Source organism: Dendronephthya gigantea, unplaced genomic scaffold, assembly GCF_004324835.1.
Source record: "Dendronephthya gigantea isolate DGI-Jeju-01 unplaced genomic scaffold, DenGig_1.0 000168F, whole genome shotgun sequence".
Lineage (NCBI taxonomy): Eukaryota > Metazoa > Cnidaria > Anthozoa > Malacalcyonacea > Nephtheidae > Dendronephthya > Dendronephthya gigantea.
Window position 1 is genome coordinate 154271 of NW_021163178.1, and position 60948 is coordinate 215218.

Here is a 60948-nt window from a genome sequence, read left to right on the forward strand (position 1 = left end):
TTACACAGGAAACACTACCATTAGGCATTGAAATGGTAGGGCAGGGGATGGGGCAAGGGTGTCAGTGTTTTTTTAAGTTTATAAGAGTTAGAACGGAATGCTAGCTTTTCCAAACTACTTTCAATGTTAATAGTAATATTAGGTTTTGTTGATAAAACTTACTTTTTAACAGCTTTAATCACAGAAGAGATGATGCACCTGATTACACAAAAGATAGTAAGTTCGCTTTCTAACGTTTTTCACGGATGAGGACATGTATTCATTTCATAATTCCATCGCATTGAATGACTTCTGCGACTTAATTGTCTTGTATTCCAATGCGGGTGTAAAACCAACACAGCAATATGATATGTGACTGTTTTTTATCCATAAAAGTTAAATATCACTCTTTTTGTTTACTTGTTTCGCATTCCGGGTTTTATAGACTCCGGAGATTCTCATTCCGGGATTTAAAGATTCCGGAGATTCTCATTCCGGGTTTTAAAGATTCCGGGGATTCTCATTCCGGGTTTCTCATTTCGTAATACCCATAAGATTACATACTTCGTGCTCTCAAAATTTCTGCCTTGGTCTGAGTGCAAGACTGCTTGGGGCCAAACCGGAAGTGGCGCAACTGTGCTGGATTTTTTATCGAGTGCTGCATGCAAACGCTTCACACCTCTTGGTGAAATGATCGACAACAACTAAAATGTGTTTGTTCCTTCGACTGGTCTGTGGCAATGGTCCCATGTAATCCATATTCCTCCGCACAAATTAACTTAAAATAGCTTTAGTTATAGTGGTGCGGTCTTGTGGAACAGCCTACCTAGTAATATCAGACAAGTAGAATCCTTAATGAATTTTAAAGATTGTTGAAACGTCATATTCGATAAAAACGGCATTCATGGAAAACAGGTTCATTTGTATTTGTATTATATATTTTAGTGTGAAAAATTTATAGTTTAATGTATGTAGCTACAATGTAACCCTGATGAATGCAACGTGGATAAAAAAAGTTCAAGGCATTATTAATTTTATCCGCGCGAGTTTCAATTATCATAAATTATTTATTTTTCGGTTACTTTTGAATTAAATCGATATTTCAAAACATCTAACAATCAACTGGTCTCCCATGCACTTTCTTAGTAAATATATCTTAAATGAAAATAAAAAAATTTCCCTACCTCTTATCTGGTTCAGATATATTTCTTTTCAAAGAATAAAATTAATGCTTCTTTATACATCAAGCAATATTATGTGAGGTGGATACACACTTCATGCAGGTGTATTTCTGTGTTCACTTTATGCCGCGTGCGTTAACTTGTCATCAGGCCTATGCTGTAATTAAACATGTTTCTAAGTTCACTTGTGCACCTGGCATGATGTCGTTGTAGAGAATATATACGTAGTAAGCTATTGACTTACTCACGAAGTTACACTGCACGAAACTGTACTTTCTTAATTTCAATATAGTAAATAATTTATCTCCTGTTTGCCTTTGAAATAAATCAATATTTCAAATTTTCGTGTTCACTTTACGCGTTAGGCCTACCATATGTACTTATAGACCTGCTCATAGCTTACTTAGGGAATATACGTAGTAAGTTATTGACGGTTGTCACATGCACCAAATAATGCTACTGCGCATGGAGTGTGGTAAATAAATCTTTCATTATAAACACGAACGATTTATCGTGTTTAGAAATGATGGAATCATCGGAATGACACTGAGAACCAATTTGGCATTTTGTCACATTAGTAATTTCATACAGTTCGTACAGCAAATGTATTCACACATGTCTTATAAACAGCACATGTCAGAGCATAGCGATTGGTAACGCTATAATGGCGCTAACTTAGTCGACGAGTTGTCCACCTTACATTATTAGTATACATACTACCCTAAAATATTGTAGAGTGCAATTTTTGAACTTATATTTCAAAATTTACATAATCGCTTTCTTCTATTATTGGCCTAAAACGCACTTTTTTGCTTGAGAGGATAAATATAAAGTCTTGGCGATAATTTCATTCAAAATTGCATGAATCATGGCCCAGTGATTGTAAGCGAAACTCGCCAATTTTTAAAACGAATAAATTTAAATGTTATACATTATTTTCATAATTGTTCACAACTATTTCTTCCCAACAATCTAAAAATCATATATTATTGAGGAAGAGAAATTTTCTTAACCTTTTAGTTTTAGCTGGCTCGGATATCTCTTGAAAGTGTAAATTATCGTGCACTCATATTTTTTGGCTTTACCGAATTTTGAATAAACTTGTTCAAATTTTCCACTATTTTTTAACCTAATAAACTAATAACCTTGGATTAAACATGCAGAAATTCTCCTACCTTTTCTCCTATATCCTTTGAAAGTATAATATTATGTACGGTAGGTATCTACACATGATCTAGCAATTTATGTGTTAAGTTCGTGCAATTTATGCGTGCAATTGTCGACTCTCGAGTTATCAAATTCAACTATTATTAAAATTGTGCTGCGAATAGTTTTAAATACTACAATTTTTAGCAAAAGTAAATCCACATGTCAATACGAGCATGCTTTAAAATACACAATCTACCCATGTACCTGTTCAAAAACACACAAAAAAGCTTCAAAATTGTAAATTTTTACCATTTATTTGAATAAAAGTTTTTCTATCCGAAGGCATCTTTAACATCTTAATCTATTTGACAAGTCAACTTTTCCTATTTTTTCAGAATCATCTAAGTGAAAAATATTATTTCAAAAAAGTTTTAAAACTCAAAATATTAGTTATGTACAAAATACGTATTATCAGAATTGTAACTTGAAATTATTTCCGTGTCCTCAAATTTTTCCAAAATGTAAACGGCGAAAATAAATATATATATTTTCCCTACCTCTTATCTGGCTCAGATATGTCTCTTTTAAAAGTATAAAATTAATACAGCATTATGTGAGGTGGATATACACATCAGGTGCTTTTGTGTTCACTTTATGCGGGCAGTTTCTTGTCATTAAGCCAATACTGTACTTATATGCATGCTCTTAGCTTACTTGTGCACTTGGCATTATGTCGTTGTAAAAAATTCGTTTACGTATATGGCAGTTGTTACCTTGCACGAAATATTGCTACTGGTGTGTGTTATAGAAAACATTATCATTACAAACACGAACGATTTATTGTTTTAAAAATGATTGAACCATATAAATGACACAGAGAACCTATTTTGCCGTTTTTCCACATCAGTAATTTCATATGTTTCAAATAGCAAATGTATTAAAACATGTCTAGTACACAGTATCTACATCCAAGAGCATAGCAATTCGGAACTTAATTTTTACATTCAAGAATAAAATAGAGGCGCTAATTTAGTTGAAAAATTGCCAACTTTGTATGCAGCGTAATGCAGCGTGCAACATTGTATAGTGCAGTATTATAATTTAAAAAACAAAAACTACATAATTGCTTTCTTCTATTATATGCAGAGAACGCAATTTTTGCTTGAGAGGAAATAAATAATATTCAGTCTTCTGGCGATATATTCATTAAAAATTGCATGAGTCATGGCTCAGCCATGCTCAGTGATTGTTATAAGGGGAATTCGCCAATTTTTAAAACGAAGAATGTTATTTAAATTATTTCTTTTCCTCTTGCCCACTTTTGTTTCGAAGATCCTTAAAATCTTACATTAAAAAAACCAAATTTCCTTTACCTTTCTGGCTCGGATATCTCTGGGAAGTGTAATATTATTGCTTTTTTACGCAAGCAATATTATGTGTGGCAGATATATACACAAGATTTATTTATTTATTGCCCTCTACGCGTCAGGAACTTGTCGTTATATGCCTGTACTTTCCCTAAACATGCTCGTAGCTTACTTATGCACTTGGCATGATGTTTCGTAGTAGGAAATATCGTCGGGCGATGCGCCATGTGTGCTACAAAAATCATTCATTACAAACAGGTAAAAAATCTGTCCATGCGAATTGTTTTAGAAAATAAAATATGATTTTTCGTGATGACATTGGCATGATGTCGTAGCGATAAATATGCGCGGGCGTTACCATGCACCAAATATTGCTACAGGTGCATGTGTGCTACAGAAGTCATTCATCACAAACACGACCGTTCTGTCCATTCTAATTTTTAAAAAATATATAAAATGTGATTTTTGGTGAGGAATATTTTTTGGCTTTAATGAATTTTATTAAACTTGTTAAAATTTTCCAGGGTTTTTTAACCCAAAAACCTAATAACCTTGGATCAAAAATGCAGAAATTCTCCTATACCTTTTCTCCTATATTCTTTGAAAGTAGAATATTATGTACGGAAGATATATACACATGATCTAGCTATTTATGTGTTAAGTTAATGCAATTTATGCGTGCAATTACTTGTGACTAAGCCAGTATATGCTACTTTACTTTAACCTGCTCTTAAAGCATAATGCATACTGCAGCACTTTGCACGATGTCGTATTTGGCACTGTGTAGAAAGTGGTAGTAATGATGCCACCACATAAAATATTCGCACTAATTCTGCTAATTGGGAGTAAATACTTCTACTAGTAATATGCCCTAAATACATGCGTGCAAAATCCCCTAGCTTGAAGGAATTAACACATATTTCGAAATGTAAAATTTTTGTGATTTTTTTTGGGAAATACTCATTTCTGCTTAATGATCGAAGTCGTATAAGTAAAATCCTATATCAAGTACAATTATAACGTCGACTCTCGAGCTATCAAATTCAACTATAATTAAAATTGTGCTGCGATTACAATACTACAATTTTTAGCGAAAATAAATCCACATGTCAATACGTGCATGCTTTAAAATACAAAGTCTACCCATGTACCTGTTCAAAAACACACTAAAAAGCTTCAAAATTGTACATTTTTACCATTTATTTGAACAAAAGTGTTTCTATCCGAAGGCATCTTTAACATCTTAATCTATTTTACAGGTCAACTTTTCCTATATTTTCAAAATCATGCAAATGAAAAATATTATTTCAAAAAAGTTTTAAAATTCAAAATATTAGTTATGTACAAAATACGTATTATCAGAATTGTAACTTGAGATTATTCCCGTGTCCTCAAATTTTTCAAAAATGTATACGGCAAAAATAATTATAGATATATATATTTTCCCTACCTCTTATCTGGCTTGGATATATATCTTTTGAAAGTATAAAATTATTACAGCATTACGTGAGGTTGATATACACATCAGGTGCTTCTGTGTTCACTTTATGCGTGCAGTTTTTTGTCTTTAAGCCAATACTGTACAGTCTGTACTTATAAGCATGCTCTTAGCTTACTTGTGCACTTGGCATGATGTCGTTGTAAGAAATACGTTTTTCGTAATTGACAGTTGTCACCTTGCACGAAATATTGCTTCTGGTGTGTGGTACAGAAATCATTAATTACAAACACGAACGATTTATCGTGTTTAGGAATGATTGAACAATATAAATGACGAAGAGAACCTATTTCGCCATTTTTCCGCATTAGTAATTTCATATGTTTCAAATAGCAAATGTATTCAAACATGTCTAGTAAACAGTACATCCAAGAGCATAGCAATGCGGAACGTAAATTTTTAAATTCAAGAATAAAATAGAGGCGCTAATTTAGTCGAGGAATTGTGAAGTTTGTATACAGTGTGCAATATTCTGGAGTACAGTATTATAATTTAAATAACAAAAACTACATAATTGCTTTCTTCTATTATATGCAGAGAACGCAATTTTTTGCCTGAAAGGAATTAAATAATATTCAGTCTTCTGGCGATATATTCATTAAAAATTGCGTTTAAAATGTTATAAGGGGAATTCGCCAGTTTTTAAAACGTAGAATATTATAAATTATTTTGTTTCTTGTTGCCCACGTTTTGTTCCAAAGATCCTTAAAATCTTACATTAAAAAATTAATAATCTTACATCATAAAATTTCCCTTACCTTTCAGCTGACTCGGATATCTCTTGAAAGTGTAAAATTATTGCTTTTTTATGTTAAGCAATATTATATGTGGCAGATATATACACAAGACTTATTTATTTGATGCCCTCTACGCCTGTACTTTACTTAAACATGCTCTTAGCTTACTTGCGCACTTGGCATGATGTCGCGTAGTAGGAAATATGGTCGGGCGATGAGCCATGTGTGCCACAGAAATCATTCATTACAAACACGTAAAAAATCTGTCCATGCGAATTGTTTTAGAAAATAAAATGTGATTTTTCGTGATGAATGGTTTTTGGCTTGACAGATTTTATTAAACTTGTTTAAATTTTCCACTGTTTTGTGACCTAGTAAGCTAATAAACTTGCAGAAATTTTCCTGCCTTTTCTCGGATATCCATTGAAGGTCTAACATTATTTGCGGTAGATATATACACAAGATCTAGCTATTTATGTGTTCGTGCATATTATGGGTGCAATTAGTTGTGATTAAGTCAAAAGACTACTTTACTTAACCCAGCTCTTAATTCTTAATGCATTCTGGAGCACTTAGCGTCATGCCGTATTTATCACTACGTAGGAAGTCTTGCAGTGATGATCCACCTGATTAAATATTCGCAATTAATTCTGCTATTAGGCTGTCAATAGGTCGGCATTGAATTGCCTGAAGTAGCCTTGCATCATTGACGACATGATCTTATATTTGATTCAGTAATGAACTGCTCAGCCCAGCCCGCCATTTGTGTTACGTTTTTGCAATAATTCAAGGATTCTGTATTTTAATCTTAAGGTGGATTTCCTTTCGGTCGAGAACGCTAGCTGGTGGATATTTTGTGATCTCTTTCTTATATAGTGAAAAAGGAAAGATCTCTTTATATCTACCTGTAAAATGAAGTGAACCTGGAAAACAGATCACGAAGTTTCATTGGCTCCTTAATTTTCTGAGCTACTGAAAATTTCGTTTCAAATTAGATTATCCGCTTTGTGATGTGTTATGTGAAAATGGTATTGAAATATTGACTGTTACCCCACTGACTGTTTGACATTGTCTTTCAAAATTAATTTTCATTTTCTATTATTTGATATTATTTATAAAAAATATATAGCAAGGAATGAGATATAAATCACACAGGAACTTAACGGTTTCAACTTTTCTGAGCCACTGAACTATTCACATACGAAAGAGCTTTATTGGAAAGCAGCCTTTAACGACTGAAACATGAACTGCGTTTTTGCATCAAAGAACAAGATATGCCAACTTTCATGTCGAATTGAATTTAATTTCAAATCTTAATTTCAAATAACAATAACCATCAGTTATCGTTCTAATGTTTACATATAGTTCACTGAACCAATGAAATCGTAAGAATAATACAGAAGCTGTACATTGATGCTCGAATAAAGCTACGAACATTAGACAAACCGCATAAGTCATGAGTTAAACAAGATGAATTAGCAGTATGAGTATAACCCTTTAACAATTGGCCATATGGGCAGCTTGGGGCGAATATTTCTCTCGTATTGTTGATCAATTTAACCACTTTAATAATCATCTGCCATGGAAATTACTAAAGAATCGTTATGTGATAATGAAATTACTAATAAAAATACAAACGTTTGACAAAACCAATATGATTAAGGGAAGACTGGAAGTTGCTTTAGAATAATTTCAAGCATAATTTTCAATTCCGCGTATAACATTTACCACTTGCTCCAACTTTGATCGTTCATGATTCATACGACTTTGGTCGAGGAGACGAGCGTTGAGGGTGAGGCGAGGTTGAGAGTCAATTTTTATCGCATTTTTTCGGCGAAGTGAAAGTTTAGGATGAAGTCGCGAGGGTTGATTTTTATCGCTGTTTTATATTAGGTGAAGTCTACCTTACTAACTGTCCACATCATTCCACCAAATAGTTTTTAAAAGGTTCTTTTTAACACCGTGAAGGGAAAAGTCCTAATATTCATCTGGCATTTAATAAAATTTAAATCGAAAGTATTTTCAGTCCTATATCACGCTATATAAATACGGTCATTTGGAATATAGTCATGAAAACAACACATGACGGATTTTATTTTACAACTTTTAAAGCGTGAGAATTCAATAGCAAATGACAGTTATGACAACGCTACTGAACAAATAATTCATTGACATTGTCTTATAATAACACGTTTAAAGATCGAATTAATGTAGTTTATATGTTGAGATTCTTTATAAGGATTTTGAACGTCTGGCAACTCAGCAAAGCAACAACACAATGAGACATTTTTGTGGCATATAATTTGGGCAGGAAGCGCTCGAAAAAAGGTCTAGAGGCTCTAACTAAAGTTTTTCCTAGAGGAACAGGAGGACCTCTAAGTTGCGGAGGGTGTGAGCCAGCTCTGTGCATGTTGTTCAGTGAGTTGAGACCTGATGATCTAGGGACCACCATTAGTTATGCTGACACAGTAAGGGCACTCAAAACCCGATAGAGCATGCAAAAAACTATAGGTTTTTCTAGAGGAACAGGTGGACCTCTAGATAACAGGGGAACAGGCGGACCCCTGTTCAGGTCAGTCAGCTCGACTCAAATATTGTCTGACTGACCCATCGAGTCTCTATATCAGGTCATCAGGTCGCGTTTTCGACCAAAATGACCTGTACAAATGCACTTCACGTGGTGAGGTGTTTTCCAGAAGGACAGCACTTCCTGCCATTGTTTAATCATTCCAATTCATTACTGCCTTCCGAAAAAAGACCTTTAAATATTTGACCGGCGTTGTGGACGCATTGGCTTTTTTTCTATCGAATGACCAGGCAAAACCCTTGCAGAAAAAGGGGGCCATTGTTCTAGTCCACGTGAGGGAAAGACCGTCAGGGAAGATTCGATTGGCCGTAACACAAGTTTGCATACGTTGTTCACATGCTAAGATGCCAGACTTCGGTCAGATTTTGGACTTTATAACTATTAACATGGCTGGTAAAGACTGCCTTGTTCTCTTGAGGCCTTGACCTTGCCCGGGCTAAAATTAGTGCATGCGATAACTATGACAGCTAGACCAGAGATGGTCCATATGTAGGATGAAATAGGACCTTCTAAAACATATTACTCCATTAACCGCAAATTCATAACTTGCGTATAATTTTTTTATATAAAAGCTAATGACATGCACGTGCCCAAATTGTTTGCCATGGTTACTTTGTACACAAATTAGTTCCCATAAACATTAACCCAATGTTACTTTCAGTTATTCAATAATGTAAAATAAGATCAGTCTATTAATTAATGAACATGCAGATGATAAACTTTTATTGAACCCACAAACTGCAAACTAGAAACGAATTACGTCATGGAACAACCAAATGCTTTTCATACCGCGCGAGAAATCGTCAAAGAAAACGTTAGACTAGTGATAATTAAAGCATTAAAGTTGGGTTACAGTCTGTAATGTAAACAAAGCTTTTTTACAATTTGAATCGATATTATTATCTCCTAAAATATCAAGAAATTTCTTTTAGTTTCCTATACTTTAAATGAATATGGGAGAGAGTATATATTCAGAGATAAACGAAACATGCAAAATTTGAGCAATTTTGAAACAAGTAGACAACCATTGTTATAAGCAGAACCGATGCGCAGAAGAGACTGTAAAGCCCTTTATAGGGTACAGAGAATCTGACGAGTGAAAACAACGCAAGGATTATCCCAAAATATCCACGTTAGCTTTTAGTTCCATAGAATGTTTTAGGAGCCCTATGCATATCACTTCTTTGCCCCAAAAGAAGCCCCCCTTTTAAAATATAGCGTTTTTAAAATATGTGAGTGCTTATATAGTATATTAAAAATGAATGTATCATTTAGGATTTCAATACTACCAATCGTGCTTTAGAAAGTTCGTTGATCCGAGTTTTTGCGTCACTTTTTTACTCTACCATAATTATTATAAATCGACTAATATATCAATGAATATACAATTGACAATTTGACCATAACAAAAAAGATGGCGGATGTACATTTTACCAGAATGCATTGCGGTCGGAAATCGTTTAAAAAAGCGAACTGACGTCTTTTAAAGGACACGCATAAAACAGGAAGTTATTTTCTTCGCTGTGTTAAAATTTCACGTCATTAGGAGTTTTTCTTGCCATCTTTTTTCAGTCAATCATTCTTAATGCCCGCAATGCATTCTGGTAAAATGTACATGCCGCCATCTTTTTCGTTACGGTCAATTACGTTCTTAACTAACAAGATTTGCAACAGAAAGGCGTCTTTATAACCTATTAACTTAGCATGGTCTATGTAGAGAATGCTAATTAAACTACATAATTTTGTTTTTCTAAAATACTTCTGCAAATAGCATACACCACTGAAATACGACATTGTGATTTACTTAGTCTGATCTACCTTGTAATTTTCACCATTTCGACCTTATAACCTTTAGCAGCATCCGGGCTGTTTACACTTATAGTTCGCTATAAGATATTGTCGATAATAGAGCTCATTTTCGCGGGCGGTCACATCTGAGACCACATTTTGAAACGGGCTGAATTAGATTAATCTCAGATCGATCTGAACCACTAATGTGAACAGTCCTTGAGAAAAGACATGGAAAAAATTACAGACCGCCCCACAAAATATCTTATAAACATGCTTCCCTAAGAAATCATGATAAACAATCCCTGCATGGAGACGAGTACAGTACGTATACTGTATGTTTTGAAAAAAATGTGTCTGTTGATGAAAGACTTGCTCTTGTCAGCTCTCTGCCCAATGAAAAATGCCATATGCATGAAATTAAACCGAAATAAAACCGAAAACTGTCGCAGCTCTCATTGTCGCTGGAATGTATTTCAGGGCGGGTACATTCACAACCATGCAGAGTAGAATTTTTCTTACTAAATTTGTAAATACTTGTATTTAATTCAAGATATTTCGCTTCAACAGAAGGCCTGCAATTGCTCCAGGAATAAACTAAGACGAGGGAGACGGGAACAAAATATGTACTGTAATGTCCTGCGTTTAGATATAAACCAGCGATGAAGTAGAACAAGAGCATTAAACATTTCATAAAAGAACCGAGTATGAGCAGGAGGGTCAAAACTGAACCGAAAGATTGTGCGTAAAATTGTACGATATTAAATTTTGATTCGTTTCTGTCTTTCTTTTTGTCGCGACGCCTCCAAAAAGATGGATTGCCAGAAATTTGATGTCGATAATTGTTGTGCAACCTTAGCGCTTGGGATGAGGTTGTGGCCTTATGTTGTGAAGATGGTAAATTATTCTCCTTAAACCAAATTTTAAGCAGGAAAAAACCTCCAGCAACCTACAATTGAAGCGGTAAAACAAAAATCAGATATAGGATTAGTAAAATCACACTTGATAATTGAACACATCGATACGGCTGATATCCTGTTTTCCACCGCTTCTTGCTTCGTCTTGGGATTCCACTTCCCGCGATAGTAATCTAGTGCGCTCAGTAACTTGAGCATTAGTCGCCGATTGTTCATCCGTTGAAGTACAGTTAAGGCTTAGCTTGAAGTGTCGACGGAGAAATGGATTCCTCCTCGCTTCATTCCGCCAAAATTTTACATTGAAAAACTTTCGCTTACAAGGAAACTCGTCTTGGGATGACGGTGATCAAATGGAATACTGGCGTCTTCTTTATTGAAGTTGTATATATCAAAAAACAGAAGAAGTAACACCAAAGACGAATAGATTAGCAGCACCAAGAAAAGCCAGATTGCATTTAATGGGTAATTTAGATCCCATTTAGGGAACAATGTTAGAAGAATTAACACCGAAAATAATAGTTTTCTTCCAAGAGACTTAACTGGGCCATGGCCATCAATAAATATTATGTGAAAAATCGATGAAAGTGACATTGGGCTGTCAGAAATTTTGTATGTCGTGCGTTCCTTGGGGGTGGAGCCTAAATACATGATCATTGCAGGAAAAGCAACGCAAAAGAAAGCAGGGACAGCCAGACCAAACATACCGGTAGAATAATCCAACACAGTTATTGATGAAAAGTCGGAACAGATGATTACGCGATCCAGTAACCTGCAACAACTATAGTACGCCGTTTTCTTGTTCCAGAGGCACAATTTGGAATCAAAATGATCGTCATTGACGCGGTCATGGGGGTACAGTTGGTGGAGTAGAAAACTGAAAACAAAGTCAGAGGAATTCTTTCCTGAAAGCAATAGGCATCCTTTGGTCATTTCGGCGACAACAATATCCAGGGTTACGACACCAGCATTTAATGTACTTGTATAGGAGGATAAAAGCATCGATGGAAGATTTTCGGCTGCCGTGATTAATGAAATTAACGTACGACCGATTTCGTTTGCCCAAGTTAACCGTGGTAGCACATAAGTTAACTTCACCTTATTATTAAACGATTGGATCCAAACATTCAATCTGATCGTATTCTTATCGTGATGAGCCAATTGCAGGACTTCCTTTAGGGATGCCGCGACGTAGTTTCGATAATCGATATGCAGACGGCAGTTTGTCGATGAATTGTTTGCTGGATTTCCAATTACTATGGATTCAACTTTACCGATTCGGGAAAATACTGGATCCGGAAAACTTCAGTTGTCTGGAATGGCTTTGGACAAGTCACTGCACGCAATCACCATCAGCACGAATATTTTAGCAGTCATTTTTACCTCCCCAATATCATTCTAAAACAGCATTGTTAATTAGTGACGTTATAAATTGGGAACGTGTATAAATATTTAGTGAAAAGACTTTCTGATAACTATATCCTACTTCTCACTTTCTTGTATATCTAGACTCCAATAGGTGGGAGGAGGGATAAAATTATCCAAACGTTATTTAATTTTTTTAAACATACTTTTACTTTGAAAATTGCAGAAAAAACAAATGAAAGTGCCGAACATCATTGCATTATGCATTGTATCAAATGACGTTCATTCAGTGAATGAACAACGACTGTTCTCGGTTGGCTTACTCTCTCCCCCCCCCCGTTTTTTTTGGACCATTTCCCGCCAATATGAGCTAAATATGGCTGACGCACCTCGGCGCCAGGCCTCCACCTAACGCTCACACTTTTATAAAGAACAAAGTAGACTGAGAAAATAAACCAGACCCTCGAATAACCAAAACTAACCTGAAGGTATTGTCAGTGGTTCAATCTCGGGGTTTGCAAATATCAAAAGATTAAAAAAATGGTAACATTGTAATGAAATGGTAAAAGATTTGTACAAATTAGTACCGGCGCATACAACCCAGACGTACCAAACTGGACACTAACCACTTGGCTGCTCGACTGCGTGTACGCAGCTGGAAAACTCGCTAATTTAACGTGGAATATATACAGTGGCCATTTATAGAAAAAGCGTACGAGTGGAAGCAGTGATAACGAGGCAGTGGCGTAGCCAGCCTGACGATTTTGTCCCGCTATGTAAATTTCCGGAGTCATTATAATTATTCATGTCTTTAGAAATCTATTGTTTTCACAGTCAGTTAGCGGGACAAATCGACAGGCTGGCTACGCTACTGTAACGAGGTGCTCTTACATATCTGAAAAAGCCTTGACCTTCTATATACACGAGTTAAAAAATAAGCTAATGGAATTGTTATCTTGATATTAACGTTTTCAAACCCTTGCTGATAACTGTGTGGCTGCAATTCCGGAATCATCTTTGTCATCTCCGTGAAAATACGTAGCCACCGAGCTGAATCCAGTAGACAAAGCATCTCGAGGAGGGAGTGCAAAGCGTTGCGCGACTGCTACGGTTTCAGAACACTTATTGTTTTAATGTGAATAGTTTGTTTAGTACTTTATGTTATTTAGTTAAATGGATGAACATGCCGAAAGGCTTCATGGGAAACACATGCATTTTGATTTAAAGCATGCAACTGAGTTTTCGAAGGTTTATGTCAAAATTTAATATTTATTGATGTTTATGATCGCGAAACTGTGCTCAGAACAGATGTAAGTCAGCTTTTATACTATTATTTAAACAATTTAGTCCGCATAATTTATAATTAGGTATCATTTGATCGTATAATTTGCATCTTAGTTTCAGATTGTGTGTCACATTGTTTGTGTAAAAAATACTGAAATTCCATACGTTTCCTGTTTGCAGTATTTTGGGCTTCACTCCACATCGGTCCACTTATCATCAAAATCTGCCTGACACCCACAACCAATGAGCGTTTCCAAATTAAATACTGATTTTTTACTATTTGTTTGAGGCATACCACATTTGGAATCCATTGCTTGTAATAATTTCTATATGGTTTCATCCTTTTGTATGTGCATACTTAGCATGTGTTGTTTTGATTTTCAATCAATGGTAACAATTTAATATACTATAGCTACTTTTGTTTACTCTGTCACTTTGTCTAACATCAGAAAGGTAGAGCCGGAGCCAGTGGTATAAAGAACAGTGATGTATAAGTATAGTAAGGAAAGAAATTAGCTAAAAAGAATTGTGAATTTTGGAGTTTACTACAATTTCGAAGTTAAGAGTTTTACACAATTGACCACAGGATTGGTCCAATGGAGACAACCAAAGTTTGGACATAATCAAAAATAAACAAGCATTTCAATTTAGTTTCAAGCAGGATACAACTTGAAGCTTGATGACAAACAGTTATCTGCCAAAGGTTAAATTGTTGTTGACGCAACCTCTAAACAAATCCCACTTGAAACTAAATTGAATATATGTATATGTATATGCTGCTATTATATATGTATATGTCTATGCTGCTATATGTATATGCTGCAATTCTGGCGATCAGTAGAGTACATGTTAAAATATTTAAGTTTTTAAACTGATCTAGTTATAAACATTCCTAAAAATTCTTTAAATACAACTTAAATTTCGGCTGCAAACTGTAAGCCTTCATCAGACCAATCATGTTGAAGTGTTTTTATAATGCTTCCTGGTCTAGTGATTTGATCAAGTGTTTTTGCACGATCAAGTATTCTTTAGCCGTGTTTACACTTCAGGCCAAGACCTTGCCTGGACCAGGTCTAGGACAAGTCTAGGTAATATGTGCTACGTTCACACTGTCTTCCTTGTTCCTGATAGCGGATAGCCAAAGTAATTGGCAAAATACTTGGAAAAAGATCCAAAACACGCCGAACAGTGCTATGCCTAATACTATATGTATCCTATACAAATCCCACTATTAAGTTCAAAATTTCTCAGGACTAGTGTATAGGTACCAAAATTTTGCACCAGGTCAGGTCCAGGCCACCTTCTGCTGTTGGCCTGGATTTTGTGGCCTAGAACAGATAAACAATGTTCACATCTAGCCCTAGGCCTGGTCCAGGCCAGGTCAAAGCACGTAGTGTAAACGCGGCTTTTGACAAATTTCTGATCTTGAAGCATGTGATTGAGCGTATTCAAGTACAAAATATTATGGTTGCTCATTGAAGCGAATTATAGAATACATTCATATACATAAAAACAGGAGAAAAAAATTCTGAAAGGGAATTTTGTCGTGTAAAAACAACCAAAAGGCAAATAACAGGATGAAATTCAGCATCTTCATTAACCGTGTCGTTGTTAATCACCGATCCTTGTTTGTACAAATTTATTTTTGCGTATGGCAGCACTCCCCTTGCGATAGTAACGTCTAGTATAGGGTTACACTCTTCCGGCCATAGCACAAAAGTATACAAAATTTGACAACTTCGCTTGGCTATAATTTTATCTTCGCTACATTACAATAATTCGCAGCCCAACTTGGCAATTTTACTACGTTTTTGTATGCAATATTCGGAAATTCTCGTTTTGTCGCCCAAATCAAAAGCTGGTCGAATTTTGTTCGCGCATCACAAATTGTATCCGATAAAAGACGATAATGTTAGAGATTCAAATGCTGTTACTTCACAAATAACGCTTTCCAAGAAATATTTCTAGTTATGGCTGAATCAATATATCAGAGTAATTTAAAATTAAAGTAATTGACCTTAGAATTTTGATACATACCGATTCTACAGCACAAAGAAATAAATCAAGTATTCACACTCTATACCAACTTGGGGACGATACAACAACGTCTGAACAAATCGTGATTGTCGCGTGATGTCTCGGATTAGTGAACATGCACAATTCAACGAGAACGAACGACTATGCAGTTATGTTAATAAGTGTTATGTCAATATAATTATTGTAGCTGCATTAACATAATGAAATGGCAAAACACATTTGTACCAAACTGCTTGTACACATTTATAAATACATAATTACAAAGATCACAATAGATACATAATTATTGAGAAATGAAATGTCGAAATGACGTTCAACCACTACACATTTGATGTTACTGTTAGGGTTTCGTTTATGGGTAGCGATATTTTACCCAAGTCTCAATGAATTTCTCTGTAATTATTCACATGTTTAATCATGCAATTTTTGTTTGCCTCGAAAGGCTATGTTCGACTGTGTCATTCGAATTTCAGAGTAAAGATTATAATATATCATTCAAACATATTGATGGAAATCCATTGAACAAAATAACGCTATTCGTAACCATATAACGGAACAAGGGCATCTCAACATTTCTGTTATCAATAGCCATGCTATAATTATTCTGTGACTGTGTGTTTTCTTTGGGGATTCATCCCTAAATACATTCATACGGTTTAAGTGCTTTCAAAACAACACAATTGTTTTCCGAGATGGGCGACTTAGAAGCAACCGCGACTGCTTTGCACTTGTTGACAGTTTTATTCAATTATTATTATTATTATTATTATTATTTACAATTATTTATACACGGTAGCATCTCAACCAATTAAATAAAGACCTAATTATCTAAACTATTGTAAAATTTAAGAATACATGTACATGCAAAAATAAAAAGGCTGATTTTCAGATGGCCGTGTGTTAACAAAGTTAAAAATATTAAAAGAAGAACTATTAAAATATTAAAATATTAAAATATGGAGGAACTATGTTAAAATATCATTATTGATATCGAATATTGTTCCAAGTTGCAGCGCCTTTATAACTAAAACTACGTTTTAATGCATTCAATGTTTTATTTTCTCTGTATATACTTCCCTGGAATTAGAAGAAGTATTGAAATATCGGTAGAAAAACTACATAATATTGAACGATGAGATAAACCTTTGTTGCAATTTTAATGTTTAAATCGCTTTATTAAACCAATATAACTAATATAGGTAAACTGTACCCCCAACAATCATCCGCTGTACCCCCAACAATCATCCGCCTTGTTAATTGAGAGTTTCTACAAATTGGTAGCCTGCATGGCAGGCGGTCCCTGAAATCGGGCGAGGCGAGGACGGCGAAAGACCGCCTGCCGGGTTTGGCTATGTTTTTTAAAAACCCCGTCCACTGGTGGACGGGAATTGATGAATGGTCGCGAGTCTAATCCGCTGTCAATCAAGAGTAAATATTGTTAATATGTAACATAAAACTAGATCAAATTACTTTACATATTCCACGCGTCTGGTCATGGCGGAATTTATTGACGATTGTGTTCGCTCTGCTGTTTTAAAACTTAACAATTCTCGAAAATCGAAACGAGAACTGGTTCTTAAACGCGAGCAGGAGATAGCGGTTAAAGATTTACTTCTTGGGAAGCATGTTTTAGCCGTTCTCCCCACTGGTTATGGGAAAAGCTTGATTTTTACGTTGTTCTTGTTGGCGCAAGAAAATATGGCAAAAATAAATAAAACTGAACGTAGTAGCGTTCTTGTTATTTCTCCTCTACGCAGTATTATAGAAGATCAAATAGCTGAGATGCTTTCGATGGACTTCTCAGCGGTGGAACTTTCGGATAAGAACATTTCAGAAGTCGTCAAGTCTCCACCGCAGTATATTTATGCAAGCGCGGAAAGCGCAATCAATAAAGCTTTTCTTGATTCGCTCAAGAACAGCAATTCTGCGATTCATCGATCCATTGCTCTTATTGTCGTGGACGAGTCTCATACTGTGGAAACGTGGACGGGGAAAAGGTAATTAAGATAAATTATATTTTATCTCTAATATTTTTTTTTGTATTTTTGGAAAAAAACACTTGGTTTTATTTACCTTGATAGAAGTAAAAGAGGATCAAGCATCCAGAGTGAAGCATTCAGAAATGCTTATGGCAAACTGGCAATTCTGAGATCAATGTGTAAAGAACGTGAGTAGTTAAATTTAAATACAAATTTTATAACAAGAAAAGCATGGAATCAAGTTAGTCATTTTGTCACAAAAATTTTGAATACACCTGTCATTCTTTCATACTGTCATAATTTAATTGCAATAGCTAATAGGTATTTGTGCACAGATTTGTGTAACGTTAAGTAAATCAACCCTAACCCTATTCTAAATTTGTAACATTTTTCTCTAATATAGGAACACCTATTTAGCACTAACTGGCACTGCTGATGAGGTGACACAGAAGGTCATTTGTTCCAATTTGGCAATAACTGATGCAACAAAGTTGTTTGTCAGTCCAAATCGAACAAATTTGAGATTTGATATAAACAAGGTGCCAAAAACACTTATGCTTTCCAAACTGGATTGGATTGCCAACATGATAAAACAATATAATATTGTCATGCCAAAAACAATTATATTTTGTGACACAATCTATGCTCTTGCCCAAGTAGTGAACTATTTACTAATGAAACTTGGCACATATGCATTCTACCCAAACAGCTCAAAGAAGAGAGAGGACTGTTTGATTGGCATATTTCATTCAATGATTAAGGAGAAATATAAACAACGCATTTTTTAATCTTTAAAAGGAAGTGGTACAAAACGAGTTGTGGTTGCTACATCAGCTTTGAGTATGGGCGTAAATTTTCCTGACGTAAAATACGTGGTAATGTATGGTCCACCAAGGAATCTTTTAGATTTTCACCAGCAAGCAGGGCGAGCCGGGCGAGAAGGAGCATTAGCTCATACTGTACTGTTCTATTATGGCCAGCAAGTTGCACATGTTGAGAATGAGATGAGAGAATTTCTACAATCATCTGATTGTTTTCGCGTAGCAAGCTACAGTAAATTTGATAAGACCATAACTCCTTTATCACCACATCACATTTGCTGCAATACTTGTTCTAAGAATTGTGAATGTGGGTCATTGGAGTGTAAAGTGGTTCAAATTCCCCATGAACAACAAACAATAACTGGTGATGCAATGTTACATGTATCTCCACTTCGCCGGTCTGTAAATGAAGAAGATAGATCTCTACTGAAAGATGCACTTGAAGCTCACCAGACACAGTTTTCTATAGGTGGAAATATAACTGCTTTTGGCCTGTTATCATGCTATGGCTTCTCCAAAGAAGCTATTTCAGATGTGCTGGACAATTGCCACAAGTTGTTCACTATTAAGGACATTTTATATTGTGTCCTTAAGGACATTTAAGGACATTTAAGGATATTATTAAGGACATTTTATATTGTGACAGGATCAAGCATCTACTAGACAAAAAAAAACTTCTTCTGCTAATCCATTCATTTGTGTTTACTAAACTTTTTTATTGTTCTTCAGTTTGGAGTAACACCTCAAAAAAGAACAAAAATAAACTTCAACTTGTACAGAACTTTGCGGCAAGAATCGTCCTTGGACTAAGGAAATTTGATCACATTTCTGAAGGCTTAAGAACTCTGGGATGGCTTAATATTGACAAAAAAATTTTCTTCAATGATTCCGTTATGATGTATAAGTGCATGCATGAGAGCACTCCAACCTACCTTACACAGAAGTTCAGGAAACGATCTGATATTCACAGCAGAGCTACAAGGCATGCCCAAGACTTGGATTAATTTACCTAAATGTAGATTGACCGCGGGACAAAGATCTTTTGTGTTCCATGGATCAAAACTATGGAATGGGCTCCCAGAGTCAATAAAGAATGCCAAAAATATTAATGCCTTTAAGAAACTGTTAGCAAAGCATTTACGAATAGAATGATTATATTTTATATGAGAGTGATTATGATTGAGAGAGAGAGAGACGATTTTTAATTTTTATAATATTCTATATTTGTATTCTTATACATTGTTGCTGAAAAGCCCTTCGCAGGGAGCCTCAATAAAATGTATGTATGTATGTATGTATGTATGTATGTATGTATGTATGTATGTATGTGTCCCTGTGTTCTCTACAGTCCATGCTAAAGAAGTCCTTAGTGTAATTAATGAGGTGTTTGATGACATTGATGAAAGCACATTTCAAAGTACTGATGATGATGGTGGCACTACTGATTTCAAACAATTTTCACTTGATGATCTGCTGCAAAGTGAATTCCATGAAACTGCCTTGGCTGAAGATTTGAATGAGTATGACTTTATTTAATTGTTTAAGTATAATTTCTGACTGATTGTGCACCTATTCACATTGGAAATTTGAGTACATATAAATACATAGTGAAAAAATATAGAATGATTTTCGAACTGTCTTGTGTTCAGGCTGTTTCTAATCTCTATAGGCAGAATTAATCCCATGTTTTGATATGACCTTTCAACCATGCATGTAAATCCCTATAATTCAATCTTCCAAGAAGTGTTTTTGGGAAGTTTGCAAATGTTGGGTGACCTTTTCTGCCTTTGCAAAATTTGAATGCATTTATTTTCACAAGATCCTTAGTAACTTGGGCTACAGCAACTTCAGGCTTGCCTTTGGATCTGTAACCAATATTAGAAGCAAGGTCACAGTCCTGGTCTATTTCATCAAGAATTGCTTCCATCTCATCAACAGTGTTAGCAAGCCTTGCAACGGATGCCTCATTTAGGTTTGCACCTAGAGATCTCCACAAGGTTTTAACAATCTTGTTCAGTTGCTCCATTCTTAAATCTAAGGGAATTTTTCCTCCCTTTATTCCATGCTTGTTAAAAAACCTGTTCCACTTCAAGTTGTGTGCATCATATTTTGAAAGAATGCCATTAATCTTAACAAGTAACAAAAGCACTTCATATGCATACTTGGTCTTGCCATGTTCTTTGAATAGAAGAAGTGCCACTTTATACACATCAATAAGTCTTTCCCCATCACCCTCTTTTATTCCATCATTGAACTCCATTAGAAGGAGTCCAAATGTTAACTTAGCACAGTGGTAATTGTAAAGATTGTCCTCCTCTTGCCTTTCACTGATTTCAATTGAGTGGGTTGAGTCAGGATCAAATACTTGGGAATGCTTTCCAATTTCATGTCGGAAGGCAAGACATATGACACAATTAGTATGATCCACATATAACCAAGGATTACTTCATATTTAATTGAATTATCTATATCCATTACTTACCTGTTTCTAATTGATGATGTAGAATATATACTAGGCCACACCCCCATTTACAGTAATAGTAACCAAATTCATCTCTTTCCATACCACTTTCTTCATACACTTGTTTAATTATTTTGTGTGCTGTAACTTCATGCCTGTTAATTTAGATAGATTAGTTGTTATTAAAAAATAGCATCATAACACATGTTTGATAGCCATGTAAAATTTCTTGGTAAAATTTCTTTAATCATGTTGCTCATGTCTAAAGAATACATGTAATTTTTATAATAGTACACATATCGCTACAGTACATAAATTATGCATACTGAAATTGATTAAACCTAAACCTATCCTAGCAGGCATCAGAGAGCAACAAACATTATATTTATTCAAACTTTTAAATGATAACTAGCTAATAGAGAGACATGGGCAAACACTCTGACAAATATTGAGAGATCCAAAGCATAATACAAGTGTGGCATCATACTTGATCAAGTAGAAAAATTACTTACTTAACCCTGTTTGAATGGCTGATATATTTTACTTTGCATCCAGGTACTCTACACACGAAACCCGCCAGAGAACGGTTCACCTCTATTTCTCTATTCTGTTCATCAAATTTTTCAATTTTCTGAACCAATGTGCTCACATCCAGTTGCATCACATACTTGTCAACAAATTTTGCACATGTCTCCATCAACCATTTTCTTTGAATTTCTCTTGTGACACTGTCATCAGGTACATCAAATGTAGGATGATCTAAATGTAAAAACAATTTGGAACCCTCATATCACTTGAGATAGTACCTTACAGTGTCTATCCAAAAGGCATTGTGATTACAAAAATTGCATACAATTTCAGTAATAGTTAGAGTGTTGTTTCCATTAATCAGATATTTGAAAGAATATCTAAAGTACAGAATTATTGGTTTTATATTATATACAGTTAATGTCCAATTAATGTCCAAACTGAAGACAAACCAAAATGTGCTCCAAATGCAATAAAAAATTCAATTACCTTCCATATTCAACATGCCACACATTTCCATAAAAGATGCACATATATGTGCTTCTGTTTCACAAAGATGAAATTCTTTATATTCATTGTAATTATTCTCTACACCTTTTGAAGCATTTATTTTTCCAGTCCTATTCATACTAGCTCGAGATGTTCCAATTTCATTCACGGAAGAATGAGATGAGAAGATACTGAATTCAATCTAAAAAAATGAGAGACCAACAAGGTTTTCAAATTATGAGATATGGCTTTAAAGCTTAGAGGTCGAAGGATTACAATATTATGGGAGAATCTAACCTCTCAGATCTGAAAAAAATTAATTTATCAGTTTTTTATAAAATTACCATATATAAATTCAGTTTTGCATGCCAATCAGCGAACTCTGTCTCAATTCCATCCAGCCTGTCCCACTCTGTATCCCCATCTTGCATACTCCACTTCGCATTTCTTGATCTTTCTTCAAAAAGTTGATATCCATGCAATGGCACTTGTTCCAGTATAATATTCCCATCTTCACATTTTATAGCTGGAACATACCTTTCATGATTTGTTTGCAAAAGTTGTACCATCTCACTTGCAACATTTGAATTTGCAAACTGGATTCCTAGGCAACACTATATAGAATAAAGCCATTAAAAATATATTTATAGAACCAGGCAATGCACTGTGGGTTGAATACCATATACATTCAGGTACCATAACATGCAGGCTATTAGGGTTGATGTGATACTAAATTAGATTGTTTAAAAAAAATAATTTAAATTTATTACCGTTTCTGACTTATCAGCCATCTCTTTGGAATACTTGTGCTGAATATGGTAAACTAGAGCTCTCTTGAGATGTTTAAATTTCCCAAGATATTTACATATCACTCTTGCAACTAATGCAGCCCATCTTGTCTTCAGGTTTTCCTGTACATATTTACCTGGCAGCAGCTTTATTAACTGGATCTCTTGTAATGGTTTCTGTGGTCTTGATCTGTCTAGTGATGGTTCATTTACACGGTTTAGAATTCCATACTGTTGGGTCCAATGGATAGACCTATTCTCGTGTAATTTCTGTGTTTGAATTCTGGCATGTATCATTGTGTCAATGTTGTCACCAACCAATCTGCACAAAAATAAAATTATTGGACTACCACAACATTACTATTTTCAACTCGCCACTTCTACTACAGTATATAGAGCAAAAATATGACATGGCAGATTATTTGTTATTTTAATGGCAGATTTACTCATCTGGTGAATATTGGACTAGTGCTGACACTTAAACTTAATAAACTAAATTAATAAATATCTTACTTGTATGATGGCAGCTTTTTATGGTGTTGAAGCTGTATTGCAGATTCTAAATCTTCTTCGCTGACACAAGACAAATCATCATTACCATGCAAAACAAGCGTTTTACATTGTTTATATGTATCTTCACCAAACATCCTGTACCACTGTCTCTGACATATCCACCACCACCTCCAACTCCATGTCGTCTTCTGCATTTCTGGAAACCACATTCGTCACTTGTTTCTCTTTTACTTTTTCATAAGCAACTCAGCAGATTTATTCAATTCAATTTCTTTTTTCCACAAAAGGAGCTTTCTTTCACAACCTTCTCCCATTTTCCTTTCCATATCAATTATCATATCTGGAGACATACAAACACCAAGTTTGTGTAAGCGACGAATGTCTTGATGTTTTACACCACTATGGAAAAGAATTGCCGAGATTCTGTAAGCAACTGCTGACATCAATTGATTTCTACAACGGGCAGCAACTGCTGAAGATAAAGCCATGTAGTTTATTTGCTTGATACTTTGACTATTCCCACCAGGTGCGTTACATGCCCCCATCAGGCATGACATCCAGTAAGGGCAAGACAGTCGGACTTCTGTTAAAAAAAGCTTGTTTGAGAAAGACTCCAGATCAGTGGGATGACATTGCTTGAGCATTGACTCGAAATCGTCACTTTTCGAACAATAATCATTAAATTCCGCACTAACTGTCCTTTTCAGCGGATCAAACAGTTCTGTTTTCAATTCCGGATACTTGAAGATTATGTTAGCTGCGGGTTTCCATTTCTTCAGAATGAGGTTGATTATTAAAGACTTTGTCGTATCATCAAATGATTCATAATTTTTTACAATCCCGTTGGGTTGCAAAACTACCGTTTTTAGTTGCGTCGTCGATTTCTCGTCAAGGTGATCTACATTTAGGGCTGACAACAATGGGTCAAGTGTGCTATCGTTTTCTTTTGGCAGTGTTCCCGTCGATTCCGCGCATTCGACATTTTCTCTAACAAAAAGAGCTTTCCTCGCAGGACCACTTCGGCTAGGCGGCTTAGGCCCATGAGCTGCTTCGAGTTCTGTTCTTCTTAAGGCTTTCTTAACGACAGGGCTTCGTTCGGGGGACAGGACGGTCGTGGGTAATTGACGCTTTACAAAGGTTTCTTTGTTCGATTCAGCGATCGCGTTTATGTCTCGCTTTATCAAAGAAATCAGCTCGCTTGCGTTTCGAATCTTTCGCCCACACGGTTCACAAACTCGGTCGGATAGTTCCGTGAAAGAACTAACTTCGATACCTAAATGTAGTGAACACAACTCGGCCAAGGTTTCTCCACTGACGAATTCTTTTCTTCTGGACACCTTTGCGATTGCCCCATATTTTAGCTTCAACGTACACTTACACAAACGGCAGTGCTCATTTACTTTTTCTGCGCTTGCTTTTTTACCTCTTGCCCTGGTTGTAACTTTCTTTGGCGTTTCTTTTGACATATTTATTTATTTTGAAATTTCATTTTTCCTACTACATTTTGAGCGATTGTTTCGAGGAACAGAGTTGAATAAATAACCGGAATATATAATAATCCTAGTTACTCAATAACACAGTTTTGCTATTAATATATTAGCTGTTTGTTGATTGGCTAATTGTTCCCAGACAGAAAAGGGGCGGTTGACAAAAAACATAGCCAAACCCGGCAGGCGGTCTTTCGCTGTCCTCGCCATCAGTGTCCTCGCCTCGCCCGATTTCAGGGACCGCCTGCCAATGCGGGCTAACAAATTGGTAGCCTTTGTTCATTTGAGAAACCGCATTCTGATGGTGATTGTATGGCGATGGATTTACCCGCAAGTTGCCCTTCTTAGTGGTATTTTCATGGTGAGCCCAACAACAGTACAAAGAGAAATTCGGACACTACTTCCTGTAATGTGGCATTATTTTAGGAAAATGATTAGGAAAATGGTGAGATAGCCTACACCCGAGCAGTAGCTAGCGATGGCATGGAATCTATTTCCATGGACTGTTGCTGTCGTTACTAACGATATCCCACAATGGACTGTTATGTCGATAGTACCTTAAAATTATTCTCCTTTCTTGGTTTCTTAACCTTACAACTTGACGAGGAGGCATTGTGCGTATCAAAGTCAAAGCTGTTTGCAGAAATTTTAACACAGCATTTAATTTCATAGCAAGCAAAGCCAAAGGGCTATACATATCTCTCAAGAGTGCATTGTTTAAAATATACTGCAATTGATATCATAAGGGTAATTGACACGCCAATTGTTCAACATTTCCGTAAACAAGTCGTCTAGCCCTAGGTTCAAAGTTTTATTTGTTCGTTGTCAGTGAATTGTTTATGGTAATCGGCTTCGAACGGAATGAAATTATCACATTCGTCTAAGTGCTTCTCGAAAATTCATATTTAAGGTCTCATCCAGTAGCCGCGCGAGTTTAAACGAGTGCAGACAACTGAGTCGCTCGGTTAATTAGGCTACTCGTTCTCGTTGAATTGTGCATGTTCAGTATTACAACTACCACTTGTAGCACAACTCGTGACATCCTTCTTATAAAGGTGGCTTCCTAGGGTTTTTCTCCGAGGGTTACGTTACTCGTATACATTCCGTGACTTCTCGCGCGAGACTGCGAATTTCCGTAACTTCTCTCGGTGAATTTTCTTTAAATTTCGTACATTAAATGAGATTGCTTTCATTAGTCAAAATTAGAAAAAAAAATCAATCGAAGGCTTATTTTAATATCAATTTTGAAGCAATTTGTTCATTACAGAAAAAACCGTCTGTGTTTTGTGAGCAAAACCTTTCGTTCAGCCTGACCAAATTAAACCCATTTAAGATATCACATAAACCAACATCCCACCAATATATGTTGTATAACTACAGTAGAGGGTATAAGGGTCTTTCACGCAAGTAAAGAGAAATCAACCCGCCATAACACGAAACACGCAAACAAAGGCTCGATTCACCCCAAAAGTATCGCGGGTATATATGGGCAGGGGCGTAGGAAGCATCAAGGGTTAGGTGGCAACAGCCTCCGAGGGCACTATTGGTTAATAAGAAGGGCAGCTAAGATATGTATAGGGACGGTTTCATTGTCAAAGCTGTAGGACACCACTAGTGTGGTTTATATTTATTCCCTACATTTGGGCACGTGTAGGGCATAGGCAGAAAACAAAACGGGCACCTTCGATTTTAAATCGGTATTTCTAAAGATGATGTAAAGTCCGTACTGCGCAATAAAGTTTTAAATAACGCCGGTTTATTTACAAGCTTCGCTTTATATCTTCTTCAAAATGTAATAATATTTTCAAATATGATATAAAATTGAAAAATTAAAGGAGACTTACCTGGAAGTTGAAGTTTGATTGAGATTCTATCACATGATTATGGGAGGCAGGAGATCACATGAGATAGCACAGCGCATGCGTCAATCATTCTTGGCTGCTTGTGGGTGTGCCAGTGTAACAATATGGTCGCGGTATAGCAATAACCTATATGCCAACCAGATGCCCACAACACTTTTGTATTGGGGGGGATAGAAGGGCAGGGCATGTGATCTCCTGCCTCCCATAATCATGTGATAGAATCTCAATCAAACTTCAATTTCCAGGTAAGTCCCGTTTAATTTTTCAATTCTATGACATGATTGGGAGGCATGGAGATCCCATGAGACTTTAAAGCCTGGCACAACCACATGTATGAAAAACCCGATGTACACTGTAACATAATATCAATATATTTGACTAAAGTGTACAATAGAATATACAGGAAACCCCACCAAAGTTGCGGACAAACAACAATTTAATCAACTTTATACAGTTAGGAAACTTGGGATGACAGCAAAGCTGCACCCATATCACCCGTGTCTGTGATAGGTTTATCATAAAATCTTCGGAATGTATTCTCGATCTGACTTCCAGCCGACAGTTTTCAAAATAACATCGAGTGGGACTGCTGTTTGTTTAGCTTTCGATGCAGCAGCAGCTCTTGTACTGTGTGCTGTGAACATTGCTGTATCAATCCCAGGACTTTCAAGCACACTCTTTGCCCATCTGGATATGGTATCTCTAGACACTTTATGGTGCGGCTTTATGTAACTAATGAACAGACTTTGTTCATCCTTTCGCATTGCCTTGGTTCTGTCCAAATATTCCCCTAAAACTTCTAGGGGACAGATCGTTTTGTCATCCTTGTACTGAGCTATTAAAAACTGAGATTTTGTCATGTCTGTCTGAGATGTTGCGCGACTTCTTGTCTGCCCTAGTGTTCTCTTTACCAGGTATGTGAACAACAGACAACCAAATTGCTCGTTTAATGGCCCATTCCCATATTTCAGTATATGTATATATATATATATATATATATATATATATATATATATATATATATATATATATATATATATATATATATATATATATATATACACCCATTTGCAAAAACGTTGGCCGCAGATAGATAGATAGATAGATACTCGAAATCTAATTAGAATTGCATATGTTGTGTAATATGATTGAAATCCCATGCAAATCTAGTCATGTGCATTTCTAATTAGACTTCGAGTATCTATCTATCTATCTATCTGCGGCCAACGTTTTTGCAAATGGGTGTATATATATATATATATATATATATATATATATATATATATATATATATATATATATATATTATATAATATATATATATAAATATATATATATATATATATATATATATAAACAATTATTAAGAAATTCTTCGTATGAGATAAAAGAGTGCTCAATACTGCAAGCAAATAGAGCAATATATATTTATTCATTTACATAAATCTTAAAAATATATATAAATATATACAAAAAAACCAACTGTTTATATATATATATATATATATATATATATATATATATATATATATATATATATATATATACAGTACCTAAACTGCCAGGAAACTCAATATTGAATTATTTAGCGGTTTACCTAAACTGCCTTTATTAATTTTAAAATCATTTAAATTTTCTCTTGGGCATTTACTTGAGCCTTTTTCATTCAGAGTTTCTCTGTTTTTCATCTCGTAATGGATCGCCGCGAACGCCGGTCCATTTACGGAAAATTCTTCTCAGCTAATCACTGAGTTCCATTTCACCGGAATTGAAGCTTGTAGTATAATAATATTACATAATACTAATTTATACACATTATGCTAAACTCGCACGACTATATTTTTCGTATTTTTCATCATTTCACACATAAATTTCCTGACTTTATCTAATTTTGGGATAGTTTTTAAACTTTTCATACCAAAACTGATGACTGTTCCTAGTTCAGCACTTAGTTTAACAGAGAAGCAGGTAATGCTGAGAAGCAGGCCTACTTTGGGGCCAAGATCAACTAATGTCGTTTAATATCGCCCATAACTCTGCCTACTTTCGCCTACTAGACCTCATAATTCATCAATTATAAATACATGTATATATGTGATTTCGCTGCGACATGAACACAAGTTAAAAAGTAAAGGACTAAGACAGTCTCCATGAAGCACACTTCGGCCAACTATTATTAATGGTGTGGAATATTCAGCTGTTATCATCGTTATATTGAAGTCAGTGTACAAGTTCTACTTCCTCCACAGGCGTTTCATAAGACTGCGAGCGGGCGGGAAAATTAGGGAGCGATCGGCGCGGGCAACATTAGAAATGCGGGTAATGCGAAGAGAAACCAAACAACGGGGAAAGGCCTGCTGAATAATATATTTGTTCTCGGGAAAAAATATCCATTTCGCGGACATCCTTAAAAATCTTTCTAAATTTTGCCCATCGTAAAAATTGTATTTTCGAGTGTTCCGTCTTAGCTGGGTATATTTTGAAAGTTATTGTACATGTTGAAATATGATCCATTTGAAGCGAAATATTGTTATTATTATTATTATTATTATTTAAACTTATTTAACCACGGTTACCTTTCAGAAGTCTGTTTTTCAAAGGGCCGTGCACACTATAACTAATATAAAAATTTAAAAGCTATTTACTACAAAATACTTGTATATACACACTATAAATTTACATATTGCCTCCCTGCTCAAACACACAAGGCATCGATCAGTTTTTTAAAAGAGCCGATAGACGTTTCAGATATTTTTGTTATCGGAAATTTCTCCGTTAATTTTTGATTCCAGGAGACAGCTCCTCTATAAGAGAAGCTTCGTTTCATAAAATTTGTCTTGGATTTCCATAGGTAAAGCTTTTGATGATTGTTTCGTAGTTGGTTTTTTTGGTTAACAGAGACATGAAACATTCGCGTTAAATATTCTGGAGCCAAACCCTAAAATACAAAACCACGTAGTAAAAAGTATTTAGCGTTATTGTAGCCAAGACGTAGTTAAAGTTTAATCATGATCAAAGGCATGGTTGACTTCTCAAAACATCGTTAAAAATATCGTCTTCAAATGTTGAGAAGTGGGAAAAAATAACGTAACATGCATGAGTTAATCGTCGGTCACTTTGACACAAACAACTCTCGCCCATTTCGATACTGCTTTTATAGGACACCAAAATTTTTAATAATCACCTTTATAATTATGACTAAAAGAAGATAACATGAATAATGTTACTGTATATCTATCGTGGCAGGTAAGCTATAAAACCAATTAGCAACTAAGTAATACTAGAGTAAGCAGGGGCGAATCTATGGTCCAGTCAGTAGCGCGACTTACGTGTTTTTGGCAGTAAAAATGATAATTAAATATTCAAATTTATCTTAAAATATGAACAATAAACCTCCTTCGAGATTATATTAAGAATTACAATCATAGTCCAGTTTAAAGGGTTCAGTTTCAAAAAAGCAATATTCTTTTATCCAGAGCAGCGGTAAAACGCAAAAAACTCGCAGAATCGGGTAGGTCAGCCGGCTCATTTGATTGGTCGATAAGCCATTTGGTCTTATCTCGACTGATTTTATATATCATAATCTACCTAGTTCCTATGCTCATCATATTATGGTTATAAAACTTATCCCGTCGTAAAATGCACATGCACTAGAATGGATAAGCCTACTTACTCAGCACTCGTTGGAGTGTTTGAAAATTTGCATTATATTGAAGTTTGCGATGCATATTATAATATTCGCGACTATATATAGCACATTATGTTTGTTATGATTAGCATGGTTTTGTAAAGTTCTTGCACGCCTAATAGTAATGCGTCGGCTATCTTTAAAACCAGGAACGGGGAAGCGAGAAAGGGAACGGGGAAGGGAACGGGGAATGATAAAACAAGGAATGTGAAAAGCCGGAATCTTTAAAACCAGGAATGGGAAAAGCCGGAATGTTTAAAACAAGGAATGACAAAAGCCGGCATCTTTAAAACCAGGAATGGGAAAAGCTGGAATGTCTAAAACAAGGAATGAGAAAAGCCGGAATCTTTAAAACCAGGAATGAGAAAAGCCGGAATCTTTAAAACAAGGAATGACAAAAGCCGGAATCTTTAAAACCAGGAATGGGAAAAGCCGGAATCTTTAAACCAAGGAATGACAAAAGCCGGAATCTTTAAAACCAGGAATGGGAAAAGCTGGAATGTTTAAAACAAAGAATGGGAAAAGCCGGAATCTTTAAAACCAGGAATGAGAAAAGCCGGAATCTTTAAAACAAGGAATGACAAAAGCCGGAATCTTTAAAACCAGGAATGGGAAAAGCTGGAATGTTTAAGGTGGTATACCACAAAAGGATAACTTTTTTTTAAAAAGAGATATTTGCAAGATTTTTTTACATAGAAGTATTCCCCTGACAAAATAATGAGGAATGGCATAGCTTCCAGAATGGTAGTTGCCATAGTTACCAAGATAATTACCCCCAGCAGCTAAAAAATGGCGTTGCGGCTAAAAAGATTACAAAGCCATTTTAGATGATAATTGTTCATAAATGGTCAAAATAGATGCTACTATACTAGATCTATGCTGTAAAGCAGGATCTTTTAAAAATATTAAGTCTTAAATAGTTTTCCAGGCCCGAAATCATTTTATATGAATTTTATGTCAGTTTCCCCTGAGGAAAACAGTAATTGTGTTCAGAACATTCAAGCTAACAAAAATATTTGAGGTTCACAGCATAGATCCATAACTTCTAAAGATCCACTGAAAATTTCAAATCAATAGCTTTACTACTATTTGTGTAATATCCAAACTTGCATAAATTAACTTTAAAGTTCCGCAAGTTGAGAAACTGTAAGTTTTTCGCCTTTAGGATCTACAATTCACTTCAGAATTCTCCACAAGCATAGGTTAAGCCTTCTGCTTGCTTCTGTTTATCCCCTTTAGATTTTCTCTTGGCTCTCACCAATCTTCTCCTCTTCTTTACCTCCTCCTCCGACTTCCGCTCAGCACTTTGTATCCGTTGCTTGTCTGCCGTAGAACACTGTGCTAAACAGTGATCCCCACTGCTGATATTCATTCTTTCAAAGATTTTGATTGAAGCCCTTGCACCAATGTTGAAGTGGGACACTGCATCATAAACACCCAGATGCAACACATCAGACCCAACAAACACCTGCTTCGGCAAACGATTCCATACCATGCCATTAAATGATTCGTTCTGATTTTGTGTCTTGCAGTCGAGACACTTTGATAAAAGTTCATTGTTACTTAACTTGGCATATATAGGTTTAATAGCAGCAACAACATTAATGGGCAAACCTTTACCATGTTTGTATTCATTTTTTCCACTTGCTTTGTCACGCATGAATCCACACCAACTATCGTAACCAGACGGACAGTAGGCATTGTGCCATTTGTTGTTGTCAGATGATGCACAGTGGAATAAACTGGCCAATATTGCCTTCTTCATTGCCTCTAGGTCTCCAGGATTACTCCTGATTGCTATCCCATAATAATTTTGGAGTTTGTCAATCATTTTATCAGTAAGTTTTCCCTTACCACCCATTCCTTTATTCTCCTTACGGAATTTCCTAAGCGCTGTACCTACTCGCTTTTGCACATGGCCAACACACTCTTTTTTAGCCACCTGCACAGCATCATCACCATTATTGTATATATCCTGGACAACACCATGGCTTTTACTGTCACCGTCACCAAAATACTCTGTGTAACGCAACTTCTTTTCATCCACAGACCGTTTAAAAATTCTGACAGCGCCCTCGGGTTCCATTGCTGGTGCTGACCCTTCAAAATTAATTTTGCAATTTGTCTTATGATCAGCTTTCCATGAATTGTTTTGCGGGGTATCATCATCATTTTCATGTTTCTTACATTGTTTGCAGAATCTACATAACACTTCCACATCCACAACTTTTCCTGTGTCCATGGAAATTGCTGTGACACAACCATTTAGTGAACTGTATCCACGTCTCTGCCAAGTATCATCACACGAAATGCCACAGTCAACCACCTCACCTTCAAGAGTATTCTTTATATCATGAATCTCCTTTGCAGCATCACTCATGCTTTCCTGGCAAACTTCCTTGGCAGCTTTCAGTAGGGCTTTATTGTGGGCAGCATACGGTGCACACCTTGGGATTGGTGGCATATTCATTAAGCCGCAAAACTTTTCTGCTGATGAAGCACCACAACCGACTGACCTCATAGCATAGACCAACCGTCTATTAACTTCGTAGAAATAAGAGATCTTGGGTGATGTATAAAATTCTTCTTGCCAAGAACATGCAGCACATCGCAGGACTAAATTGGAAGCACAACCTTTGCGTTTAGGTACATTTTCAACTAGTTCCAAGTGAAACTGCTGGCATTCCTTGCATGGCAACATCTTGAAAATTCCTGTAAGAATTCCCATATCAATAAAACTAAAGCCTGTCGCTTTAACCTCAGCGTCCTCAACCATCTTGGGTTCTGGTGTACTAATTTTACGACCAGATGCTGATACTGGGGTCTTTGGTAAGGTAGATGTAGCGCCAAGATTAGTAACAGGATTACTTGTCGAACTCGATGACAAAGACGAACTCACAGTTGCACGTTCTTGCGAGTGTTCCTGCTTTTGCCGTTTGTCACGCTCTGCCTTATGCTGATTTCCATAAAACTTTCGTTTTTTAGCGTACCCCGAACGTGTTTTACCCATTCAATCAACGATCTTTTCGAAATATGAATAAAATACGAAGCAAATTTCCCACAACAATAAAGCGTTAGCGTATAAAATGCAAGTGGCAAATCAAAGATTTTCCCAATAGATTTAGACGCTAGAAACGTCATGTTAAACTAAATAAAAGGGGTAAATTCTTAAATATTGTGTGGGGGAGGGTAAGGAGCATTGGTCAACCAACTTCCGAAAACAAATTACAAAATCCACAAGTTTTATTGGTGCGTTTTCACAAATTGCGGTTGCTAAGGGCGTTGCTAAGCATGTAAATTTCAAATTTCCTTTAAAAAAACCCCTATAACTCCGAGTTACAGATAAAATCCACGAAAAAACGATTTGAATATGAAAAGAATAATAGTTTGGGAGGGTAAAAATTATATTTTTGAAATTTCGAAAATTTCGCCAAAATTTTGTAGTATACCAAAACAAGGAATGAGAAAAGCCCGAATCTTTAAAACCAGGAATGGGAAAAGCCGGAATCTTTAAAACCAGGAATGAGAAAAGCCGGAATCATTAAAACCAGGCCGATGAGAAAAGCCGAAATCTTACGGCCGGAAGTTTGTAACTAAATTAGTTACACAATTTCCGCGCGTAATACAAAATATGCTAATTTAAACATCTTGTTATTGAATCGCTTCGTCTGTTTGTTCAGTTTCTCGCTTTAATTTATTCATTTGCCCACACTTGCATGAGATCGGTCACGCTAAAATCAACGCTGCATTTAATCCACTGCGCGCAATGAAATATTCATCAGCTTTAGGGGTCACGCGGTGCTCCCAGTATTCATTATTTTTCCTGAAACTTTGACAGTTTATTAAAAGCCTTTCCTACTTTTAGACAGTTAAATAATATCTCAATTTCAGCTACACATTTTCGCGCGCAAGCCCTTTCAATATCAGTGGATAGGAACCACCCCCCGGTAACATAATTTTGTTAATGAAACCCTAGGTATACCAGATAAGTCTTAAAAAATCTGGCAAATTCTGCAAAATATCCTGAAAAACGGAAATTTTAAATTGGGGAAATTTTTTTGACACGCCCTGTATAGCTATATAGCGTTCAAAAACAGTAGATTACTTATCCCAACATCATGCTACGTGACATATTATCTATTTATTTATTGACTTTTCTATTTTTGCATTTTAATCATGATAGCTAAACACAAAGTGAAATGAAATAAGATGTCGGGCGTGCATGAGACTTTGCTCTAGCTGTTTGACAACGTATATAACTATCCGTTCGGATAAATCTATCTGACTTTTAAGCGTGCCTTTCAAATATTTCATGCGTAAACAAAAGTTTATCGTACCTTTGGAGGGGTTTTGTGACGACTTTGGGTTACAAGTTGGAATTGGTTTCGAAGATATCTATGTAAAAAGAGAACTATGTCGTATTTACTCGTGACATTCTGATATTTCTCGGGATTATTCGTTCGCAGCAAAAAAATGTTGATCAGGTTCGAAGTAACAGAAATTTAAAGAAAAATGTTATAATGATCTCGTTATAGTCAAACCTTTTTGATCATATAAAGATGTTTGAACTCGGGATTTCTCGTACTTTCATCATCGTCAGATGTGTCTTGATGGGTCTTGCTGTTGAGCTCACATCGACCTTTACCGACTCCAGAGGTTTTGTAATTAACTGACACACACGACCCATGGGCAACGCAGTGCCTACTGCACTCTAAATCAGTTCCAGCATGTTTTGTTTCGATAACATGATTCGCTAAATATTTTCCATCAATTTTGCGAAAGAAGGCCTCTGCGACTGAGCATTCACCCGGCTGGAGTATTCGTGAGGTGAAAACTAACGCACAAATGTTAGTAAGACAACCATTCTCAGTTTGACCATATGGCTCTTCCTTCGGCATTTTAATCTTAAGAAACATTTCCGTGTAGCAATAAGCGTGGGAGTTTAGGAGAATGAGAAATAATCAGTGGGAAAACGAGCTCGTAGGGCGAGTTCATTTCGAGTTCTCCCAAACTCCCACAGGTGTTTCTATAACTGTATAGAAACACAGGAAAAATGTTTTCTATTTCTTTTACAATATAACTCAATAACAAGATTTTGTAGAAATATTCTAATTTGATTGAATTGCAAATTCTCATTACATCACTTCGCAAGTCAATTTCGGCGGGAAAAGTACACAGTCATAGAAACACGCTTCTCCACAATTACAGAAACGCGCTTCTCGACCAATCAGCACGCGCATACTATAAATGTTATGTTGTAAAATAGTTTATTAGTCGTGCAAATATCATCTTCTATTTTGTTAAAATTTGTTTTGGCTACGCAATTATTGGATTGTGACGAAGAAATTTTAAAATTAGGGGTGTTATTGCCATTGTCAATTTAAAGATATTCCTCTTGCTACATAGGGCAGAAAAACTTTAAAATGAATTCATAACTTTGATAAAAATTTTAATTTAAACTATAAATTCGATTCATATTTAATTCACACTGAAATATTCGGTCGGTTCTTTGTTAACAGCACCATTTTGTCGTACTATACATAGGGCTGTTTTCGAAAAGACGGAATTTTGCCCGGAGGGCAGAATTCTTCATTGTGTGGGCGCTTTCATGTGTGTAAACTAATGTGAGAAAAGCGAAGAAAATTGCGCTCCGCGAAATGTGTTATGTGTTAATCATGATTGTAACTGAGTGCTACGGACCCCGAAAGAGTTTTAAAAAAAGCGATAAACGAAAAAAGCTCCTTTTTAATTTGGAAAAAAAAATAGTATGGGTTCGCATTATAACGGATAAGAATCATTTTGCAATATTCTATCTTAGAAAATGTTTTAATTATTTTTTTTATTTTTCTTAATGCTTCTTTATGTGCAAGTGTACATCGAAAGTTGGTGGAAATTTCCCATGATGAGGATGTTGCGTGGCTCAACTTACAACTCGCCTTATATGTTTACATAAATTGGTCAAGTCTCCCAAGAATGATTTTCATTGGCTGAACTTTACAGTACATTTCTGCTTCAACCAATAGCAAAGCTTCGTTCTTTAAAAAGCATAGAAAAGCATTATCCAATTCGACGAAAGCTTCCAAGCTCTGCGACTTGTCCCCATAAATTCTTAATGGCGGACAATTTACTTAAGTGGATATATTTGAATGACAATGCAGGATAGCATACGTTTGTCAAAGGGATTGATTAATAATTATACCATTTTTTGAAACGTTAACCTTTTCAAATATGCCGACCTTCTGAATTAACTTTCATATACGTGTGAAAATTGTCAGTTGCGTAAAATTTTCCGTTTGAGTTTATAATTCAAAATGTACTGCGCGTTTTGGTGTCATTTTAATAATTGACTGTCGAGATGAGAATGCATGCTGTGTGACTCCACCCGGCTATTTTACGCAAAGTGATATTAATTAGAAGGATGGCCGGAAAATAAACGAGAAGTTGTCTCCAGTATAACGCATTATTGGGATTTTACAGAAACACTTTCCGTTTATGATGATATTGTGCTTAGAGGTAAGCAAAGATTGTTATTTCTGAGACAATGGTTCAAACGCTTCTTGACGCAATTCACTCCGGCCACCGTGGGGTTGAAGCGTGTAAAAGGCGAGCGCGAGAAGCAGTGTATTGGCCATCGATGTAGTAAGAAAATGCGTTCGCAAATGTAAAAGATGTAACGAAGCCAAACCACAACAACAAAAAGAACCGGATGTCACACAGGGTACCATCTCGACCGTGGCAAAATATAGTTATGGATATATTTCAGGCAGATAAACAGAAGTATCTGGTGACGGTTGTTACATACTCGGGATGGTTTCAAGTTGATCATCTGCAAAACACCAAAGCAGTGACTGTAATCAAGAAGATAAAAATGCATATTAGTAAGTATGGGACTCCGGATACGATGACGAGTAATAATGGTCCACAATTCAGCAACGAGCACTTTGACTACGATTGACTACGTAGATTCGACTACGGCTCCCGCTACGGCTACGAGATTCGTCACATTGACGTGATATTCGTGATACTTCGTACTGACGCCATAGACTCGTACCGTCGCTCATCTGACTACGGCATTTTAAGAAAACTTCGTAGTCCTCACTACGTGATTGGAAAAGCAATAAAAGTTGATATTTTTTCTTTTTTCCGGAAAATAATTTGAGATAACTCTTTTTCGTGACCGTGGCCTTTGATTATGTGTATTTTTCGAAATAGTAGGCGTAAATTTTCGAAAATATTTGACACGATAAACATGCATTTATTATTGTGTTTGCAGAGGTTTATCATGCCAGTACGAGGTGGCGTATGCATACAACGTTTGTTTCGCGCCACAGTGACGAATCTCGTAGCCGTAGCGGGAGCCGTAGTCAAATCTAAAGCTCTCTAGTAACGGTTGAGCGACATCCGCTCACGTCATCAACATGAGTGGGCTGATCCTTATCCAGCCAATCAGCGTTGAGCGTGAACTGTGTGTTAGCGTTAGAAGCTCGTTCCAGCTGTCATATGTTGTTGTCGCACTAGTCGAGTTGGTCTTTAACTGAATCGGTCAATACCTAAAAATGTTCACAACTTAAAATATTTATCATCAACAACTATTAAGATTTTCAAACATTGCTTCTGTGAACCTTATTTTACAACTGCGTATACTACTCTTTTAATCGAATTAAGCTTTCTCTGACGTAATGCATGCTTAAAATGCCCGAATGCGGGGAGCTTTGCAGGGGCCTTAAACATGCATATTTTTAAATGTAACAGTTAAACTTGGCAACGACATACGACTGTTGATCCAGATGAGATGCGCACGTTCTGACAGCGTGATTGATGTTTTCACCTTACCACTTTATTTGACCCCACGAAATGCCATCCATGAAAGGAAAAGTAGTTCATGATTGCGACTGGCCGAAATATCTCTGTGGCAAAAATTAATTATTTATCCACGTCATTGCAGGTGATTTTTCCTATTTACAACTATTTTTAATCTGCATATAACTCAACAGAATAAAGCCTTCCGTAACACTGGCAACGAAAAAACAACACAGTATCGTTTAAATTACAATATCCACAGCCCGTCAGATATCCAATATCCACTGTACACATTTGAGTGTACATTCTGCAGTACATCTAACGCATCTCGGCAGCTGGTACAGGCCCTATAAAACTACGGTGGCTTCGATTTACTTGGTGTCTTCCGCTGTAAAGTTTCTGTGAGATACGTGCGTCTACGACGATTATAGGTACGTGCTGGGGGGAAATATTTCAAGCCCGAATTATTCAATGTGCCGATACTTAATAGTTAACATTCACCGAAAGCGTTAAACGAACACAAAGTCTCATTACTGAACGAAACAATCGTTAAAATACAGTTTCCAAATGGCTAACAGTGCTGAATCCGTGGAATATAGCAAGCTCTTATTGAACAAACGTTTAATAACGTTGGCTTAATTTCTTCGCACGAAAGTCGCCAGCTTGGAGAACTGAACCCTTACTTGCATACGTACGGAACGCGAACATGGATTTTGCTTGCTTGAACATTACATTCTTGTAATAAACATTTGATTTTAAAGCCTGTATTCTAAAAGCTCACTCACACTCAAACTCATTGAGTGGGAGATCTTAATGTTATCATAACGTTTCCATGACGATATTTCCAGCCGAATAGGGGCTTGATTTTCAGTGTTTTACCTTAAATCTTTCCACCAATTTCTAAATAACTTTCTCATTAACTAGCATTAACAAAATTTATAGGTCCCACTCAATCAGTGTAAGCATGAGTGAGGTTTTTGAATACAGGCGTAAGTGTGGGCCGGCAACAAGGACAGATTTTATTCCATAGAAATAAAGACAAGTTTACTTATTCCACAAGATGTCATTTTTGCAGCGATTTTAGTCGGCAAAATGCAAACGGAATACAAAAATTGTTTTATATAGCGAATCCGGCATTCAGCGCAGCCAGTATAAAGCCTCTTTTAATTTCACGGAAAGTTTTTCGATAAGGTGTTCTAAACAACAAGTACGATCGTACTATAGTGGACCAGGAACTGCGTAACCGAGTTTAATTTCTGAACTGCATTGTATTTATAACAATGGAGAGGACAATGTATTTCTAATCGTTTCCGTTTACTTATATATAGGCTAAATATTAATGATATGTATATATTATTTGCTGCAAATATATCAAGAATTGCTTGTAACTTGCTTCAAAGATCAAAAGTAAAAATTCGAACTCCGTCAATCGATGCGGAATATTGCTTAGAATAATTGTGCCAAGTTTCATTCCGATCAAACAAGTAATGCTAGAGCCTTAGGGTTTTTGTGGGTAGCCTGCGCATGCGCGGCTAACCACTATGTAGTCGAAAAACTGTCCGGATGTGTCTGTCTGTCTGTTGCCACATGTTCGGCAATCGTCGGATATACGAGAGATGAACGAGAGATGACGAACGTACTGTTCGTTCTACTTCCGGAAAATTTCATGGCTTTCGGATCCTTTCGGATGAGAGAACCGAACTACGTTAATACGTTTGTCAAATTTTAAAGCAAAGGTGAGTACTTTAAAGTTTGTGTATTTTATCTGACATTTGTTATTTTAATCGCTCGTTTTTCTACCGTGGTCGAGGAGTTTCGATCGCAATCGGATTATTGGAGCGTAGATATATATTCGGGGCAAACTTGCCTGCACTGACGGTTTGTCAGGCGCTCTACGTGTCGGAGGTGCACGTATCAAAAATCAAAATCAAACAACCTGGAGCCATTGTTGCTCGCACTGCTCGTCATAGAGCAGGGTACTATTCACGTGAAAGGCCACGTATCAAAACTAAACCTAGCCATTGTGCAGGTATTGAAACTAAACCTAGCCATTGTGCAGGTATTGAAATCGAACCCAGCCATTGTGCGGGTATATAAAACGACAGCCGTTGTGCTCGTACAAACAAACTATTTAACATTGCTGCCAACTTGCAACCCAAATATACCTGCCGACTTGCTGGCAGATTACTGACAAATAAGAGACTTTATAAATTCAAGAATTGACATTTGGTTTCTGAGTTCTAGACCATAAATATGGGTGTTACTATTGAAGTTTATCGCGCCAGGATTGGTTCACATCACAATTTTACAGATTGTCGCAACAGTCTGTGTCGTCTTAAAGGTATACTTTGGAATCAATTACTATTAATGTTTTACTTTAATGTATTCTGCTTGCCTTATCTCAAGAGCCAATTGCATAATAGCCAAAAAACAGTGACTTATTCTTATGGTATGTTCAATGATATACTATCACAATGTTTATGTGCCATTATTACTGAGACTTTCAAATGATGTGGAGGAAAATCCAGGTCCTAGGACTATAAATGATATAGTTGACCCTGCTTGTACAATCCATGCTGATTTTAATCAAGGTAATGAGCTAATGTTTGGTGTGAATGCTGGTAAACAGTGTGTAGCTATGTCATTATATGCAATTGTTTACAATGAAATTAAATCTGTCAATATTTGGGACAAGTCAATTCTAAACTCAATTTTAGTAAGTGGAAACAGTTTGTATTGTGTTATCAGCCAAAGTATAAATAAGAGTTATTTATTATTAACTGATGTGCCTAAGTTTGTAGACATAGATAATCTTACCTTTAATTTGCAATATAGTGATTCCTTTTCAGGATCATTATATTTGAGTGAAAATAATCTCCCATATGTGACTCTTGAGCATGCTCTGAATGAAGTATTTCATTCTTTAAGCTATAAAAGTTGTTTACTTACAATTGGTATGAACACTGTGGCAATCATGATGCCTTTTCCTGATGTATTTAAAGTGTTTGATTCTCATTCACGAGATATGTATGGTAGACCATCCGCATTGCATTACTGTGTTTTGATATCAGTGGAAGGAATAGAAAATCTTGCAGAGTATTTTCGGTTAACTTCAAGGTGCAATGAAGCAAATATTGTTTTGCCATTTGAGTTAAAGGGTTTAAGGTGCATCGCTAATAATGATTTAGAGACAGCTACTCAGCTACTTGAACAACATAGTGTTAACAGAAAAGAATTGAACAATCAAATAATCGGCAATACATTTAGAAAAAGGGTGAGACCAGATGAGTCACCAGAGAAAAAAGAAGCTAGACTTGCAAAAAATAGAAATGCTGATAAAGTAAGAAGGCAAAATGAGTCAGCAGAGCAAAGGGAAGCTAGACTTGCAAAAAATAGAAATGCTGCAAAAGTAAGAAGACAAAATGAGTCAGCAGAGCAAAAGGAAGCTAGACTTGCAAAAAATAGAAATGCTAAGAATGCAACAAAACAAAATGAAACTACTGAGCAAAGGATTGCAAGAATTGCAAAAGAGAAAGAAAGAAAGAGAGCTTCCAGAAAAAATACTTGCTCTGAAAAGCAAAAGAAAAGTAATGAATCACATTCAGTTCAAAATATTGCAAATGCTGAGAATTGTTACTTGCCTAGTGAAGATATTGATACATTGACACTTGTGAGAAATTTTCATAGCTCTGTATCTACAGGACCTTTGTATGTTTGCACTTGCTGTGACCAATTATGGTATAAACATTCTGTTTCTCTGGCAGACAGACTAAGAATGGTCAATCCTGATATAACTAAGTATCTACAAAGTATAAAAAGTGTTGATAACATTGAATGGCTTTGTCAAACTTGTAACAACCATTTAAAGAAAAGCAAAGTTCCCCCTTGTGCAATTGCTAATGGCATGAAATTTCCAGAAAGACCTTCTTTCTTTGATCTAAATGAACTAGAATGTCGACTTATTGCTCCTCGGTTGGCATTTCAAAAGATTTTTCAGGCCCCAAGAGGTGGCCAACTCAAGATTACAGGTAATGTTGTCAATGTGCCTGCAGATGTCAACAGCACTGTTAATGTGCTGCCCAGACTATCAGATGATATGGGTACTATTAAAGTTCAACTTAAACGAAGATTACAATACAAAAGCTCTGCACTTTCAATGAATATAAGACCTCACAAAGTAATGCAAGCAACTGCATGGTTAATTAACACAAGTGCTTTGTATCAAGATCAAGGAATTATAATAAACCAGAATTGGTTGAGAAACCTGGAAGAGTCATTGGATGTGACCAGTGATATTGAGACATCAAATGGTGCAGATGATTTAACATCAAACCTCCCTGAAGATGAATGGAGTGAGGCTGAAGCAGAAATACCAGCTGGAGTAACTGATAGTATGTTGACTCCTCCAGACTTTGTCAGTGATGGTGAAAGACAGGAAATCTATAATGTTGCTCCTGGTGAAGGTAACAGGCCATTGAGTATATTTAGAGATCAGTACTCTGAAGAAATGTCATATCCAGGCATATTTCTTGGACAAAAAAGACCTGATGATAAACAAAGGTTGAGAAGTGTTTACTATAGTGACATATGTAAATCTGAGTTAAGAAGATCTGATCGACGGGCTGCCATGTGTGTTGAAAACATATTCTTCAAAGCTAAGAAGTTACAAATGAAATTCTTGATTGGTCAGTCACAGATTGCACTCCGAAAAAACAAAATAGGTACCAGAACACTTACTGCTGGAGACCTAAAAACTGCAGAAGGTTTACAAAGTTTAATAAACCATGATGATGGTTTCAGATTCTTGAAAACTCTTAGGGGTTCACCACCTTATTTTGAACGAGCCAAAAAAGACTTGTTTGCCATGATTCGTCAGTTAGGACCAGCATCATTATTTTGCAGTTTCTCATCAGCAGAAACCAAATGGAATCATTTATTAAGAATTCTTGGTAAACTTATTGATCACAAGGATTATAGTGATGAGGAATTGAACAATCTCAATTGGGAGGAAAGGTGTCGACTAATACAAAGTGACCCAGTAACCTGTTCAAGACATTTTGATTTTCAGTTCAATACCTTCTTAAAAGATGTCTTAATGAGCGAGCTTGCTCCATTAGGAAAAATTAAAGATTGGTTTTATAGAGTTGAATACCAACAGCGGGGATCACCTCATATTCATATGTTGATATGGCTTGAAAATGCACCTGTGTTTGGTGTTGATAAAGATGAAGATGTTGTTGCTTATATTGATAGCATAATTACCTGCAGCAAACCAGAAGATGATACAGAATTACTTGATCTTGTGAATAGACAGACACACAGACATTCTCATACTTGCAGGAAAAAGTCTAAAAATATTTGTAGATTCAACTATCCACAACCACCAATCAGATGTACTCAGATTCTTTATCCACTCGATGGAGATATCTCTTCAACTGTTGCTAAAGCCAGCAAAGAATTGTGGAAAGAGATTAAAACGAAACTGAATGATTTTAAGGAAGGTAAAAACATTACTTTTGATGAATTAGTGCAAGAGTTAGGTGTTTCGGAACGGCAATATATTCTTGCTATACGATCATCTTTGAATACTCCAACAATCTTCTTAAAAAGAAGTCCAAATGAATTAAGAATCAATAATTACAATCCTGTTTGCCTTCGGGCATGGCGAGCAAATATGGACATTCAATATGTCTTAGATGTATATGCATGTGCAATGTATATTGTATCATATATTTCCAAAGGTCAAAAAGGAATGAGTGAATTACTGCGTAAAGCTTGTGCTGAAGCGAACGAAGGTAATACAAATATCAAACAGCAAGTTCGTGATATTGGCAACAAATTTTTGAATTCTGTTGAAATATGTGCACAAGAAGCCGTGTATATTGTTTTGCAACTTCCAATGCGAAAATCTTCTCGTAGTGTAATTTTCATTAACACATCTCCTCCTTCTGAAAGAGTCGAATTACTTAAACCATTGAGTGAAATAGAGAAAATGTCTGATGAATCAGAAGAAATTCAGTCTGGTGGTCTTTTAAAAAGATATGTAGAACGACCTGATTGTTTGCAAAATGTGACGCTGGCCGATTGGGCAGCATGGTACGACTCTTGTGGTCAAAAAACATATAGGAAAACAAACAAGCCTGACGTTGATAATCTTCCATTAGAAAATAATGATGAAGATAATGACGACGAGTTGTTAATAAATGACGATAATCTTCACATTGTAAAAACTCCTGAAAATATCAAAATAAAAAAAAGATCTCGAGCTAGAGTAATCCGAAGTGTCTGGTTCAATAAAGAGACTCAACCTGAAAAACATTATCGCGAGTTAATTATGCTCTTTACTCCTTGGCGGAATGAGCAAACCGATTTGATGGGAAATTACTCCTGTTTTGAAGAGCACTATTTAGCTCGAAATGAAGAAATCAGTAAGCAAATGGAACAATATGCTGTTTGTAGTGAAGACTTAAATGAAATTGGACATCATTTAGACGAATGTGATGATGATGCTTTTGATACCATTGCACCTGTGACACAAGATGTTGAACGACATGATCAGGATGAAGGATGCGTGGATACACATCCTGATTTAAACGAAACATTTGATCATCTTGCTGAAAATTTGGGCATACCGTCTTCTTTACCAAATAATGAGCCGTTGATTTTAAATGAAATGCAAGATAACGAATATCGAACCTTAGTTCAGCTGCTAAATAAGAAGCAAAGAGAATTCTTCTATCATGCTCTGCATTTGATAAAAACATCAGAAAAGCCATTTTACGCATTTCTCAGTGGAAGTGGAGGTGTCGGAAAGTCAGGCAGCATTGAAGTATTACAATTCACGAGCGGGGGACGATTTTCATCGTGTTCATATATTATTGCTTGCTCCAACAGGAAAAGCTGCATATCTTATAAAAGGTAACACGATTCACAGTGCCTTGCGCATTCCAGCCAGTCAGTCATTGAAAAATTATAAACCATTGGATTCTGGAAGACTGAATACGATGAGATGCGAACTAAGTTCATTAAAGTTAATATTGCTTGATGAAATATCAATGGTTGGCAACAGCATGTTCACCATTCAATTGAACAACCGTTTGAAAGATTTAAAAGGTAGTAAAGAAGATTTCGGTGGTGTCAGCATAATCACAATAGGTGACTTATTTCAACTCAAACCTGTAATGGATGGTTACATTTTTACAGATGTTCAGTCTTTAAGTTCTTATGATGTTCTTGCCCCGAACTTATGGAGAAAATATTTTAGAATGTTTGAGCTTGATGAAATCATGCGACAGAGAGAAAGCAAGATTTTTGCAGAGATACTTAATCGACTTCGTGAAGGTAATCATACTCCGAGTGATCTACAAAAACTAAAGGAAAGATGTATTGAAGAGAGTGCTTGCCCCAAAGAAGCCCCACGTTTATTCATTCAAAATGCTTTAGTTGATGAATACAATGATATAGTTTATCAATCATTTGATGATCGTGATAAATACATAATCAGGGCACAAGATAGCGTAATTGGAGCCTGTTCAGCTGAACTGAAAGAAAAGATAATGAGACAAATACCACATGTTCCTTTGAAAAATTCAAAACAGTTGGCTTATAAACTGCATATTGCTGTCGGACAACGAACAGAAATTGCGGTGAATATACGCACTGATGATGGTCTGACAAACGGTGCAAGTAATGTCATTAAGCATGTTCAATTGACTGATAATACTAAACCTTCTGGCATCGTTTGGGTTCAGTTTGACGACGAAGATGTTGGAAAGAAAACCCGACAAGAAAATAGAATTCTCTATGCTCGAAGTACATCTATACTAAGTACTTGGACACCAATAAAACCTGTTACAACGCAATTTGCTGTAGGTAAAACGAAGTCTGCTCAAGTGGTAAGAAAGCAATTTCCTTTGAGGCCAGCTGCCGCGAAAACGGTTCATCGATCACAAGGTGATACTCAGTCACAATCGTCGTTAATTTAAATACAAGAAGAGCAATTCCTCATATTCATTACGTCGCTCTAAGCCGAGTAACAACAATCGAAGGGCTATATATAACTGATCTTTGCGAAAGTAAGATTTCCGTTGATCCTAAAGTTGTAGAAGAAATGCACTTACTGAGAAATGAGTATAAATTAGATCTTTGTTTCACTCCGTTGTACATGCTGAATCCCACTGATTTAAAAATTTGCTATCTTAATGCAAGATCTTTGCACAAACACATTGAAGATATACGAAAAGATATTAATTATACGTCTGCTGATATCCTAATTTTTACCGAAACGAGATTTCGTGAAGAAGATCCTGGTGAAATGTACGCAATTGAAGGCCATGAGTTATTCAGAAATGACGACGTTTCAAATCTCAACCGTCCATATCATGGAACAGCTGTTTATTCTAAACTTCCTATGATTATTGGATATCCTTGTGCAAGAAACTGTCATGGGATCGAGGTAACTATTATGAAGATGGTCGAACGTCCAGACCTAATTGTAATTGGAATATACAGATCTCCAACACTTGCATTATCATCTCTTTTGGCTGCCATTTCTACGACATTGGAGGAACATCCTTCTCCACAGGTTATAATCATTGGAGACTTTAATGTCAACTGGCTTGATGAGATAGAACGAAGATCACTGTACAATCTTATGATCAATACCAATGGCCTCGAGCAACTTATAACTAGTTCTACAACAGATAATGGAACATTGATTGATCATCTGTATACGAATTTGATTGAAGAGGATATCCAGGCAGGTACTCTTGAAACTTACTTTAGTGATCACAAAGCAATTTGGGCCTCTCTAAAGGTAAGGAGGTAATCACATCCAGACATAGCGTTAGCATGTTACAAGAAAAACCATAGTATTGACATGGTAAGATGAACCCAGGTAAGGAGGTAATCACGTCCGACTATAGCGTTAGCATGTTACAAGAACAACCATAGTATTGACATGGTTAGATGAACACAGGCCAATATTTATTGGCCTGGCTCCAATTTAACAAAAGGTAAGCATTTAATTTTGAGTTTTTTTTCATTTTCTTTTCTCATGCAATTTGACCATTTCCCTTTATTTTTAGGTTCCGGTGGCATATTTTCAAATTATTCACACGATGTCGAAGCTGAAACACTAATAATTTAAAGGTAAATAATAGATTCGTATTGCATACTAGCTATACATATGCGTTTGTTTCTTTGATAACGCGAGTTTTTGCTTTTTACAGGTCTCAATCAGCTACAATCACAAAGAATTTTTAAAAATGTCAGCGTTGCTTGTTGCCAACCGCGTGGATCAACGCTAAATTAATCCGAAGATAAAAAGACCACAACACATATATCGGAAATCCTCGTTCCTCTTTCCAGACATCTTCTCTCCACATACCGCAACTGTAATCTGTTCATCGCAGCAACGAATGCCAAACAAGAACAAAGTTCTCTGGTAACCTACTGGTAAATGCTACTCATACCTTCATGGTAACTACTACTGAGCAATACACATTATATCAATGATGATTGATGGCATTCAATGTTGACTGATTGTCGGACTGATTACCACAGGGATAAGATATTGTCAACTGATAAATTTAAACTTGAAAAAGCCACGCAGTTTTTGGACCTACGAACTGGTGCTATTATGTCCAGCTAATTGGTGCTGATAAGTTATCTGTAATCAACATTGCAAACCACCTGTACCTTCCTACTGGATCAATGAAATCATACTATCATCTTCAGTTATAATCGTGAAACGTATTGTCAATAAACTTTGGCAAACAAGTGGTATAATCTTACTGGAACAATAACGTTTAACCTTTATTGACTATTAACATAACTATAACATTGATTTATCAACAAAAGAACCAATCTTGTATGTAACAAAGACATGCTGATAATCAAGGGACATCAAAACGAAATAATTTGAAGAAGTCTGAAACCTTCTTTTTCTCCTTCTAAACTAAGCTTTATGTTATCAGACGATGTGTGCCACCATCCGGAACCTTACTCTCTTTTTTCTTCTGTTCACCTATTCTGCTTAAAAAATTTCATTTCCTATCTCTTGTAAAAATGCTTTTATATATGTTTTGATCTGTCGTAAAATGTATTTAATACAATAAAATATTATAATATATAGATTGTGTAATAAATCGACTTCGTTATAACTGTATTCAACCAGCTAACTATAGCGCGTTTATTCCGTTGTCTATGGCATTAGAACATAAGACTAAAAATATTGCAGTTAATCATGTTTTACAGGCTACCCACATGTACGCATTGCGTACCTATTTTTTTAAAGAGCGTCGCCCCCTAACAACAACAACAACAACAGCAACAACAACAACAACAACAACAAGATTAGCAGCGGTTAGGGACCAGTTCCTGGTCCAAAAATACGATAATATGACTCAGGTGTATGAAATTCTTCTCTGAGTTACCAACCGGGCAAGCTTAAAAACTATTGATTGCGTTCCGAAATATTCCGAAATGATCGATTAAGCGCCGCTACTCGAATAAGCGCCGCTGTTGAATAAGCGCCGCACCTCGATAAAAAATTAATAAGCGCCGCTGTCGAATGAGCGCCGCACCTCGATAAAAAAAATTAATAAGCGCCGCTGTTGAATAAGCGCCGCGGCGCCTATTTAGGAAGATAAATAACGGGAGCGCAGTAATTGGTGTAAGCTGTTGCGTTTCCCTGCGAGTTGTTTGTGTCGTTTACTTATGTTAATTTGTTTGTACCTGGCAATGTTAATAAATAAATAAAATAAACGCTAAAAAATGTAGAAATAAACGATTCTTTATTTAAACCCGTTAATCCCCGAGCGGGCGCGGAGCGCCTGCGAGGGTACTAATTCCGCTCGGAGATTAGGAATTACACCCGGAACCCGGTAGAACATAGGCGAATCCAAAGTTGTCCAAATTCTTTGTCATGGACGGTCGACGTTGATTGGTTTTTTAAGTTTTGCGCATGCGCGAGTAACGTCTGGTAATCAACGAACATTCTGATTGGCTAAGACAGAAAGTTTGTATTTCAATGAGAACGTCAGCAATTTATATTAACTGTCATTTCGTAAACATTTTTGTAAAAGCGTTTCATAAACTTTGTGCAAAGGAAGTAAAACGAAAAGAAACAAGATATATGAAGCATGACAGTTAGCAAAGATGAACGTGGATACAAGACAAAGCCGTGTAAGAGGAATAATTCATAATCTGCAAACTTATAAATGTTTTCAAAGTGTTTACTTTGTTTATTTCGTATTTGTTTCGCGACAAGATTGAGCCGTATTTGTATTCTTTTCAGCTTTGTATGCCGTTTATTTGTTAAATTTTCAGCTTTTTATGCAAACGCATAAACCTGTGAAAGGCTCTTACACTTTTGCTTTAACTTCAAAAAGTGTTTTTGAAAGTGTAATTTGAATTTTGGTACAAAAATACACACCATATTTATAAAGTATAAAACTTTTAGCCGCCGGCGTCGACTGCAAAATACAGAATAAAATAACATTTGAAGTTTTTTCTTTGTCTGTGAAGATTTTGTACTGTTTTAATCGTTCGAAACTTCGATTTTAAACCGTTACTTAATTGCTGGCATGGTATAATGCAGCAAAATTGAACGGGCAATTACCTTTAACTAGCTTTATGATTATTTTTGTATTTAATGATGGAAACATTAGCTATAATATACTCGGTAAAATATAATAAGACTGATTTGAGTTTTGTGTCATTTCATAATATAAGTTTAGTTTAGGTTAACTCAGGAAATTGTGTACTTGGTTTGAAATAGCGAGGGGTTGCTGCATGCATGTATTTCTAGTCCTAACATTTAAACTATTGAGAACGACGGCCAGTATTGAAACTTAAAAGTTTTATTGTCGAATATCTCTTACAACCGGGCTCATATGACAGTTCTGATAGTTTAAAATTTTCCTTCTTCCTATTAACTCCGTGTCTAACACTTGGGCATGTCGTCGATTCGCCGTGTATGCTGTGAACTTAGCGGGAATCACCCGCCCAACTTCGCGCTTTCTTTTTCCTGTAACCTCTACCAAAAGTTTATTCGATTAATTGGCCTTCAGAAAATAATATCTTTGCTCACTTTGAAATAAGCGCCGCTGCCAAATAAGCGCCGCTGCCAAATAAGCGCCGCGTCATTAAGTCGATATTTGCAATAAGCGCCGCGGCGCTTAATCGATCATTTACGGTATTCGAATAGTAGTTCAGTCGGAAGAGTATTGAACTAGGAAATCAAAGGTCGCGTGTTTGATTCCCAACGGCCCCGTGATCTAGCTAAATTTTCAGGTTGTCGGGTTGGTAACTCCGAGTACAACCATCGCAATATTAACAATATTCGATTCGTAGCTTTCAGTTTAGTGCAAATATTAGTTGAATTAATTTATTATCGCATCCCAACAGAACTTATGCTATAATTATAGTATAAATGACCCAGAGTCGTAGTAATTTATTCAACCTAACACAGCGGTCGCGGTTCGGTTGCGGTCGACCGATAAAAATCGCAGACGACCGTAAGGGAAAAAATACCTTCGCAGTGGCCGTTCGCTTCCGAAAAAAATGTTATGAACAGCTGAGAAGGGTAACACAATAACCAAATCGGAAAAACCTCACGAAATGTCTGTCAGACCGAGTTAGGCTGAGGTACCATATAATTGCAGTTAATTGCCTGAGGTTTTTTAAGTTGTTGATCTCCTTTCTTTAATTCAGTGATCAGAGATGATTATCGTTCAAGGTGGTATCAACCATAGTGACGAACATATGCAAATAATTCGAAAAGCAGCGAAACGAGGATATGCGGTTCTGATGGTAAGTTTTTATCAAAATTCTCAATTTTGTTTATTTCCCACAAGACAACACTTACAAACCAGGGATCCAAGGATACTGCAATGTGTTTTACTTTTGCTACTGCCCACCAAACCGAATATGCATTAGTAAAAATCTTGAAAAACCTATAATTAAACTGAGTGTGTAAAGTTTCTAATTATTGCTTTGATTTAATGATACATAAACTCCTATTAACTGCATTAAAGCTCTATTGTGTATAAAACATTTGAGGCAACATGAGGCAAATGCTACAGTTTGCAGTGCTTGCTTCGACTTCAGAACGATGTGATATAGCATAATACTATTTTCGGGCAGAAATTTGATAAAAACCCGAATTTAATCATCCAAAATAAAGTAAAATTTTTTAATATACCAGGTTACCGGGTAATTTTGTAAATTTCAAACATGAAATTATTAGCAATTATTTCGCTTTCCAAAGGTACACCCTGGGAAAAATATGTCGGTAAAATCTGACCGTAGCATATGCTACGGTTTCTACGGTCTGAATCCGCTCCTGACTACACTATACAAACCTTGTGAGTGTGAAGCATCCCAGTTTGAATCGCTTGATCCAGGCTTCAGTCATTTTAATAATTTTGTATAGTGCTACTATTATTTACATACTTACCATATAAGTAACTGTTTCGTACTAATTGTCAATATCATACGAAGTCCTTTTAACGAGCTGGTTCTCTCCGAGTACGTGTAGGACGCGATTGGGACTCTCGGACATTTACTTCTTCACTTGACGCTGCTCTCGAAGCGACTGTATTAGATTTACCACTTGGGAACACAGGCTCGCTTTGTGACGGCTTACTATCTTTGTCCGTTACAACTTTTCGAAGACCTTCCGTCAGCTTTTGTTGGTTTTCCTTCCTTTCACGGAGCCAGCTCGAGAGCCTTCTTAAAACAAGATGTGTTCAGGGTGATTTGCTTGTCGTTTGCCTCAGCAGTAATCATAGGAGCTAGTTTACTCTGTCTCTTCTCATTCTTGACACTCTGTCACCAACTTTAAGGTCGCAGGGTGTTGCATGTTTCCTTGCATCCGCGTATTGCTTGATGCTGGCCTTGGCTGGGTTGTCGTTTTGTCTTGCTGCGAGTTTGATTTCGGTTTCTTTCGTGGAAGGCGCAATTTGAGTAGTCTCGTTTGAGATGTACGACCGAATATTAAATCGTGTGGACATATGTGGAGTTTGCACGAAAATGACGCAAAAATTTGTGGAGTTCTTGCTTCCAGTTTTTTCATTGAAAAAGCATATAGACTCAATACGCAAAAAAATTGCATCCGGTATTGGAGTCATTGAAAGAGTTAAACTGTTTGTAACACTTAAACATAAACATGCTTCCACAGTTTTCCCATAATATAGGGAACAGTAATCGAAATACGGAAGCACAAGGGAATTCTACAAATTGTGTAGAATTTGTAGAATTCCCTTGTGCTTCCGTATTTCGATTACTGTTCCCTATATTATGGGAAAACTGTGGAAGAATGTTTATAGACAAATTGCAGAAATTGCAAAATAGGGCGGCAAAAATTAAAACAGGGGCTAACTACGATATCAGATCAGCAGATTTGCTCCATGCTATGTCCTGGAAGAGGGTATAATATCAGTCCATATTTCGGAATATTTCGTCCACCTTTAAATAGGGGATTACTGTTTTTTGTCGAAGATGGTCGATTATCATTTGTTTGCACTTTTTAAATTTAGTTGCATTCTCTTATTCTTGGCATTATATATATCTTGGCAAAATAATATAGCTTTGTGTACAATTTTTCCTGTTTTCAGTCAGCATCAGGCGGCGGTGTGAGCTGTGTACATGTGAAAGGACGCTTTGAAGCGGTCTAAACATTCATCACCATTAAAGCCGTTTTTCCAACAGCGATATTTTTGCGCGAAGCGACTTTACTCTTTTTTTTACAAAGGTAAAAAATCGCTTCGCGCGAATATCATCGCTAGTGGAAAACCGACCAAATACTCACATCGCTAATATATGCTAATATCCCTCACAGGATGGCCGCACCGCGGTTGACGCCGTAGAGGACGCAGTTCGAGTCATGGAAGATAGCAAATATTTTAATACTGATTACGGATTATCATTATTGGAGAATGGTGAAGTTGAATGCGACGCTATGATCATGGATGGGAACACGTTAGATCATGGTATAGTTACGCTACTAGGCCGGCTTCGACTTACATTTATAGGGCCGGTTGTTCAAAGCTATAGGTTATCGCTAACGCAGCATGGGTTAAAATTTAATCCGATGTTTTAGTTTAGTATCTGCTGCGCTGCAACTCTTTTCAAAACTTTACAAAACATGACTTCCATTCTACCAGAAAATACTCATGGAAAAAATAACCAACTTTCAGTATGAACAAGCGATTAAAAAAGTTGATGTAATGATTTCCGTCAAATCTGGGTTAAGTCGTCTTTTGAACAACTGGCACCTGTTGGCTATACATGTAGACAGGACTGGTATGACCGACATTTCGGTGTCTTATATATTATATAGGCAATTGAATAATCTAAATAATTCATCATTTTTAAAGCCAATGATTCTAATTTACATCATTATGTGTAAAAACTTAAATCTTGATTTAAATTAATTTATTCAAATGCAATCCACACGCCTTTGAATTTCACTGACAGAATGGATATTGCTGAATGAGGAATGAATATTGTTCATTGTATGGGCCTTATCTGAGACACTCCGTATTGTGAGGGGTAACCCCCCCCCCCCATCAAACGAGGAAATCACACACCGTGTGGATCCCACGCGTAAAGTCGGAAACTGTCGGATTATATTGTAGATATGCGTGGACTCCACGTATGAACAGAATAATGTGTGGGCATGTAAGGTATAGAGCATACAGTGTATAATAATGAGCGTAAATACGCTTGATGACACGTTTGTTCAGCAAAAATTTACTTAAATTACACAAATGCTAAAATCAGTACACGCATGTCAAAAGTGTAAGAACATGTATTAATGATCACGCGGCCAGCATGCCTGCAAGGTTTCCTTATCACACCTTAAGGATTTGGGACAAACTTATTTTAGTGCATTGACAGTGATGATAATGTGATAATGTGACAATTTGATTGAATGAGATGTTATAACTCTGGACATGTGGCTCACTCCCTGTAAGAACTGTAAGTTTACCACGCCTGATGCATGGCATCATCTTCTTTTAATAACCAAAATTTGAAGTGTCAAATTAAACGTCGAACTGACGGCTATATATTACAATCTCTTGTATGTGTACTGTATATTGTAACGAATTTGCATGAAAATTAATACAATAATTCCGTAAAGCAAAAGTACTGGGTATTTTGGAATTCTTACAGGGCCCATTCTGATCGTGAATCGAATGATTGTACATTTAAAATTATGAAGGCTAGGCATAACATTCAAGTAAGCTTTCTTTTTATCAGAATGCTTCAGTACTAGGTCACCTTAATGTGTGATAAGTAAACGTTGCAGGCATGCTGGTGGCGTGATTGCTAATACATGTTCTTACACTACTCCACATGCGTGTAATTTTGGCATTTGTGTAATTTCAGTAAATTCTTGTTGAACAAATATGTCATTATTGTACACACTATGCCTTATACACGCCCACGCATTATTATGTTTGTTAAGTCATAAACATATTGCATAATAGAACATGACGTAGGTGTCATGTGATCATCTCCCACATGTTGTTGTTCTTGTTTCAACGTCACTGCTTGTAAAGGCAAAAAGATATTCTAATAACTGTTTAGGATATCAATCCGACTTATAGTTTATCCATCGTCATGACTAATATGCTAACAATGTTTACGGGTGGAGTCCACGTATATCTACGACATAATCCGACAGTTTCCGAAGGCCCACGTGTGATCCGCATGTTGCGTGATTTCCTTGCTGGATCGGGGCGAGGGGTTATCTTTTATTGAAATTACAGATATAAAAATATGATTGATTGATCCTTTTTATTATTGCCTTCCATTTAGTACTTTACCACAGTATAGTTGGGATATAAAATTGATAAACACCATTATTATAAACCATTAAACCATTAAACTGCAAAGAATTATAGTATAGTTGTTTTGATCCAGGACATGCAAACAAAGAATATTGCTCTATTTTCCATGCCATGCCAAGTTGCCATCTAACCAGTGCAAGGTCCCCTATATACTGTGAATCCCTAAAGGGAAAAATTTTGTTTTAGAACAATAAGCGAGTTTGTTTACATTTTCAGCGAGCCAATCAGAATAAATAAATTTTGACTTCACTATTTCACTTAAAGTATTGAAAATTTAAGCATTCTGCTTGCTTGCATCCCTGATTTTCAATTTCTATAGGAGCATTGATATCTGGGCGCTACTTCCGCCATCCTGTTTCATTTGCCAAATTAATCATGAAAGAATCACGTCACTGTGCCTTGAGTGGCGAGGGCGCTTTTAAATTCGCTAAAGAAAATGGATACCCGTTTCAGTATGACGAATGGACAGACAGTTCAGAATTCCTGAAAACTCCGAATTTGAAACGCCCTGAATATGTACGCAAGAGTTATAAGGGGTGGACAGACAGGAAACACAGTGAGACTGTTTCAGCTGTTGCAAGAGACACCAATGGTCATTTTGCATGCGCGTTGTCAACAGGTATTCATAGCTCGAAGCTAAGAGATTGCTAAGTAAAAAACTCCTAGTAAAAATGCGTTCATAGGCCGTTTGCTTTGTACCGACGAGCATGTTTTCATTGAGAATCTTTTCCTGCGAAGTTTTTATGGCGCATGTGTAGCCCTAACATTCCTTGCAACTTATTTTGAAAACCTTGCTCAGAACCGAAACTAGAACGATAATTGCATGGTGGGCTGTTTAACTCAGTTCTTTCCGACAAATTTCCTTTGTAAGCTAGCTATTGTACTTACAAAAGAAATCAGTTGGGCAGAACTTGAAAATAAACACCGCGCAATTATCGTTCTAGTTTCACTCTTGACCTTGCATGATACTCGTCCAGGAAAACTTGCTCGTCTATATGAGGTTTAAATCGTCGGCATCCAATGTCAGCACTGATAAAAAATTTAACTATCTTGGAACAAGCATGTTGAAAAATATTCTGCAACTTATTGACAGGCTGTGCAGTAGAAATGCCTCTAAAATCTTAATTCGTATGGTTGATTACAACTAGGATGTTTGACATCTTAGGTGGTATACAAGGAAAAAGAAAAGGGCAGGTCGGTAATGAAGCGATATTTGGCTCTGGTGGTTATGCAAATAAACACGGAGCAGCAACCGCATCTGGAGAATCAATTGCGAAAATGACTTTAGCAAGACAAGTCGTGCACATTATGGAAAACGGACAAAGTGCTCAGGTTTGTTAGATATAGCGAGAACAACTCTTGACAATTTGCACGTAAATATATAAGTGCTACTTCTCCTCACAAGCGCTAGTACTGATATAATTGGAATATATAATCGTTCAAAGCAGGCATTTTTCGCAACAGGTTTCCACACAAAAGGCTTTAAAGCAGATGAAAGATCAAGTGGATGACGTTGCCTGCGTCATCGCGATTGATCAACATGGCAATTTTGGTAGAGCTTGTACTAGTACCGAAATGATGTGTTGGGCAACGATTGAAGACAATAAAATGGAATCTGGCTTGTGCTCATTTCAGAGCGATAATCAATTTGTTTCAACTGAAAGCTTAGATGGTAAGAAATCCTAATCCAAGCAAAAAATATACATAACGGTCAACAGTTTGGGCTGCGATGTTTAGACTTATTACGATTGCGTTTACTAATAATATGCTCGTAAATTTTTGCATTGAAAAAAATTTTCCACAATTTATTAAGAAAAATATGAAAGAAAACTTGGCTACTTTTTTGTTAAGTGGAATCAAAATGACAACCGTCATAAATCGATATCTTTTTATGCTCCTATGTTCATCTTAATAGTTAGATCATATAGGAAGCCCAGACATGTTTTCGTTCTCGTGGCGCTCGCGCGTGTACACGAGTCTACTTGGTCTATTATTATGACAAGGTTGGCAAGTTTTTTTACTAAAATATACTACAACGTTTGCTACGGCCTGAATATCTTGCAAATTACAAATAAAAATAATATAAAAATTACATCGGCGGTTTAAACGCCGGTAATTTGACTACATTCTCCCGAAGTTTTAACTTCAAACGTTAATTCTAAGGATGCTAAAAAAGCAAATGTGTATCGATATTTTGACAAAATTTTGTCAAGACTATGCTGGTGGCACCAACCCTGTGGTGTCGTCATCATTTAGATTTGCAAACAAGAAACTGATTAGCTGTCGTTTTTTCAGTTGGAAATTTCGCACGCAAGAGCCAATCAGTTTTCTGTTTGCAATTCAAAATGATGACGACACCACAGGGTTGGTGCCACTAGCATAGTCTTGACAAAATTTTGTCAAAATATCGATACACATTTGCTTTTTTAGCATCCTTGAAATTATCGTTTGAAGTTAAAACTTCGGGAGAATGTAGACAAATTACCGGCGTTTAAATCGATGTAATTATTTGTAATTTGCAAGATATTCAGGTCGTAGCAAACGTTGTAGTATATTTTAGTAAAAAAGCTTGCCAACCTTGTCATAATAATAGACCAAGAGACTCGTGTACACGCGCGAGCGCCACGAGAACGAAAACATGTCTGGGCTGCCTATGGTTACATTCAAGTTTTCAGTGCGAGTCTTGTGGAGCTATTTTGGTTGACCCAGGCGCAGCTATCCAAATAATATTTTACACTAAAAAACTTAATTCGAGTTATGATCCATACGAGTCGATATCTTTTTTATGCTTCTATACGAGTCATCTCAGTGACGAGTTTTGAATATCTATGGCGTCACATAATGACGTCTCACGGCTCCATCTACGTTTTAGAGAATCCCTCTTTCTGGTAATTTTGTTCTACAGCATGCACTGGTTTTAAGCACAGAAAAACAGAAACAAAACTATATATTTGTTAACCGATTGTTCGAACTCATCGTTAAATGCTTTAGATATAAGACATTAGAGAGTTTTTTGTTATATGCCAAAAGAAATAACTCATAAAAAGCATAATTTCAAATAGATAAATAGTCTAAATGTCGCATATCCAAGTGCGCCGCATGTGGAAATAACGCATTATCTCCCTATGCAGGGGTCGTGCGGGCGACACAAATTTCGTCACTCTTAATTCCCTTTATTATTTTTATGACGACACGTCACGTTATGTTGGCAGGCATGCGAGTCACTGCTGTGACTAATGAGTGTCCCGTACTATTATATATATTGCAGACGTTGGGTTCAAGAAACAAGAGAGAGAGGTAAATATCTAGGAAATATAGTATATCAAGGGTAAAAAGCAAAATAGCGTTAGTGGTTTACTGGAGTTGCCATACGGAAAGACAACTTTTAATTAAACTATTTATCTATATCTATATCTACTTATCTATCAATTATAGTTATTATGATATGGGCTTCCATGTTACCTTGATTGCCCCACTGACCATGGTATAAAGTAGAAAAACAGCTTTCTGATGGCCATCTTTAATGATTATTATACTGCATACTAAAACTGAAGGGAAAATCTTTACTTCGATTTAAATTATAACAATTTTTGTGTTATTCATATATAGAACTATAACATGAGCGTCGTTAAAGCCCGATCATTGGCTTTGCGATTTACGGCTGCAAACCCTTGCTGCGTCAGAGTTATCCCATGTGAAGTTGCCCAGCAGAAAAGTCCCTTAACCATGTATATATACGTGAATACTGATGGAAAAGGAGTTCCTGAAGATTTCCGAGAATCCTCGGTGAAATTTTTTTATGATTTTGAAATTGAGTTTGTTGACCTTCAGCAGCGGCCACTTTGTAAAATTGTCACTCAGCTTCCCGCAAAAGAAAAAAGATGCGATAAAAAGCTGAGGGAATTAGGAAAAGTAATTGAAGAGAATCTCAACGTCTTTCAAAATAGATTAAACGTCACAGCCGTTCAAGCCTCGTACAAAGTTGAAGGTTCAATCGTCAAAAATATTCCTTGTGTCACCGTGTATGTTTTAGGAAAAGGTAAAATTCCAGCAGGGGAAACTGACATTTTAGAGATGACTAAACTGAATGGTTATCCCTTCGATATTGTTGAAGGATATTTTCAACTATGTGGCGATCCAAAATCACGCACATTTCCCCTGCGAGGCGGGGTCGGAATTGGAGTTGAAGGCGATGAAGCATCTGTTGGCACACTCGGCGCTTTTTTAGAAGATGAGGACGGCAAACGCTATATCCTCTCATGTCAGCACGTGCTTAGTCCAAACCGCGTAAACAGCGACAACCGAAGAAAAGTAATTGTACAACCTGCTACAGTGGATTACCGAAACAAGGTTTCAGAGATTCGGGCTCAGATGAATGAATGCGAAGAACGTTTACAAAAGCAAAAGAATAAACTCCACATAGTTGCAGATGATGAACGGGATCGTTATGAAAGACGTGTGGAAAAAAGCAGGGAAAGATTAGGAATTCTGCGAAATAACATGGAGGAAGCCCTGGAATCAGAATCAAGAGAAATTGGAATATACTGCAGTGGTTTAAAACAAAACGTAACGGTCTCATTTCGTAGTAAACCAAATGCCAAATTTTATGTTGATGCAGCAATTGCCGAACTGGATGACGAAGAAGCTCAGGAACTTATTGACCACAAAGACGAACAACCTGAAAATATTCAATGCCCTTTGTTTGGTTTTGAAAAGAATATTCATACGGGGTTCAACCCTACAGGAGAAATTGTTGATGTGGAAAATTTTGGTGATGAAGATTTAAATGAGTTACGATTTGTAAAGAGTGGTCGGACGACAGGGTACACGGATAATGGTCAACTTGAAACTTTAAACTTTTTCGCAAACCGTTTAACTTTTGATAGTTTTCAACAATGGCCTTGTAGCGCGAATTTGTCTGACGTTCCATTCAAGTTCTACTGCAGCACTTGTACACCAGTACCCAATTTAAACATTGTTGATCTTAGTTGCCTCAGGGAAAGGCAGTTTTGTTTTAATTGCAGGAATGAAATTGAAAATGAAGTCCATACTTTTTGGGCATATAATTGCTTAGCCATCCGAAGTCGTCGAAAACCTTTTAGTGAAAAGGGTGATTCTGGAGCCTTGGTGTTTGACAATCAAGGTCGTGCTTGGGGGATGATATTTGGGTTCTTTGCTGCAGAAGGCATCAATGTTGATTTGGGCCTAGCATCTCCTCTTAGTGTCACTTTAAAAGCATTGGAAAATAAACTGGAAAAAGGAGAAGGAGGAAAAAAGCTTAAATTATGGTGAGTATAGATACTAGTTGATTTTCTTTTGTAAGTCGCAATATTATCTCCTTCCATCTTCCTAATTTCGGTGGTCTGGTCGATGCTCACTTTTATCATGTTACATTAGACTTGGTAAATTACATAAAATAGGTATATATTACACTAAATAAGCTTTGATTCTAAATTTGAACTCATTCCTGATGTCTGTATTACATTTTTATTTACATTAGTTAATACAACAGACACAGACATAAAGTAATAGATTGGGGGAGGGTAGAGAAGGGGTGTTGTTTTCATATGGGATATCAACCATGTTGAAATTAGTTAGCAATGGTAAGAAAAGCAAAACTAAATGCAGCATGCACAGCTAACGTTAAAAGAACACAGTAGCTTACCAATAGACATATATTCATGTTCATCGACCGTTAAAGCCCTCAATTTCAAAAGGGATGAATAATGCAGAATAATAATAAATGAATAATGTACCTTCTCTATGTTTTCGCTTATAGGTGTA

The 60948-nt window shown here is 36.3% G+C and overlaps 3 protein-coding genes across 3 annotated transcripts; 1 reads left to right on the top strand and 2 right to left on the bottom strand.

Moving 5' to 3' along the window:
• Positions 1-21741: 21741 nt before the first annotated feature.
• On the bottom strand, positions 21742-23599 carry LOC114537881. Its single transcript, XM_028558993.1, has 6 exons — positions 23466-23599; positions 22935-23274; positions 22509-22778; positions 22165-22366; positions 21816-21906; positions 21742-21754 (listed from the first exon to the last, which is right to left on the bottom strand). The coding sequence occupies exons 1-6, from the start codon at positions 23597-23599 to the stop codon at positions 21742-21744; spliced, it is 1050 nt and encodes a 349-aa protein (XP_028414794.1).
• An 8083-nt stretch (positions 23600-31682) lies between these two features.
• Positions 31683-33023, bottom strand: LOC114537882. Its single transcript, XM_028558994.1, has one exon. The coding sequence runs from the start codon at positions 33021-33023 to the stop codon at positions 31683-31685; it is 1341 nt and encodes a 446-aa protein (XP_028414795.1).
• Positions 33024-38522: 5499 nt separating this feature from the next.
• On the top strand, positions 38523-60456 carry LOC114537883. The gene is made up of 8 exons (XM_028558995.1): positions 38523-38733; positions 51020-51118; positions 53148-53298; positions 55484-55783; positions 56330-56496; positions 56629-56836; positions 58433-58461; positions 58774-60456. Exons 2-8 carry the CDS (start codon positions 51029-51031, stop codon positions 60454-60456), a joined length of 2628 nt encoding a protein of 875 aa, XP_028414796.1. The 5' UTR covers positions 38523-38733; positions 51020-51028.
• The last annotated feature ends 492 nt before the right edge of the window (positions 60457-60948 follow it).

Bases quoted from the DNA above. Each gene is read 5' to 3' on its own strand.
- LOC114537881 (XM_028558993.1), bottom strand. From the start codon at position 23,599: ATGTTTGGTGAAGATACATATAAACAATGTAAAACGCTTGTTTTGCAT. The intron at 22,779-22,934 runs GTAATAAATTTA...TATTCTATATAG, and splicing joins TGGCTGATAAGTCAGAAACG to TGTTGCCTAGGAATCCAGTT. The intron at 21,907-22,164 runs GTAATTGAATTT...TTTTACATTTAG, and splicing joins TGGCATGTTGAATATGGAAG to ATCATCCTACATTTGATGTA.
- LOC114537883 (XM_028558995.1), top strand. From the start codon at position 51,029: ATGATTATCGTTCAAGGTGGTATCAACCATAGTGACGAACATATGCAA. The intron at 51,119-53,147 runs GTAAGTTTTTAT...TATCCCTCACAG, and splicing joins GAGGATATGCGGTTCTGATG to GATGGCCGCACCGCGGTTGA. The intron at 55,784-56,329 runs GTATTCATAGCT...TTGACATCTTAG, and splicing joins TGCATGCGCGTTGTCAACAG to GTGGTATACAAGGAAAAAGA.
- LOC114537882 (XM_028558994.1), bottom strand. From the start codon at position 33,023: ATGAGGTCAGTCGGTTGTGGTGCTTCATCAGCAGAAAAGTTTTGCGGC.